This window comes from Diachasma alloeum, unplaced genomic scaffold (assembly GCF_001412515.2).
Source record: "Diachasma alloeum isolate Michigan unplaced genomic scaffold, Dall2.0 Dall_scaffold_00296, whole genome shotgun sequence".
In the NCBI taxonomy this organism is placed as follows: Eukaryota; Metazoa; Arthropoda; class Insecta; order Hymenoptera; family Braconidae; genus Diachasma; species Diachasma alloeum.
Window position 1 is genome coordinate 36,943 of NW_021680435.1, and position 72,089 is coordinate 109,031.

Below are 72,089 nucleotides of genomic sequence, written 5' to 3' on the forward strand. Positions count from 1 at the left end.
AAAATTCACTATTTGTGTAAAAAAATAAAAAAAAGGAAATTTAATCATGTAAGAGGCGAATTAAAAAAAATAGCTCGTAAATGTCATTCTACATATTTTTCCGAAAATTTTGAAAAAAAAAATCCTTCGTAGCTGAAAAATTGGAGGCCCTGGCCTGTTTTTAGCATTTTAAGCGTTTTCGGGCAAACGAACAATAAAAAAAAAAAATTTCGCGCTAATTATTCGTTTTCAGATCTATATAATCGATCTTCAACGTATGAAAAGTCTGACTCCAATAACCCATGACTTTTAAAACTCATAGTAGTCTCCCCTCAAGATCCACTGAAATTTCAAGGAATATGGTCCCTGAAGATTCGGAATTTCGCGGAAAAATCAATGAGAACTGTGAATTCTAGTGACTTCATTCCCTGAAAATTAATAGAAAACAAGAAAATTCTGGTAAATATAGAGGAGGGTGGGGCAAAACGGCCCCCCTTCAATTGTCAATAACTTGTGAATGACATTGTGAAAATTCCCAGTTTCAACTTCATTTTGAAGATAATTTTTCATTCTTCAAAACGAGCTCTAACTCATCCCAATCGGATTATTGAATCGGAAAATATTGACGATTGAAGGGGGGCCGTTTTGCCCCATCCTCCCCTATTCTTGAATCTTGAATTTTTTGAAAATTCAGTGTAATTGGACAATGGATATTCATATTTCACAAAAAATGCAGATAAATTGAGGAATTCTCGTCTGTATGCTGCTTAAAATTCTGGAATCTCACTGAATTTTCAGTGAATCCTGAAATTTAATCATTTTTTTCCCCTAAATCGCGTTCAGTGTCACTGTTCTAAAAATTAGTAGTTAACTGTCTATGAAATTTCATTTTTTTCTAACAGTTTATTCTCAGCGCATCCTTTTTTAATTCCCTACTAATATCCATGCTCCACCTGAATTTTTCCAAATTTCTGTTCGACTGCATTTCAGAACGATCGCAACGGCATCCCCTTTAAATTTCAAAATAATAAAACTCCATTTAGTGAGTCATCTTCGATAATAAAATATTGATGTTAAAAATTTAGTCAATTTGGCATTTTAACGGAATTATCAGAAGAGCATAAAGCAGAGAGCGCTGATAAAATATGAATAGAATCGTTTGAGGTATCTCTCGTAAAAAAGTTCATGTTATGACATTTGATAGACGTCTTAATTGAATGATAAAATTTGACATTGAAATCCAGTCACAAAAAAACCACAAAAACAGAATCGTTCAGGAAATACGTTCAAAATATTCTCTCATATCTCTGTTGATAACAAACAAAAGGGGCAAAGACGAAAATATTCGGCGAACACTTTCCCCCAGGGAGTCACTGAAGTATGGCATCCAGCGTGATAGATCACGGGCAAAATGTATGATTTCCCCACATTTTGGCGGTTACTTCTTATAATCCACGTTCTCTCAGACGTGAAATAATTTTTTCCATGTCCATTCAAGACGGACCCTCATACCCCTCATTTGTCTGGTATGTCTTTTCCTCATGGCCTCATATTTATTATTTGTTTCAGTTGCATGATTTTGAGGAGAAGAGGAGCAAGACGCTCAATCAGTTGTACGTATTTATTAAAAACTCAACAGCCGCGCTAATTATAAGGTCAAATCGTAATACGTTATCTACACAAAATAAATTTATCCATACAAATATGTATTCAAAACACTCAATCGTAATATCGTGCACCGTCAAAAAATCACTCGTAAATTGTAAAATAAAAAAACTTCGAATTTTCAGCAATACTAAATTTACATGGAATTTATCTCTATTTTGTTATTGAAAATTCAGGTAACTTCTTTGAATATTCAATGAATGTTTAAGTTCCTGGTCCATACCAAAACGAAAATGATTGAAAATAATAAAAATTGAGGCCATTATTTGACGGAATTCTCAATTTATTGACAATGTAATTGAATTTAATAGTCAATTTTCATAATGGGGTCTAAAATTCAAGCTGTGCTTGAACTATCAATGATAGCCCACCATGAAAAACAGAATTTTATTGAATTTTCAAGTTAAATGGAAATTTTCATGAATGATGTGGTCTTAAATTGAATTAAACCCCACGACATTGAGAATTCAATTACACTTGTTACTGGAAATTAAACAAATTTCTAACAGTGTGGACAATGTTACACTGGCATGAGAGAAAAGCAAACACGGTCTCAAACAAGTCTTGATTGCACCAACAAAATCGCTAGTTGAAAATTACCAAAAATGAAAAATTTTTATTCGAATTTGGTAATCTCAGACATGAATAATTGCTCTGCATTTTACAACAAAGAAATATTCGACTCAAGAGGTGGATGATTCACACGAGACGGTGACTTTTCAGGATAAAAATATCTCATGGAGGAAAGTTTGTCAAGAAATATTTTGTCTCTGAGTTACAACATTGCTATCATACAATAATTATTACTTCATTGAAGGATTCATTTCTTGTCTGTGATTGTTGAATAGCCGAAACGAAAAACTACTATCTTTTGTTTCGCATACAACGAACATTTTCCGGGAGCAAAAAACGTAAGGGGGTATCGAATAAAATAGTAGAAGTTCACTGAGAGAAAAACGACAAAGTTCTTAAACAAGTCTTATTTGTGTCAAGAAAATAGTTTTTTGAAAATTATCAAAAAAAGGATTTTTTGTGCCAGACATGCAGAGAGTGCGCCGGAATGAAAAATTTTTGTCGCAAAAATAGATTTAGTAGTTTAAAAAAATTGCTTTCTCTGTACACGCAAGAAATGTCATTTCTAGCACTACTCCTTCGTTATTCGATACTCCCATACGTATTTTGGTCCCGAAAAATCTTTGTTTTATGCGAAACGAGGGATAGTAGTTTTTCGTTTCGACTGTCTAAGAATTACAGACAGGGAATGAACCCTTAAATGAAACAATAATAATGATATGATAGCAATCTTGTAACTTAGGTATATGAGATATTTGCATCCTGAAAAGGCACCGTCTGGTGTGAATTATCCGCCTCTTGAGCCAAATATTTCGTTGTTGTCGAAAGCAGAACAATAATTCATGTTTGAGACTTTCAAATTCGAACCAAATAAATTCCTTTTGGCAATATTCAACTAAAGATCTTGTTGACCCAAACAAGACTTGTTTGACAACGTGTTTGTTTCTTTCTCAGTGTAGTCGAAGAAGTAGTATTAGAAGTTACATTTCTTGCTTGCACAGAGAATACGATTTTTTTGGAACTACCAAATCTATTTTTGCGACAAAAATTTTGCGTCTCGGCACACTTTTTGCATGATTGGCACAAGAAATCCGTTTTTGATAATTACAAAAAAACTATTTTTTTGGGCTCAAGTAAGACTTGTTTAAGAACATTTGTTTTTCTGTCAGTGTAGAGTCCCTAAAATTAATTTGGATCACATAATTTTTTATAAGGTATAGAAAATTATTAATCACATTCCAGTGCATAAGCAGAACATGATGATATAGCGTACAGTTCTGCGAACGGTGAAAAAAAATGCTGGTTACAAAGAAACATTATATGTGGCAATTGTAAAGTAATCAGCCGTAATGTCCCGAGTGCTCTAAAATTGTCGAGAATTTTTGGATAGTTTTGTTGCATAGCAACATAGAGAGGGAGAAGTTTTACAGATTAAACTCCCGAGCACGCAGCGCGGGGGATTTTATCGCAAAACTTATTCCGATCGCTGATATGGAGGCAAACTTGAGGAAAATTTTCTACAATTTTGGAGCACAGGGAGCATTCGGTTGGATTATTATACGCTCCCGTCTGAATTTCAACCGATCGAAATGCAGTATACGCTAGCTGCGCATCTGATGGGCACCAGTAACACCGCCTCACCAGCGGTTGTTTTGGCAATTTTTGGCTGTTAATGACCAACTACACAGTTCCGTCTCTTGAAGCGAACCGGCTGTGCGGTGCACTTGGGAGCAGCATGAGATTCACAACCTCGAGCTCCCAGGTTCGAGCCCCGGCCGGGCCAAAATTCCACACCAATTTTTCATCACAAATGTCCACATAATATTCATCTGAAAATTTAAGACAATTTTCAAACCGAATATTCCAACAGATTTTCCAAGTGGAAAAACCCACTCCACATTCAACATTTCCTGGCGGAAAGCCCTCGAGCGATGACCGCGTTGGCAAGTTAACCCTTGCAACGAAAAACCGGTGAAATTTTTGGACAAGAGATTTACATTATTCAAAGTTAAAACGATTTGAAAATGAATATGAGCGAATCCGCCAATTCTGAATATGAAAAATGGCTTCAAAATTTTTCTAAAATTTCTCTATCTCTTTTAGATTTCGAGATGTTTTTGAAAAACTAATTTTTCGGGATCACAAAATTGTGGTAATCTCTGCATTTCACCTCTGAATTTGTGAGAGCACCAAAAATCAAAATGTTTTTGTTAGGGAATTTTCTGAACTTTACGATGAAAAAATAAAAAAATGAAAAAAGGTTGGGGAACGACCCCAAATGGGTGTTTGAAACTTTCTTTTTGAATTTTCTATGCCAAAATACATAGATACATAAAATACAATTTTTTTTTGAAAAGCTGAGAAAATTTCCAACGAAATCTATAGGCCCAAATTTGTTTTATCGTTCTTAGTGCCTTTTAATTCAGTAGCGAAGTGGTAAAACGATTTAAGTCAACTTATCTCCCAGTTGAGTTTTTGAGGAATATTTCCGAACCGAAGGGAGATGGTGAAATTTTCGCAATTACATTTGTTGTAGCTCTTAATCGGCTCTACAAAAAAGATTATAACAAAAATTTTGCTATCTCCCTTAGATACCGAGATATTCATTGAAAACTGGACAATAGTCAAAATTGACGTGCACCATTTTACCACTTCGCTACTGAATTAGAATCGAAAAAAAAAGTTTTTAGAAGAAAAAAAAATTCAAACTTCAATATCTCCGCCAATAAGTAGGTTAGAGAGCTTCCGTTGCATTTATTTTTCTTCTTTTGGGCTGTACTTTTCGATAAAAAATAGGAGAAAAGTGTTAAAATTTTGAGGCAATTTTTAATATTCAGAATTGGCAGATTCGCTCATATAATTTGATGCGGGTTCCAGTCAGTGGATGTGAAGCCTTCCCTTGATCTGTGCATGAATTTTGTAGTATCATACGGTTCAATTCAAGTATGGTTGTGACATTCAGTGACAGGTTAAAATTGAAAAAAAAAGTTTCAATCATTTGTTTTTTGTGCCAACAATTTGTCATTTTCCGCCACAGATGGCACAATCGTTGGTATACAGACAGCTCGTGTTTTTGACGTTTTTACGGGTCAAAGCCGTATTCATACCAGACTGTCATTTATTTTATAGGAAATTTTCAGTCAAGGTTGCCATGCAACTAAATCTACTTAACCGCAAATTATCAGCTGTATACCCCAGGACCTTCAAAGTTATTGGATATTTCTCAATCGTTTTATTGCATAACTACCGCTGCGCGCACGGTATTTTGATGTTCAAAACTTGTCCAGATCGTTGCGAATGCAGAAAAGCTTGAAGGAAATGAATTTTGACCGCGGAGGGGTCTTGGGAGGATTATTTCTTCATTCTGATCTGGATTCCGATCGGATTGCATTGTTGGGGATTATATGACACATTCCACCAAAACGTGAGTAAGTAAACCTAAACCGTTTTATTATGACTTTACAATATACGCTTTTGAAAACATATTTAATACCGAGGGGCTGTTCACATGCGAATTGGGTGACACCGCGATTACAAAATGTAATCGATTACCCAGAATTACAGGACTGAGTACACTGATTACCGTTGGCTATGGGATAACCGTGATTACCAAGAGCACAAAATGTGATTACATGATTACAAATGATTTCATCGATTACATTCTGTGATTACCAAAAATCTGTAATTATTGAAATAATAAAAAATGGCCTCTTATTAAATATGAATTGATGGAATAATTAATTATTAGAATCTGCAAAGAAATGAGGAAGGAGGGGCGGGGATTAGAACAGAGAAATGCAGTCTTTATCACTCCATTAAAAAATTTAGGCATTTATAAGTGTTATCAGCAAAATAAATTTACTGAATATCTACCATTGATGGAGAATGAAACTTACCAGCAGATAATTCAGAGATAATTCAGTCGTCGGTTCTTCAGAATTAGAGGAAATTTTAACTCTTTTGAATCAATTTTCTACGGACAAATGCTCTGTGCAAAACGCATTGGCTATGCAAGGTTCTGAACCATAAACATCTGGGATTCCAAGATAAATTGATCCAGGGATCTCTGAGACTTACCGTTGGTAGAAATGACGCGCTCCAAAATTCAAAAACAAAATTCACGGTCTCACTAGGAGCAACTACGAAAGATTACACTGATTACAAATGATTGCAGTGATTACAAATGATTACCAGTTGATTACCAAAACTTGATTATGGTAATCATGTGATTACAATGATTACATTGATTTCACTGGGATTACAATTGATTCCATCAGCGAGTGACACCACGATTACACCTATGAATAGCCCCTCGTTTAATACTAGGGCTGCGCACGAGACCCAGACGAGACTTCACTTTAAAGAGTCTCGCTCTAAAAAAAATGAAAATTTTTGGGACTGTCTCAGTTTCAAAAGGCTTAGTATCGTCTCCTCTGGCAATGACTTAGAGATAATATGTCTCGTCACAGTGTTCACTTTTTCCGGTTTTTACATAAGTTCTCGGTTCCAGTCTCGGTCTTGGTCTCGTGTACGTTAGAAATAGGAAAAAGGAGAGAACGAGAGGAGATAAATTTTCTTGAGTTGCGAAAAGGAGAGGCAATACTATGACTTTCGAGACTGAGACAATTCCTCGAAAGTGAAGTCTCGTTTGAGTCTCGTGCGGACCCCTATTTAATATGAAAAAAAACGTTTTTCCAGGATTTTGTATAATTCAGGTATTTCAGAAAGACGTTCTCTTATAAACCTGGAACATGTTTTCAGCCATTATGGCGTTTATTTAATGTATTATATACCAGCTCTTGTTTACTGGGACTCTGTCAAATCAGTAGGAAACCATTGATAGGCTACATTGAAATTATCGGTCTTATAATCTGCCTGCCACCAGGGAAATTATCAGTAGTAATACCCCAAGAGCTTCAAAATGATCGAGTATCTCTCGATTAGCTCCGTTGCAAACAAATGAGGGTGTCATCTTTTGCGGGTAAAAAAATCCCGAGTGCTTGTGCGAGGAATTTTCCTACAAAACTTGGCACAGTCGTTCGTTTGCAGGGGAGCTTGAGGGAAATTGCCGATTCATTTTGAAGCTCGAGGGGTATTTGTCGGATTGTTTTTCCCAGTCAGATTTTGGCGAATCAGAGCAGTGTAGTTTACAACATCAGGAGGTGAATTAGGGGAAATTCGAACAAATTATGTTAACAGAATAATGTCAAATACAAGATTCACTCTGAAATAAGCCCAAAAAATTAGGAGCAAAATCAACTGCAAAATATTCCTCTTTTAAAAGAAGAATGTAAAGTTTTTTGTTAGCAATCCATTCCGCCATGCTTGGCTTGGAATTATTTCGGTCCTACACTTGAATATCTTGTATATTAACAAGAAAATATTCAAAAAAAAATTTTTTTTTTGAATATGTATATAATTTTTTTTTATTTAAAAAATATAATAAAATAAAAATAAAATATATAGCATATGTGTTTATTTTATTTTATTAGAAATAAATTAAATAGAACAAAAATATTATTTTTAAATATTTTAAGAGAATCCCAATAGAATTTCTAGAGAATTCCAATAGAATTTTCTAGCGAATCCGCCAAGTTTTTCTATTGAATTTTTTCATGCGTGAGCAGCCGTGACAATAGTATATTTCTAACCTAGGGAAGTAAAATAAAGGAGTTGTGCTCACGTGCGGAATTAAGGTGGGCACGCCGCCTCCTTTATTTGACCTCCCTAGGTTAGAAATATACTATTATAGCACACTGCGTTCCGCCCGACTTCTGCACGGAGTAATACATCAATTTATTTCTCTTTTTATGTTTATCTTCAATAAGGAAGCACCATTGGAAAACTCGTTGAGAGATCAAGTGAGTAACGAAGGGTCAAAACGGCTCTCCCTCCAAAATCTATTACTCTCCCCCCTTCATTATTTCCAAATTACTAAGAATCATGTGACGTCATTTCTCATATTACCACGAAATAAAAAATCAAGTGCCGAACTTCCGGATCTCAAGACAAATGTGAAATAAAACCGAGAGAAAGAATTATTAATAACAGACAGACTAGACAATTATTGGACAAACATAATTCTTCAAAGCTTCGACTAATATCCAATCCTAGGGGAAGGTGGGGCACAGTAGAATATTTGTCATCGACTCAAAAGTGCAATATCTCTATTTATTAACAGAGACCGAGACGATACTCTCTAAAGTCTCGCCTTCTCTCGGTTGCCGCGCTGTCCTAATGAAAATTAACAGAAATCCGAAAAATACAGGTGAATATATTTTTGAATTTTCAATTAATTCAAAATTCAGTAGTGAAGCTGTCAATCCAGTTGTCTGTCTTCCAGTTGAGTTTTTGTTGAATAACTCGGAATATAAGAAAGCGAAATTTTGTAAAATCTTTTTCGGTAGGCTTCACTTTTCTTTACAAAAAAAAATCTTCGGAAAATGTTACTAACTCCTTTAGAATTTGAGATATTCATCCAAAACTGGCGCTAGAATGGAATTGACTTAAACCGTTTGACCACTTCACTACTGACTTGAAGTAACTTAGTGCCTAATAAATTGTAATCTACACATAGAAAGAGCGATTTTGACGATTGCTAAGTCCCTTTGGCTATGCGTCCAATCTCCATAAGAACGCGGAAAGTTCGCATAGTGTGTTCTGTATGCGTGCTTAACCCCTCAAGGACGGCGTCTATATACGTATATGGAGCAAGCAAAAACGCATGATTCTGTTCAAAACTGGATAATTCCAAAACTGTGACAGATAATCCAATTCAGCCAACGTTATTTGAAAGCTGGATAGTGTAGCTTCAATTATTAATGCGTTTTATAATTTTTCATGCATCAGAATTTATCGAATCTCAGTGATATTAAACGCACGTCAGGCTTCGTAACAGAAAGGCCCGTATCCGAGGGAATAATGACAAAGGATTCAAATTTCCTTCTCCCAGAATCGATTATGCACCCCCTTTCTGTGTTTCTACGCCCTCGACAATTTCAAAATTATAAACACTCACGTTGTATCCCGCACATTAGCTCCAATGAAAAAATAGAATTAAAAATCTTCAAACCGGACATAACACAGAGAATAGTATATTGTGCATCAAGGGCGGAAAGTCATGTTTTCCCGCCTGAGGGGCACATGCTATTTTCCGTCCCGGCGGGCGCAAAGTTACATTTCCCTCCCGCTTCGCGGGAGGGAACTCTGACTTTGCGCCTACGCCGAGACGGAAAATCGCGTTCTAACCACGGGAAGTAAAATAAAGGACCCTCGGCCGCGTGCTTACCAACCTCGTCTTCGGCTCGGCTGGTAATTGCACTGGCGGCTGAGGATCCTTTATTTTCCCTCCCTAGGTTAGAAATATACTATTTTAACACGCCTACAAAGGAAAGTTCGTATTTTGCTCTTTGATGAGCGGGCGGAAAGTGAGTACTTTCCACCCGAGGCAGGGAAGTACTCACTTTCCTCCCGCTCAACAGGGACCAAAGTACGAACTTTCCGTGCAGGTGTGTGAAATTAGTATATTGTGCGCCTAGGGAGTAAAAGTATTTTCTGACGAATGGGCCGTTATAACCCGAGCCGACGGCGAGGGTTATAATCACATGAGTCAGAAAATACTTTTACGGCCGTGTGGTACACGATATTTTATGTCTCGAGGACTGAAAACCGCGATTTAACCGAGCGAAGCGAGGTTAGAATCGCGGTTTCCGTCCCTGGAGGCATAAAAAAGGTTTCTGGCTTTCAGCAACAGTTTCTGAATTTCAGTACTTCGCAATACTGAATCCAGGGAAGAAAAAACTTGCTGGAAACCAGAAACTTTTTCTCTCTGTGAATGCCAAAACGAATGACAGAGGGATAATATAATGAACCACATAATTATCGGATTATACACATCACTTATGCCCCTCTGGTCCTAACGACGACAAACTATTTTTCAAAGCTTCACTAATCCCATCCTATTTATTTTTCTTCTCATGGCGTTCATTTTCATTTTTAAAAAATATTGAAAAATTTGTCCAAAAAATCAGTTGAGCAGAAGGATTAAAATTGTCCTCCTTCAAAGTCTATCATTCCCTCTCGTCTCCTCCACTCGCCGCTATTTCTAAATTACAGAAACCCACGCGTTATCGATCTTGTCAACTTCAAGTAAGAAGTCAAGTTAGAAATCTGCGAATCTCATAAAAACAAGTGGGAAATTTCGTCACAACATAGCCAATATATTTTTGCTGATAAATTCGCAATTTGCTTTCGAATAGAATTTCTATAACCATGTATTTTCGATTGCATTCAATGATTTATTGAATTCAACATTGGTCCAACGTTGGCAGTCAATATTGTGTCTGCGGTAGTAGCTAAAATTGTGGCAACGTTGCCAGCGAACTTTGTCCTAAGGCTAGCAACCAACATTGCTCCAACGCTGACAGTCAACATTGTCCCAACGTCGGCAGCCAACATTGCCTTAACGTTGGCTGCCAACATTGCACCAACGTTGTCCCAACATCGGCAGTCAACATTGTCTCAACGTTGATTGCCAACATTGCCCCATCGCTGGCAGCCAAAATTGCACCAACGTTGTCCCAACGTCGGCAGCCAGCATTATCCCAACGTTAAAATTGTTTACATTTCCCTGAATATTGGTTTCAAAATAAATTTTTTCAACAGCAGCTGATGCAATCAATTTTATCATCCAACTCGATCACGATGGCGTTGAGAAGAATACTTTAAACAATAATTGGATTTATTCAAATAATTATTTCTCCAGTTATCATCGAAAAACTATGGGTCACATACCCATATACATATATACATCCGGGATGGTCTAAAAAAAAGGATATTCGAATCCTGAGGCCAAAATTAGTTGTCCTGACACAAAAGATAGGAAATTCCGGATTTGACGAATACAATGCTTCCACTCGGAACAAAAAAAAAGTAAAAACTAACGATAGACGAATCAGTGAACAGAGCAGACCAGAAAATTGTTCAATGGAGATGGTTTTTCAAAGCTTCAACTATCCAATTCAATTGATTTTCCTCTCTAGAAAGTTCATTTTCAACAAAACCCACTGAAAAACAAAAAACCAGATGAATAATAACGAAGAATTAAAATTGTCCTTCTCCAAAATCGAAAAATTTCCCTTCCCTCCCCCTCCGTAATTTCAAAACTGCAAAACCTCATTATCCCCGATATAATCTTTAAATAGAAAATCGAGTGAAAAACCTCGCAATTGCCCGCAACATGTAAAAGAACAAGAGAGGAATAGCAGGAAGATTTCACCTCTAGAAATTTCATTTTCAGCAAAAAAAACACTGAAAAACTTCAACAACCAGATGAATAATAACGAAGAATTAAAATTGTCCTTCTCCAAAATCTAAAATTTCCCTTCCCTCCCCCTCCATAATTTCAAAACTGCAAAAACTCATTATCCTGGATAGAATCTCTAATATAAATAGAAAATCGAGTGAAAAACCTCCCAATTTGCCGCAACATGTAAAAGAAGAGAGAGGAATAGCAGAACAGACGAGGAAATCTTTTCTTAATGACAAGCATGAGATATTCTTCACTGTATTCCAAATAGGAAGGGAGAGCGGAGGGTAAGGGACGGTTGGACCATCAGATGGATGGAGGATGAAGAGGCGGGGTGGTGAGGGAGGAGAGACTGATGCACAGAAGCAGAGTACCAAGAGGAATGGGTACGCGGAGTGAAGGAGGGGGTGAGGGCGAGAGGGAGGAGTACGAAGGCCCTCTCTCGTGAGCGTTCGGCTCTCGAGGTATCCATGGGGGGCGGCAAAAGCCTGTGCGAAGAAGTGAGACCATAAATATATGGCTGAAGCGAGACAGACAGAAGTGATCCCGGCGAGTCCCGAGTTTCGAGTCAGTTAAGTGTAGTCTGTCCTGGTGGCGCAGTCGCTGTACGAGAGTTGCACCCGAGAAAGTAAAAAAAAGGGGAAAAATAAGTAGTAGGGGAGATAAAAAAATATATAACAGACAGAAAATATAGAAAACCTCTACCACCCGCCGCGGTATCAACTCGGTATCATCCAAACCAAGAGACGTGCATCGACGCTGCCCCTGGACCAGGGAAATAACCGACGGAAAACTTGATAATTGTTTCGAAAGCTGTAGTTGTGGGAAACATCGCGGAGTAAATAACTTGGTGAGTTTATTTTAAATTATTTCGGGGCTATTTTGCCTTTGCTTGAGGCTTTTTCGTCTAGTTGGAGGGAGATTAGATTAGATTAGATTTCGGGTTTTTTTTCGTGGGTGATAGGGGCTTTATGATATTGCGATAGGAAAATCGCGATGGCCCTGGCTCCTCAGGGTCTCCATGTCCTACGTTTTCATTGATTTTCCAGTCTCGCGGGACTACGGAATATTCTTATATGCATTTTGTAGTGGTGTGGTGGAAAATTTGTGGAAAAACACTTTCTCATGCTTTTTTCGGAATCAGGGAGTCGGGGGATTTTCTCGGGGCAGTGGGGCTTCGTCGATTGTTCAATTTTTGGTGGATTCAAGAGAATTTCAAAAAGAAATTTTCATAACATCTGTTTGTGGAGGAAAATCGAAGAATTGCAAAGGAGAACTGCGAAAATTCAATTCAGTGCTGCTTTTGTTGATTTAATGTTCATCGCTTCCACTCCCTCGTTATGATAAACAAAGAGAGGTTAAAAAATTGTTTTTCCAGTTATTTGTTAGGAATTCAGTAAACGCTTGTTTTCATTTTCCGTTACACCGCTGCGAGCCAGCTACAGCAAAAAATGCGACTATCCATTCTCCTCTGCAAAATTAAACATAACAAGCGAAATAGCTACAGCAGTGCTCCTTACTCCCCCCGATCTTCACCGCATTCAACATTTTTCCATTCGCCAAATAAAATTTCCAAATCACAACTGCATTTCCTCAATTCGCTTCAATAACCCCCTGAGAACCAACAAATTACTCCTCTCCCATAGCACCTAAAACCCCTATCCCCTCAATTATCATCACTTCCTCAAAAAAAAAAATTCGTCTGGCTCATCTTATCATCTTCCCCTGGAAAACAACTCTCGCTTCATCCTCGAGGAAATAAAACCCCTCCACCTCCAATACGTCTCTATATTTCTGTTTGTCTCCGGAAAACTTGCAACTCAAAGCATGTTGAGGCAGGAACGAACAAATTCAAAAGGAAAATTCGTTTCTCCCCCCCCCCCTCCTCCTCCCTACCACTTCGCATCTTTATTATTATGATTATTATTGTTTTTCCGCTCGACTGGTAAATTTCGAATTCGGGTCAGTGAACAATAGTAGACGGGGAGAAGAGAATATTACTTCAGTGAGGGAATAGATGACGAGGGGGCGAGAGGTGAGTGGTTGGAGCGCACAGCAGGGGGATGTGTTCAGGGGGTGCGAGGGGGTGGTGTGGGTGGATGAAAAGGGGTAGGTAACCCAGAAGCGCCGAGGGGGGTGGGGGAGGGGGGTATTGCGCAAAGCGAGACGACGCAATTTCACGAATTTCCCGTGTTACCGCGCTCGCGCCACCGACTCGCACTTAATCGAATCAACGAACTATTTTTTTTATTTTTTTATTTTTTTGTCGTTATTTCTGTTGGGAAATTTTACAAGCCATCTTTTGATTACCGCTGTCGTTGTGGCGGACAGGGGGAATTAAGTGGATGGGAAAAATGAGAGAAATTGGAGGTTTAGGTAATTGGGTGGGAGAACAGGGGCGGATGGGGGTGATGTATCAATTATTGTCTAGGCGAATTACTGTGGGTGAGGAGCGTTGGCGGGGGAGAGGGGGGTGCGGGGGACGAAGGATTGGGGAGGGAGATGGTGATTATTTTTGGGGGAATCCGGGGATTTGGTGATTATTTTTGGGAATAGCTGGAGAGGGTTGGGATTTTTTGGAGAGATGTTTTTGACGTACAAATTTTAGTCGATACAATTGCGCTATTCGAAGGTTATTTTATGTAGATAGGGGAGGATGGGGCAAAACGGTCCCCCTTCAATCGTCAATATTTTCCGATTCAATAATCCGATTGGGATGAGTTAGAGCTCGTTTTGAAGAATGAAAAATTATCTTCAAAATGAAGTTGAAACTGGGAATTTTCACAATGTCATTCACAAGTTATTGACAATTGAAGGGGGGCCGTTTTGCCCCATCCTCCCCTAACACGATATTCAGCTGATAATTTTTGGTAATTCCACTGGTAATTTTTCGAGTTGATGTATATATGGAAAACAGAAAATTTCCTGGTCAAGTGAGTCTCTCGTTAAGATTCTGGGGAGGGTTGGGATTTTTTGAGAGAATTTTTCTCATACAAATTTCAGCCAATAGAATTGCACTATTCGAAGATTATTTTGTACGTAGTCAACCCGGTATTCAACTGATTATTTTTCTCACTCGGATTTCAGCCAATCAGAGCGCAGTATTTGAGGCTGTCAAACAGTTTTATTTCGGAAATTTCTAAAAAATTCCCATACAAATTTCATCCAATAGAATTGTACTATTCGAAGGTTATTTTGTACGTAGTCAACACGGTATTCAGCTGATAATTTTTGGTCATTCCACTTGTAATTTTTCGAGTTGATGTATATATGAAAAACAGAAAATTTCCTGGTCAAGTGAGTCTCGTTAGGATTCTGGGGAGGGTTGGGATTTTTTTGAAGGAATTCTTCCCATACAAATTTCAGCCAATAGAATTGCACTATTCGAAGGTTATTTCATGTTGTCAACACGGTATTCAGCTGATAATCTTTGGTAATTCCACTGGTAATTTTTCGTGTGGATGTATATATGAAAAACAAAAGACTTCCTGGTCAAGTGAGCCCCTCGTTGGAATTGACAGATGGATTTTGTCTCATACTGTAATCCTCTCGGCCGAAATTTGGATGGAAAAATTCGGTTCCGAATAGGTAAACAGATTAATTTCTGGACGATTTCAACTTGCATTGAATATTCCATAAATAAAATAAAAATTGTACTGATTATTTCACCTTTCAATAATATTACTCGTGTATAAAAATGTGATCAATTGTTTTTTCTATCGATCGACACTTAATAAATAAATAAAATATGGCCCAGTCGTCCAGAAATTAGGGATTTCGGCTGCATTTAACTATTTCTTAATTTAATTATTCTTTTTTTTGTTATTTTCACTTCAAAAATTTTTTTCTACTAATTACAACAACCTTGAAGATGGCTTGTATGGAAGCCATAATTTCTCCATTCCAGTGATTCTTTTATTTTAAATCCTACCGCAAAACTCGAATTTCCCTTGACCGTCCAGTAATTGGCCTGTTCACCCAATCACTGGAGCTTCACAATTACTGGTGCTTCGCACTTGTGATTTTTTGGGGTGAAAAACTTGACTCCTTCGTTTGTTTGCAACGAACCTATCGGAAATTATCTGATAATTTTGAAGCTCTCGTGTAAATTCCATCTACCGGTTCGTATCGATCGTATTGTTGATTTGAATGATTTGGAGATTTTCATGATTTTTCGATCGTGAAATTTATCAGTGAAATTTCATATGACAATTTTCAGAAAATCCACTTGGTTTTTATTAATTAATAATGGAATTTTTTTATTTTCGAAAATTTCATTGTCAGGCGTTTTCTGATGGTTTGATGATCGAATTTAAAACATTACAGATAGCTCACGGAAAATCAGTGACATTACTCCGAAAATTAGTGATGATGTCCTAGAAAATGACTGATGATATCACTGGAAATTAGTTATGATGTCACTTACAATTGGTGACAAAGTCACTGAATTTCATAATCACGAATTTCTAATAATTGAGGATAAATTTCTGACAATCGGTGACATGTTCCTGAAAATCAAAACTTTTTTCTGTGTGAATAACACCTAATGTTTGAAACACATAAGTGTCTTACCTCGACTATTTTAAACAACTGTGAAATTGCTCTTGTATTGCATATAGTATAATTATTTTTGCTAATAAATTAGCAATATGCTTCTGAATGGTGTTATTTTGCACATCATTTCCGTTTATCATGTATAATTTATTGTTTATTTCATTTTATTAAATTGAATAAGATTTCCTTTTACCTAATTTGATCAGATTTTCAACTTAGTCGAGTGTTATCAGCATCTTTATTCTTATTATCCGTTTTCTTCTATACAGCCGATTGGCTTTTTACAGTTCTATCTCTCCCCTCAGCCCTTCGATAAAATGTTAATAGAAAAATTTTATTTACTCATACTTGAATGAATTTGAAATATCACATGTGAAGAAACCATCAGAAAGATCATATTCAAGGAAATTAATAAAAAATTCGAAATTTTCAACAACTATCACAAAAATCAAATTAATCAATATAGCTATCGTAATCGTCTTTTAACTTCGAATACTGGCATTAAAACAAACATTTTAAGCTATTATTGAATTCATTTGAAGCATGATGTGCAAAGATATCCCCAGAATTCTGATTTTCAAAAAATAAAAAATTTCTGCAGATTTTCAAATAAATCAAAATAACTATTATTGCTATCTCCTTCATCTTCGAACTCGGACAAAGGGCCATCCCAACAAATTTTTCGAAAATTCAAAAAACTGATCGATGAATTAAATTGAAAAAAGATTCAATTTCACCCATTCATGAGCGAACAATTGAAGAAAAACTTTGTTACATACGTACACACATATGTACGCTCGTACGGACGAGGTCTAAAAATTGCATTTTTGGAAAAATTGCATTTTGTATCGGGTTGATATTTAAAAAACTTCCATCAACAAAACTTCGTCAAAAAATTTAGCGAAGCTACTTTTTATTTCACATCATTTCGATGTATTGTTTTCGAGCTCGGCTTAGCAACCGAATTTCGTACCGCGTGACACGTGTCGCCGATATATCGCTGTCCTTATCGCAAGACATCCTCGCGACGATTCGTAATAATTCGGACATCCTCGATCGGATGATCTAATACCGTTGTCGCGGGAGCACACTCTCGTTCCAGCTCTCATGGTGTAAACCAAAGTTACTTTCGCTGTGAATAAATTCAATTCGATATATACGCTAATTCCGAGTGTTTAACGTTACAAAACCCTTTTATCCTTCACCGAATCCCACAAAAAACTTCGTTAAAACAACTTGGTAGCTAAAAAAACTTGAACAACTTGAATTGCGAAAAACCTCCAAAAACTTTGAAAAACCCGAGGAGAATAATGCAAAAGCACAAGAATCGAGCAGTAATAACGCTTCAATAAAATGAGAAATATCGATTATTATTTTCACAAGAAACCAAAACGAAACAAATATAATAACACTCCAGAATCTCATACACAAACAGATTTTCCTAATATTCTTACAAAAGACAAGGTAACCGGAAGGTTTTATTGATGGAAGTTTAATTTTATAAAAGTTGAATTAACCAAAAGTTCACATTCCCAAAGTCGATTTAACCAGGTTTTTTGACGAAATTTCTTAAACGTACTCCCTTTGTATCATACTGGTATCCATATATAACACAAAAAATCTAAAACTTAAATTTGAACGATTACAAAGCTTCCATTCGGCAGCAAAAAGATTAACTGACGAATTTTCGTGAATCTCATTTCTCAGTAAATCATCTCATTCCTGGTTCCGGAGAATCAGTTGGAGAAGGGTGGAGAGCAGATGAGTTTAGAAGAGTGTGGAGATTTTTTAGAACTATCAGGAGACAAGGGGTTGGGAGAATTTACGAGAGGTGATATTTTATGGAGATTTTAAGGACCACAAAAAAAGTTCTTTGATGAATCCTCGTAAACCTCTCCCTTTAAAAGATATTTGTAAAAATAGATTGGAGAGGGAAAAGTTGGAACGGATGTGCAGATCATCTCGGTAATATCAGAGGACAGGAGGGATTTAGGAGATAATTGATGATAAGACCCTTTTTGTAGTGAATCTCATGGGCTACGAGAAAGTCTTCTGATATTTTCACGTAAACCGACCAGTCTCGGATGTATTTCTCCCAGAATATTCATGAATGTTTTAAGCTAAACGAGTTTTGCCACTTTTATTGTAAGATTTTGCAGTTGACCATTAGGGCTTCCAAACATTGGAGTCCAATTTCATATTTAATGAAACTCTCGTTATGAGGGCAGCGGAAATTCCGCAATTCCTTCATTATGTTAACTTTTTTTTGGGTGAATATTATTTTTTTCGCTACCAACTGATGAAAAATACTTGAAAAATATAATACTAAAGACAATATAGTGCATTCACCTATGAAAATGTTGAAGTTTATCCTTAGAAAACAGGTTTTTCTTACGATTGTCCACATGTTTTTCATAGATAATGTTTATAATATTCCCCAGCTATTGACAAAAATTCTAACTAGCTGTAGAACACAGTTCAGGAGATGATAAATAATGAAATAATGAATAAATAAAATGTTTATTCGATTTAAAAAAAATGATTTACTCGAAATAAATAAATTTTTCAAATTTAATAGAAATTTTATTTGACATACGTACAAAATCTCAAGATAAGATTTTTATTCAGTTCGAAAGAATCATTTTTCTGGGTGTAGGGACTAGCTTTTGGGTGGTATTTTCTTGGGATATACCTGAAGGATCATTGAAAAATCACTCTTTCCACTGATGCATTTCTACTGAAAATTAGTCAAGTTTTCCAAGAATTAGAATTTTTAACAAGATAATATATTTCCAAAAAAAGTTGAATCAAGTGGGGGCGAGAGGATTTATTAAAGATATCTTTTGCATGCCTTATCTTCTCTAAGGAAGATGCAGAGAAATTGCTCTCCCCTAAAGTTCTAGATATTCTCTAAAAACTGATTTCAGAGAAAAATTGAGTTTTTCCAAATGTTTTAGAGATGGCAAAATACTCGGAGGAACCCTTTTCGTGGAGTAAACTGATAGTGAGACCTACAGCAAAGGTCCCCATAAAAATATTCCTATCTCCCTCAACTCGTCATATTCCCGAAAACTGATTTCGAAGTAAAACTCATCTTGTTTTATTCCCTCACTACTGAAATGACTGATGGATGAAAACAAATCTATCAATCATTGTCTGCCCAAATTCTCTCAAGCGAGACGTATCTGCACCTACCAATCGAATTGACTTCAATGTTCAAAATGTGAAAAAAATGTTATCCCATCTACAGTGAAATTTAATTTGCAGAGCCATAAAAAAGGAAAAATCTACAATTGATTGAATGATTCCGCTTTTCCATTTTCCCCCTTCCTCTTCTGGCAGTTAGGTTTTTCGTACTCGTTGGGCCATTACATTTTCCCTCGAAAAAAAGGAAAAACCGTCAATTAACTAAAGGCACAAAGAATGAAAGAGTCCAACTAATGGATTACTCAATTGTGAATGTGTGTAAAATGCATAAATTTTCATCTGAAGCATGACAGAGAAAAAAATATAATACTCATCTCTATAACTTACACGAGTAAAAATTCCATCCCAATTTAACGAAATGAAAGGAGTCAGAGCTAGTTAGAAGAGTTTTTTAATACAATTTCCTAAGTCCCACGGAAATAAAAAAAGTGTTATGAATTTTGTTATGAAAATTGTTAGATTTAACAATAGCTGTTTGAATCAAATATGAAATTATTTGTTGATTAATTGTTTGAATAAAATAAGAAACTCTGTAGTACAGCTAGTTAGCATTTTTTCAATAGCTGGAAATTACTATAAATACCTCAAGATATACCTCAAGGATATCCAAGTACTTTGGCTATTTTTTCTCCAGTGAAATGCTTTTCTACTTTTGTAGTCGAACATCAGAGCTTTCATTTGAGCCCCATTTGAGCCTAAGCTTCCGGGCATTTTACAATGATTTTATTATTTAAATTCTACAGGTTCGAATTTGGATCTCGATTAAACCGTTGAAATTTTTTTTAAAAACCTAAAAACAAAATTGGAGGGTTTAGTTTTGGAGGGAGATTAATGAAATAATTCAAAAAGTAATGACTAAATTTTTTCTTCTTGTATACCCTTTCGGGTCTTTACGATTTGTTCCCTACCCACCACCCAACTCCCTGTACTGCATTCGCCGAAGGAGAAGGGAAAACCTGCCCAGGTACAGTCGTCTCTTGCGAGACTCCCGCTCGACAATGAAACCGTGAGATTTAGATTGTCACAAATTTTGGCCCCCCCAGCCGGGAATCGAACCCGGGTCTCCCGCATGCCAAACCCACACTCTAACCACACAGCCACCGCCGTCGGTAATTCAAAAAGTATAATGTTTTTAAAATTACAAGCTTTATTTATAAATAATTTAAGAACAATCAATTTTTCACCATAAAAATCATCTGTTCTAATTCTTAACAAATTTATTTATATTCAAAATTTTACCAGAAATCGATTTCATGCCTAAAAAAAATTAGGTTTCCGAAGGTTTTACCAATTTCAATTCTTTATTTATAAACGATTGTTTAAAAAATTAATAATTCTGTGCGAAATGTAACTTGAATTACGCTGAATATTCATGATTTAAAAATTTCAATCTTTAATTGTCGGTAATTTTTTTTTCATGCAATTTAATTGACAAATTTGATGAGTATGGTCTGCACCAAATTGTAAAGATATTTGGATATCCTTAACTAAGGATTTTCGTAACTGGGCTTGGAGCAACGGGCCATTAAGATTTTTATTTGGTTCAAATGAATCATTTTTCTGGGTACAGTGAGTTACATGAATTTCCTTAACTCGTCCCCTGCTCATTAATTCTCTGATGCACTTCAAGAACCTGAACTTCACTCCATCATTTGGCAAAGAATCATTCCCCGGTCCTCATTGGTATCGGCCACTTTTCCTACTCCACTTCGAAACATCCGCTGTTTAACCCTACAAGAGAGAGTGATAGTCCAACATTCACTCTTCACCTTTTATTTTTTTTCTCCTCCACCACTTGTACTTCTTCCAAACAATTCTGAAGTGGCAGAATGGGGGACAGAGTGGGTATTATTGCAGACTCGAACGATTACCCCACCTCGTACGTATGACACACACAACAATTCACGGCTAAATATATAACAAAATAGCCATCAGGCTGAAGAGAGGGCTTCCGACCCCTCGATTTACTCGTGTTTTCTTTCTCCCGTACTCTTCCACCAACTCCACAGTGAGGCCTCATGGGGAAATAAAACTCAGACTCGACCTTGGCCATCGTTTTATTGAATATGAATAACGAGGAGTAGTTAATTAGTTGAACGGAGATTATTTTAAGTGGCAAAGTAGGGTGTTGGCGATTCTTTCAAACCCACTGGCAATCGATTCCTTAAGGATATCCAAGTACTTCGTTCAAGTTGGCAACTTCTTTTCGAGGAAGATTTCAGCTTTACCGAAAATCTTGTCGTCCTCATACTTTTATGAGGATGACAATATAATTGTTAATAACTGTAAAAGGAAATATGAGAAAATTCTACAAAAATTCATAGATAATTCAATTGTGATTATAAACGTTCTATATGAATTCCAGATGAATGCCATTATTTATTTTTTTTATATGTTTTTTTCATTGTCGAGGAAAATGCCGGAATTTTTTCGGCTGTCAGCAGAACATAAAACTCACTTTTCTAACGTTAAAAAAAAGATTAATCGCAATAGTCTCGGCAGAAATGAATAAAAAGCAGAACTACTACTGTTAATGAATTTCGCCTGATACACGGGCTCTTATGAAATTCATGTTCAAATTGATAATTCACCTACTAGAAGCCTCTAAAAATAGAAATAAAAATAGAAAGTAATGTGTAAAATCATACTGAATCCAATGGCCAGAGAAAAATCTGTGGTCCCCGGACAAAAAGAGGAAATTTTCGAATAATTCTATCCCATACAGCGCATGTTAGCGCATGCATTTGGTGCATTTTGTCTATTTAATTTCTAAATAATGAACATGGGTGGGTGAATTGAAATTTGTATCAAAATGAAGGGAATATCTTCATCTCTCAGTTTTGAGAAAATCATTTTTTTTAAGTACTTGCGATTTTGGATAAACATCCTTAATTTTGAACCAAATCTTGGGTAATCTGAAAATTTCATGTATTTATATTATTATGCAAAAGCCCCGGCTCGAAAATTCATGCAGATTGTTGTGGGAATATCTCTAAAACGCATAGATTCAGAGAAAAATGTCAAAAAACATTTTTTCAGCCCATAAATTTTTCTAAAACAGAGCTTCCGACAAATTCGCCTGGCCGCCTTCCCCCCTCCGAAGATATTCACAAAACAAAACGCAAGTTTTAAACTCACCTCGTTCCACCATTCTATAACTGAATTTAGTTGTGATGATAAAATCGCTTGTACCGAGGGACTTTAGAAGTCGTAAGAGGCGAGGCTTTCAGGGAAATGACGAGTAAATCGTGAATGATAAATGAGGCATTGGGTGGAGCGTGAGAATTTTCAATTTTGTAGAGTAGGTTGTAGCGTCTTAGTATTTATTTTGGTGTTGGGTGTGAAAGAAGCGAATTTGGGAAAATAAAAATATCATAAGCCGTTGGAATGAGTTAAAATTAGGGGAGGGGGTTATTCTTGTTTTTGATGGAGAATGCGAGTTGCGAGGCTGAGATTAAGAATAGGAATGATGTTGCCATGAGGACAATATTGAGAAAAATGTTTTCATGCACTCAGCGACATTCACGAATATTACAAGAAGAATTGTGGAGGGGAAAATATTCTAGTGGAGCATGAAAGGAAATTGTCATCTTCTGCATTTTCAATTTGAGAATTTTGCTTCGATCATAGAATTGTCAATGGTTATCACTGTCCGTAGTCATGCAGGTAGAAAAATGGTTTATTTCAATTGACTAAACTTTTTTTCAATCAAATTAATGGGTTTGCTGGAACAACCGAATTCGATGTGATTGGACATTACTCACGGGGTTTTCATATTACCCGCAGAAAAAATATAGATTTGAATCGAATTTAGTTTATTTAACTTACAATTCTTCCACAAAATACATGAAAATGTGATTGCCTTAAAATAAGAAAACTATTTATTTGGAATAAATAAATTGTTTAATCGATTTTTAAAAATCATTTATTTGAAATAAATAAATCGTTTGTTTAATATAATTAAATCCTTTTTTTTAATAATATCAAATCATTCATATTTCACTCAAAAGACAAAACGATCCGAAACATTCTAAATGACTTTATTTATTGGATTTTCATACGTTACTAAGGTTTTTTATCTTCATATGTTGTTGATGAAGGCAACAATAACTGTTTGAATCAAATAAGAAATAATTTCACGAAATTTTCATTGTTTACAGTTGAGTAGAACAGGGCGTGTTTTATTTTCCATGGGTTTCGAAATAGCAAAACCTTACCGTTTCCCATTTTCATTAATTTTTATCTCAATAATAATGCCGCGAAAGTGAATGGTTACAACGAAGTTTTTCACAATGAGCATTTAATTGTTGAATAACTTATTCGGAATCATCATAATCCTCTTTATTTTCTTTTTCGTTTCTTTTTTGCTTTTTGCGTTCTTTTTTATTTTTAAAGAAGCATTATGTACTATTTACATATATACTATCCTATATATTTTTTTTTTTCACAGAACTATGTTAACTTTTTAACAGTTAAAAAATTAAAATATAAAAAAATATATATGCATATAGTACATATAGCATGTATTATATACCACATACATATAATATATATTATATTATATATACATACATATTATGTTATATATGCATTTTTCACAATTACTGTGAACAAAAGATTACAGTACATAAAAAAAAATACATAACCATCAATTACATTACTTGATGAGCAGAATAGAGGCTTCAAAAATCGTTACGCTGGATTTTTTAAAAATGGAATATCGCAAAAAATTCACTGTATTTGGAATTTATCAATCTATCACGGATTCGTTTTTTAAGAGTAGCGTAAGAACCGTTTTCTCATAAGATGGAAAAATCGTCAGAAAACCCTGTTTTCTGGGGATATACCTTAAAGAAAAACGACGCGCTGCGGCATTTCCCTCATGAGTTGACCAATCTACGGTTAAGAAGTCTTTTGACATTTTCCCCAAAATCTTTCAATTCCAACGATCCGAAAATAAGTTTGAAAATCGACTAAAACGATTTTACTGCTCCACCTCTGACGTTCTTTCATACATAATATTTGGTACAAATCCTCTTGTCCCTTTGACGAATAACTCCGAAGCTCTCCACTTGAAATCCCCCCACAATGCAAAATCACCCATTGAACTCCCTGATGCAGAAGTCAATGATTGACATTTTTCATTCTCATACACAAACTGTGAGACCCAATGAATCCCATTGAATTGATTCATAGACGAATCAATTGAAAAATAGGTTGTGAAATAAATTCCAGTTCACATAACAATTTACCCTGATATAATCGACGCTGGCATATGACACTCACTGGTTCAAAGTTATGCCAAGTGAAACAGCGAATCCATCATAACACCGAAAGAGAGAGACATAACACCAAGTGAGATCGTTAACCCCGTCATTGCATTTGTCTGAGTGTTATATTATCAAACATTATATTCTGAATCGTTATAAATGTGTACGCTTACAAACATAACAGTTGCGAGCTTTCTTGGGCAACGTATGCAGTATTGTGAGATTAGGTTTCGAGTAGTGAGCAGTCACCTCACTGCCAAACCCCTTTTTTAAACCCAAAACAACTCTAGAGAAAGCGGGAGGGCTTGCATTTGAAATTCATTCCTTTAGTGAGAGGGAAATACACCGTTAAAAATTTTCGTCTGAATTTTCCCTTCAATATTCGGAAATCTATTATTGTGTTCAAGTTTCAATGAAATTTCAAGACATCTTGTCATTGAAAAATCACATATTTCGTTGATTTTCTGTTCAAATGATTTGCAAATCCATAAAGTTATTGATTTTTCAGGCCAATTATTCTGTGAAAATTCGGAAAAATCAGGAAAATTCAGGGAAAAATTGAAAATTCATTTCATTTTGTTTCTGAATATTCATGTTCCAATGAAAATTCAATTAACTCACAAATATCCGTGAATTCTACTTCAAACTTGAAATTTCATACACTGTTAGAAATCTTTTGAAATTTAAGTTACAGATGCATTTGAATTTTCAATATTCTGAACTTGAATTCAATTTCAGATTAAATTGCTCATGGAATTCCTGATTCATCTGGGAAATTGAAGAAAATTAAGTTTTTCATCATGAATGACCATTGAATTTTCAATGACAATTTGGATTTTCAAACCTATCGCGAAAATTAAACAACAATCAACAATTCAGGGAAAAGTTGCCTGAATGTTGCCTGAATTTCAGTAATTTTCATTGTCGTATGAACCTGAGAAATCAAGTTTCATTGAATGTTCCGGGTTCAAATCCCGATCTTGACTATCCAATATTTTCAGTAAATTTTTCTTATAACCTAATTTCAAGAATTAGAGTTTTAGTTTTCCGCCTACCTACTCGAAATTCCGATCCAACAATATCCTGTGACGTCAAAAGATGTGGAACGCTATATAAACTCCCAACTTCTGGTTTGGTGGGGGGGTTTGCATTTGAAACTCATTCCTTTAGTGAAGAGGAAATGGGAGAAACAGATAAATTGGACTATTTCATACAGATTATTGTGATATGTCTGGAACTTGTTGGTTTAGAGGGGACTGTCAAGAGAACTTTTTTTGTATACAATACGCTAGCCACCTACCGCCGATTACGCTGCCCGTGGTGGCAAATGACAAATTGTAGACACTAAAAACAAACAATTGGAACTTTTTTTTCATTTGTGACTTGCTACTGAATGTCATAACCACATTTGAATTGATTGAAATGATACTGCAAATTCATGCCCAGATGAAGGAAAGGCTTGCACATCCACTGACTGGAATCCACATCAAATTATATAAATTTTTCAGACATACAGTGTCACCAATATATAGCAAAAGTATCAAAGTTATACACAACTTATCGTGAATACCCCAAGTTTCCATTTATTCATCAGTGTTATAATTATCATCACCTTTATTATCAATCGAGGATGTCAATAAAAATTAACTAAAAAAATATTATTCTGCGGAGCACACGGGAAAATCTGTAAAATCGTAAATAATTCCAAAGTTAACAAATACTGATTCATGTAGGCAATGTGAAGTCCCCTTAACAGTAGCAGCACGATAGACCAGTGGGTAATTGCGTTAGAAATTCATTGAGAGGGACAATTGATAGCGAAAAAAGTAGACTATTTTTTATTTTGAATTAATCGTTGTAGATAATTATTATTGATACCGATTGACAGATCATCCGGTTCGTATGCGTTTGGCTTAACCAATTCTCCCAGATCAAATCCGAATTTGCCACAGACGTTATACGTTTGATCAAGTCATGATCCGCCAACTTGATCAAAACCGGATCCGCGGTCAGGTCTGACCTGATCCAGATTTGGTCAGGACCTGGCCGAAATTTCCACTCGATTGAAGTAGGATTCAACTTCTATTACATTTTCTATAGAATACTAAAGAAAAGTTAATATCGTCTTTTTTGGGCGGTGTCTACCTACTGGTCTGGTTACCCTATAATGAATATAAATATTTGCGCATATGAATAGGAGCTGCAGTCATTTATGAAACTTTGGACATTTTTGTTCCGTACTATCATAAAAATCTAGAAAAAATTCCAACATTCCAAATTTTCTCGTCTTCAATATTCGACAGAAGATACAATCCACGTATTTCCCCGCAATTAGCAATATGTCCTTTGTACATTTTCTTATTCTTAAAAGAGCAACGTAGTTCCCCGCAATTAGTAATATTTGCTTTTATACGATTTATCATTTTTCGACACGATTAAATCGTGCACTTTTATTGCCTATTGTATTTAGAGAGCACATGTTTTCCACATCAGTATTCACAATACTTCATTTTTCTCTCCATAATAGTGTTTGGATTATTCCCGATCTCTTTGTCAATCCGCAATAGTCCTTCCGCAATAAAAATTAATTACCTGAAGACCCTCGCCACCCTCTTCCCCTTTTCCTCGCTCATTAGCCATAGACATAATCGCATGGGCTCGGCAGTACTTGTGCCACTTAGCGTAGAAGGACACCTCTGTCAAATTGTAAGTTAGTTCCAATCTCAATTGCGAGACAGTACACATCGGTACTCTGCCACTTCACAGTCAATTCCAATCTTTCGTCCGAACAAAGTAATTTTAACAAGTCCGGTTCATCAACTTCATGTTATTTAATCTAATCTCAACCTTTGTATATGAGGTATTCCATGCCAAATGAGTCAGCGGCTAACCCTCACCCTCTTGAAAATTGATGGCGATTTTTTCTACGATTACGGGGCTTGAAAAAGTATCTCTTAAATTTTTTCAGATTTTTTTGACAGCCCAGTTAAAAAATATGATTTTTTTCAATTTGTTCCGTTTTTTTACAATAACTCGAGTTCTACTCATCCGATCTCGATTTATTAGGGGGCAAAATTTTCCGTTTTTCACACACTATAAGAATGTCTTTTAAATTTTTTTTTCCAATCTTTAGATGCTCGAAATAACGAATTTTCGAAAAAAAAGTTGGAAAACTTGAATTTCGTCCAGGATAAATTTTTTTCTGAATTTTTTCTTTTTAAACTTGCGAAAATTTGGTGAAAACACCTTAAAAAGACTTGAATTATCTATCGAAAAAATATGTAATTTATAGGTATATATTTAAATTTACTTCATACTGTTTATAATCAACACTAATGACACTAATGACAATTTGGTGTATTTTGACCGAATTCGCGGAATTTTGAAAATAAAAAACTAAAAATAAAATAGATCTAAGACGAAACCCAACATGTATGACGGCTCAAAATTTTTGTTTTGATTATAGGAATTACTGAAAAAAATTTAAATAATCAACCATGACGTAATTCGCCAAATTCAATTTTTTCAACTTTTTTTTCAAAAATTCGTTATTTCGAGCATCTAGAGATTGGAAAAAATTTGGACAAAAAACATTCTTAGAGATGATGAAAAATGGAAAATTTTGATCCCTAATAAATCGAAATCGGCTGAGTAGAACTCGAGTTATTGTAAAAAAAACGAACAATTTGAAAAAAAAATGTCTCCGAACTGGGCTGTCAAAAAATCTTGAAAAATTTGAGAGATAGTTTTTCAAGCCCCGGAATCATAGAAAAAATCGCCATCAATTTTCAAGAGGGTGAGGGTCAGCCGTTGACTCATTTGGCATGGAATACCTTGAATATATTTATATTGGCATGGAATATATTTGAATAATTTTAATAGAATAAACTTAATGTTCAGTGAAAGTTTTGTGATTTAAGGCTGAATTAACCCATTCGCCAATTCCAACACATGGCAACGAAAATTGAATTTTCCTCGTACAATTTTATAATATTAAAATTATGTATTTATTTTTTTTCGCTGAATAAACCAGAGACAGGCTTCCAGCTCAATAAAAAATATATATCTTCCATATAACGAGAAACGGACATCAGTTATTATTCTTCGTAGTCTAGCAAGCATCTCAGAAAAGAAAAATGTCCACATCCTTGAAAAATGGAGTAAGATGGATTCACCACTTTTTCTCCTTTTTCACGTGCCGTATCACGTATCGAGAGTCACTTGATGTATCCCTTTAACGACCGAACATTTTATAGTTTCTCCGTGATCTCCTCTCAGCCAACTATCCAGAGATATTTTCCAAAATAATCCATGAGAATAAAATTCTTAAACTTATCTTCTTCTGTCACATCCATACTCGACGACCAAAAACTCATTTTCTTGTTCTTCGCCTCAATGACCCTCCCCTGAAATCTCCCCTCCGTAGAAAATCCACCCAGACACTCTGAAAATCTCTAGAATTTATCTCTCAAAGAATGGAAGAAACAAACAGAAGAGGAGCAGATGAGAGAAGAAATCTTCCCAAAAAAGGAGTTCCCCCTGCACCACGTGTTTGGTCTTCTCCCTTCTTCAAGCCCTCCCTCTCATTTTCTCTTCTTCAATTCTAGTGGCCAATTCAGAGTGCCCCTCGCAAGTATACACACAAAACCCATTCCTTCATTCTTCCCAATGAGACAAAGACCGAAAAACCTCAAAGAGGGGAATTAAAAATGCAGTTAGAAAGGAAGTAGAGGGAGATGAAAAAAAAAACTACTAGATGAGGAATTTTATTCCCGTCGTCACATTCGAGTGTCTCCTACTCGAGTAATTAAACCGATTTTTCTCATGGGCACGTCCAATAGACGTGCTCCGAGTGCATTTTTAAGTGCGCTTGCATGCGGTCTCTACTCTTTATGAAAAATGATAATAAGAATGTAATTTTTTTCGTCGACAATGACTACATCAAATCGGAAGGGGGGAGGGAGGAGAAAGAATTGGAGGAAATATAGAGGAATAGAGGGAAAATGGGCTTTTATCTCTCCGCAGATTATCATTCAAATGATAATGCATTTCCTGGATTGAAATGCAAATGTGATACGTCCGACGTTCTGTATGTACGTACGTGTGAATAGATTATTTTTTACGTGGACACGTCTTTAATTTCATGTTGGCGCATGTTGGTCATTCGCAGAGTTACCCCTACGGGGTAAGCGCCATCCGTCGAAATTCTAAAAAAATCTTTTTTTTTAACGTTATTTTACATCGTTTCAACCCAGTTAGGGTATACTGCGATGATGATCAAGACTTTAAATGGTTAGATCGCACCATTCTATCCGGCCGGGATTTGAACTCGGAACCTTTCGCATGTGAGGCAACGAACTTACCTACCTGCGCCAAGCCGCCGGGCTTCTAAAAAAAAAATTTAGATTTTTTTTAGAAAATTCTAAAAAATTCTAGATTTTTCTAGAAAATTCGAAAAAAATTTCCCTTTGTCTAGGAAATTTGAGAAAATTCTGCGTTTTTGTAGAAAATTTTAGAAAATTTTCCAGATTTTTATAGAACATTCGAGAAAATTCTCTGGTTTTACAGAAAATCCTATAAAATCCTTCGTTTATCGGAAGATGGCGGCGTGAGGTGGGCATGAGCCCATCGGGAAGAGAAAAATTCCTAATTTCGGGGTAAAAGAGGAAGTAATAATTGAAAGAAGTGGTTAAGGGGGGCTATTATTGGTAGTGATAGTCAAAATGAAATGTTTTCCCGAAAAATCATGAGAAGTGGAGAGATAGAAGAGAAAAAAGTGGCAATTAGATAAGCAAGGTTAGGTTGAACAGCATGACCAGGAGGCAAAAGCGACCCAGAGCAGAGAGTCGAACAACGCAACAGAAACATATAGAAAGATAATCCAATAGAAGCGCAAGCCATCGGAGAGAAATAACGAGCGATGAAAGACAGAGGCAGAAGATATAAGGCAGAGTGTGAATTACAGAAAATTATCAACAATAAGTGACATAGTTGGTGGAAGACCAAGCGTAGTGGCTAGGAAATGGACACAGAGAGGCGGCATTGCGAAGGTAGTGGGAGAAGGATGCAGATATGGAAGAGGTAGATGCTATTTTCGGCATGGTAAAGTTCTCTGGGCTTTCTTAACAATACGATTTAGAGACAGAAATGGAATAGAGGCTGAACACGCATACACAGAGGCTACGACCAGAAAGAAGAATTCACCTCCACTATAAATCAAGAGGAAAGTGAGAGCTAGAGGAAGCGGTGGCTGTGATGGATAGTTCTGCCACGAGAATAAATGCAAATTTTTTAAGAATTTGGCAGTTGTAAAAGCATTACTGGCAACAACTTTTGGTCATTGAGGGAGGCTTGGAAACAGCGAGCGGAGTAGCGTGGAAGGGGCTAAAGAGAAGCGAAGGCACGAGAGTGACATCGGAAGACATGGGCGATGCAGAGGTAGCCGAATCAGTGGCAGGATGGGACATCAGAAACGGACACGTCTGCAGCATTTGTCATTGTTGCCAATTCGCGAAAATTTTCTTAAATTTCGTCGCGATGTCTTAAAAATGTTTCTTAATATATATTATTCATTTATTAAGTGCTTTCTTACTCGCGGATCGCGGGGAGGGGAGTGACGATGGTATAGGTCCGCACTGTTTTCTGGCACNACCAGGAGGCAAAAGCGACCCAGAGCAGAGAGTCGAACAACGCAACAGAAACATATAGAAAGATAATCCAATAGAAGCGCAAGCCATCGGAGAGAAATAACGAGCGATGAAAGACAGAGGCAGAAGATATAAGGCAGAGTGTGAATTACAGAAAATTATCAACAATAAGTGACATAGTTGGTGGAAGACCAAGCGTAGTGGCTAGGAAATGGACACAGAGAGGCGGCATTGCGAAGGTAGTGGGAGAAGGATGCAGATATGGAAGAGGTAGATGCTATTTTCGGCATGGTAAAGTTCTCTGGGCTTTCTTAACAATACGATTTAGAGACAGAAATGGAATAGAGGCTGAACACGCATACACAGAGGCTACGACCAGAAAGAAGAATTCACCTCCACTATAAATCAAGAGGAAAGTGAGAGCTAGAGGAAGCGGTGGCTGTGATGGATAGTTCTGCCACGAGAATAAATGCAAATTTTTTAAGAATTTGGCAGTTGTAAAAGCATTACTGGCAACAACTTTTGGTCATTGAGGGAGGCTTGGAAACAGCGAGCGGAGTAGCGTGGAAGGGGCTAAAGAGAAGCGAAGGCACGAGAGTGACATCGGAAGACATGGGCGATGCAGAGGTAGCCGAATCAGTGGCAGGATGGGACATCAGAAACGGACACGTCTGCAGCATTTGTCATTGTTGCCAATTCGCGAAAATTTTCTTAAATTTCGTCGCGATGTCTTAAAAATGTTTCTTAATATATATTATTCATTTATTAAGTGCTTTCTTACTCGCGGATCGCGGGGAGGGGAGTGACGATGGTATAGGTCCGCACTGTTTTCTGGCACTATCTGTTTGTCTTATATATTAGGTATTCTGTATGTTGGCTGCATTTAGGTAAAGCAATTTTTGCATTTACCTAAAGCAATTTTTGTATTTTGTATTTATCTATTCATGTTATTATTGTTTTGAGAAGGAGAGGCTTGTGTAGATGTAAAATAGTAATTGTAGCACCAATTAAATAAAATTCTATTCTATTCCTTCGTTTATCTTGAAAATTTCGGAAAATTCTCCGGTTTTACAGAAAATTTGAATAAATTCTCAAATTTTCTAGAACATCCGGATATTTTTTTAAAAATCCAATTTGCGACAATCCTTACGATTAAAAAAATTCTAAGCGTCTCCATCCTTTATACAGCAGTTAGACTTAACATCACATAGTTTATGCATCGAGGCCAAAAGGTATAAAATCGATGTAAAGTCTTGAAATTTGGGTATCTGATGTATTTTGATGTCCTGAAACCGAATATGTATTTTTTTGTGAATAAGTTAGGAATTCAATAGTTATTACCAATTTAATTGTTAAAATGCGTTTATTGCCGTCATCTTGATTGGTATAAAAAAACTTTCGAACAAAAAATGTTGTTTGAAATCTTGACAATACAACCATTTTCGATTTTTTGAAATCCGTTGATTTTTGGAAAACATGATAATTTATACTTGACAAATGCTAAAATCTCCTCTAGTACTTTTCTAATTATTTCATCAAACTTCCTCCGAAAGTAAACTTTTCAATTTTTTTCAGTTTTTTTAAATGTTTTCCAGCGGTTCATTATCGAGATTCAAATTCAGAACTGCAAATTTTAAATAATAAAATCATTGTAGAATGTCCGGAAACTTAGGGTCAAGTGGGGCTCAAATGAAAACTCTGATGTTCGACTACAAAAATATAAAAGTATTTCACTGGCGAAAAAATCGCCAAAGTACTTGGATATCTATGGTTATTTTATAAGTTTCCCCATCAGTCCGAAAAATTACAGAAATTTTCTCAAACACGAACAAATTCGATCTTCGAAAAATGCATAAACATGCTTAATGCCCTTGGGAAAACTATATTCGGGAATCCTGGGGGCCATAATTCAGCCCAGAATTTGAAAACACATGACCTGAGGAGGTTATCCGAGAGGTGGGAGGAAAAAAGACGTTGGAGGAAGTAATGGAAATCTGGGTTGTTGGTGTTATATGGGAAATTGGAAGATGTTGAGGACAACTTCCCCAGCCAGCGTGGAGTGCCTCAGATGGTCTCCGAGATAATCCGTGCGAGAATGTATATGCGGGACGAGTGATTTAGGAAGGTCACCTTACGCTGTTTACCCGCAGGGAGTTACTCCCACTCTCAATAGTTGCTCGAATTTTCGGTTTCCGTGAGACTCACCCCTCGAGTTAGGGGTTATTTTCAGGGTAATGCGAGTGGTAAAGTAGATCCTTGAGGCCTCAAATTTATTTTCTGGTTAGGTTTTTAAATTTATTTTTGGGTTGGCGTGAAATATTCAGTTGCCGAGGGGTAAATCGTGCAAATCACGGGACATTTTATTAGTAAAACTGACGGAAAAATAACTGAAGTTTTCACGAACATGGTTCAGCAATTTTTTACAAGTCAACACACAGAAAAATTTAATTTTATCAAGAGAATTTTATTCGAACTAATTATTTTTTGGTTGTTAATTTTCAAATAAATATGATTTCATAGTGAATACCAGTTCTCTCTTCTTGAGATACATTTGATTAGGAGAAATCGAACTCCTCTAGAATTGAAGTTCGGTTTATTTGTCGCAATAATGAGAGTATTTAATTTCTTTCCAGCCAAAAATTTGCTAACTCCAGAAATTGGTTGGTTTGCTCAAAAATCAAAATGATTCTCATGGTTCTCATGGTTCTATTTGATTCACAATCATACGTTGTTCCAGGTAAATTATAAGAGAAGTGAGCATTTCGTATGTCGAATCAGGATGAATATTGTTACGTGGAAAAAGTTTTGAGATTGTAGTAAGATGTCATCGAGTTGAAAGAAGTTTATATTTTTTGAATAAAAAAAATTGCATTCGTTCACAATAACAGATGCCTTGACGTCAAGAAATGTTCTATTTGATTCAAGTATGTAATACTTGTTCCAAGAAAGAAACATCGCAATATAAATAATTTTTCTGTACTGTTTCTCACGATTTCTCATCTGAGAATTGGTATTGCATACTTCCTAAACTCGAAAACTTGAAAATCACTACAAAAAAATCTTGTCCCGGGCAGCTGCCATGGGATTTTTTTACTCGTGTGGCGTTGGCGTCCGAGCCGAAGGCGAGGACTAGCCAACCACACGAGTAAAAAACCCCATCGCAGCAGCCCGGAGAAATACTATTTTCTATCAGGGAATAACGACGTCCTTTTTGATTGACTCACCGCAGAAATCACTTTTTGTCATTCCGGCCGTAAGGCAGCGTTTCACGGACTTCTCTGCCTACGGCCGTCATGACGAAAAATATTCTTTGTCATACGGCCAAAAAAAACTTTTCTGACAAATATGATTGCAGCCCTCGCCTTCGGCTCGTGCTGCAAATCTCATATTCGCCAGAAAAGTTTTTTTCGGCCTGATGACGAAATATACTATTTCCGTACTGTGCTTCATTTTTTCTCGTTCGCGGATTTGTATTCGCTCGGGCTGGCATTATGGTTTTTTTATTGTGTGGTTGGCTCCATACTAGTAAAAAAATCTCATAACGATACACTGTTAAACATTTTCGTCTAAATTTTCCGAAAATTTGCCAAATTTGGGAAATTTTTATTGTCTTCACGTTTCTGTGAAATTTCAGGAAATCTTGTCTTGTTGTAATATCTTCCATGAAATAAAAAAAAAAACTTTAACAGTATAGAAGAATCGTCAACCTTCAAGTATTTATTGTTTTCAAGATTTTTTTATGCACTTTCAATATTTCAATACGTAATATACTCATGATGTAACGTGAAACGATAGTGGTAAATGAGAATTTACTCGAGTTCCGTGAAGCGCAAACATTCTAAGATTGAAGCAAATCAAAATAATTTATTTCGCTCAATAGTTTACTTCTTTTCTCATAATTTCTACTATGGTCTACATATTAGAACATTTTTCTCTCAGTATAGAAAAAAGCTAGAACATAGGGACCCCATATTTTTCGCTCAATTTTCGCGTTTCATTATTCCATGGAAAAAAAAAATTCCTGCAATAACTCAATTGTGGTATCCATCGCCGCATGGTACAATAAAAAAAAATTTTTCACATATTCCTCGTTCGCCTGGATATTTTTCGCTGGCAAAACCATGAAAACAAATATTTGTTGATTGTACCAGGGAATCACCAAACACCACAATTCTACACATTGTGTGAGGTCTCGTGAAATGTCTCACGGCATCACTAATTGATTTTTTTGCAAACAGTCACACTGAGAGGAAAAATTGCTTTTGAAAAAGATGATTTCCTTCATATCTCTTTAACCGAGTTCGAACATGAAAGCGATAGCAATAATCGTCATTTTGATTTATTCGAAAATTTTCAAAAATTTTGTATTTTTTGAAAATCACTATTCCAGGGATATCTTTGAATATCATCCTTCAAATAAATTCAATTATAACTTGAAATGTTTGTTTTAATGCCACTAAGTCGAAGTTAAAAGATGAATACGATAGCTATATTGATTGATTTGATTTTTGTGATGATTGTTGAAAATTTTGAATTTCTCATGAATTTTCCTGAAAGTTAGCTTCCTGATAGTTTCTCCAAATGAGAAATTTCAAATTCATTCAAGTATGTGTAAATAACATTTTTCTATTAACATTTTATCGAGGAGCTGAGGGGAGAGATAGAACTGTAAAAAAAAACAATCGGTTGTATAGAAAAGGGATAATAGGAATAATAATGACGATAACCTTCAACCAAGGTGAAAATCTGCCAAAATTAGATAACAGAAAATCATTTCCAATCTAATAAGATGAAATAAACAATGAATTATACAATATGTACAAAATAATCATTCGGAAGCATATTGCTAATTTATTAGCAAAAATAACTATACTATATACGATACAAGAGCAATTTCCTATTTGTCTTATTTTTTATTGATGACCATTTTAAACATAAAAAAAAACAATTATCGCGACGCACAGTATTGGCCCTCAGTGACGGTGTACTGAAAGAAAAACGACAAAGCTCTTAAACAAGTCTTACTTGTGCCAAGAAAATAGTTTTTTGAAAATTATCAAAAGAATTTTTTTTGTGCCAAACAGACAGGGAGTGCGCCGGAATGAAAAATTTTTGTCGCAAAAATAGATTTAATAGTTTAAAAAAAAATGGTTTCTCTGTACACGCAAGAAATGTTATTTCTAGCACTACTCCTGCATTATTAGATACTCCCATACGTAGTTTGCTCCCGAAAAATCTTCGTTTTATGCGAAATAAGGGATAGTAGTTTTTCGTTTCGGCTGTCTAACAATCACAGACAAGAAATGAACTCTTAAATGAAACAATAATAATGATATGATAGCAATTTTATAACTTGGGGATAAAATATTTGTTGATAAATTTTACTCTATATGAGATATTTTCATTCTGAAAAGGCACCGTCGGGCGTGAATTATCCGCCTCATGAGCCAAATATTTCGTTGCTGTCGAAAGCAGAGCAATTCATGTTCGAGACTTTCCAATTCGAACCAAACAAATTCTCTTTTAGCAATTTTCAACTAGCGATGTTGTTGGCTCAAATAAGACTTGTTTGACAACGTGTTTGTTTTTCTCTCAGTGTAGTTAGACAAAAGTCACGCGGTATTAACGGAACAATGTGAAAAAACAGTTATCAGGAAAAATAAACACGGTATCTGATTGATTATTATTATCGAAAAGGATCATTCGTCATTTTTAAACATGCAGAATGATGGATTCAGTAGTGAAGTGATAAAACGTTTTAACTCGACTTATCTCCCAGTTTAGTTTTTGAGGAATAGTTCCGAATCTAAGGGAGATAGCGAAATTTTCGCAATTACATTCCTTATAGCTCTCAATCGGCTCCACAAAAAAAAAATATAACAAACATTTTGCTATCTGCCTCAGATTCCGAGATATTCGTTGAAAACTGGTGAATAGTCAAAATTGACTTATACCGTTTTACTACTTCGTTACTGAATTTGTTTGAATAACTATTAAATATGACCGTCTATTTATTGGTAACCCACCGTCTATCTTCTGGCCAGTCGTCTATCTATTGGGTGTTTAGACTGAATCCCTCTTTTTCGTCTTTTTACCATTTATTCCTTCATTGTTTCCACTTCAAATCATTATTGTCCCATAATTCATATATTTTCTGAGGTATAGAACCCATCGTCGGCGTAGTTAGATGATTTATCAATTTTTTATCTCTCGACGGACTTCAAATTGACCTTGACCGTCTCTATACTGGTCTGGTTACCGTATCTCCGAATCTAAGGGAGATAGCGAAATTTTCATTATAGACTTTTTTGTAGCAATTAATTCACTCTACAAAAAACGTTATAACAAGAATTTTGCTATTTGCCTTGAATTCCGAGATATTCATTGAAAACCGACCAATACTCAAAATTGATCAAAAGAAATTAAATAAACCTGAATGAAATTACTGCAGCTCGGTCTCTGACTTAACAATTCAATTCACCCATGTATTTTCATCACACCCTAGTCATTTGAATAATACTTTTGTAATTCCATCCGGTTGGAAGCAGATTGCGAACTCATTAGTAATGAGTAACAACACTGAGAGAAAAATATGATTCTTCTGACTGTATTCCATCACCATCGAATTATAGTCAAAAAGTTTTCAACAATTTTGCATGGATTACGGTAACTGTGGCCGGAGAAGTAATTACTAAAATGGAATGTAGTCATTGCAACTATTTTATAGTTCTACTCACGATAGATTTGTCGTGGTTACTTTTGAACTTTGGTTAGTTTAACTGCATTTTGATTTGCAAAAATTACGCTTGTGAAGTTACTATAATGTTATGTGCCGCATACAAAAAAAAATCGTATCGTTCACCAAATCTGCCTCAACTATTTTCTTATTGTAAATCGAACTTCAGATTTTTCTCTCAGTGAAGAAGTCTTTGGACAAATAAAAAGTAATCATTGAATTGTTTTTTTTTCTTTCGTTTGTTCTGCCAATAAGTTGAATAATATTACAGCTAGAGCTGAAATGCTGTACGTTGTCATGAAATGTGGAAGCTTATAACTTTCTTTTGAATTCATTCCGGTCTTCATGGCGAATTGAAGATGTTGGCAGTGCTCGAGGGGGCATTGAAGGGTGCATTGAAATCATTCATAGATTTGTCTGGGCAAATCGTCTGCGTCTCTCGGTGCCAACAGACTTCTCTAACAATAGTTCTTTGGTATACAATAGTCCGGAACGAGTATAGTTCGTCGTCTCGTCAGAATAGTTTTTCGTTCCTCGACCTCTTGCTTCGATTTGTCGAGCGTCCAATTTTCATAGGATTATTTCGATACAATGGGTCAATGCAAAATATAACATTTGCATAGGATCCCTCTCTTTTCATTCATTATATCGTGTGCTAAATGGAAAAATACCGTATTGACCATTTTGGGATTTTTAGGTCAACGAAGTGGAAAAAGGTTTCTATACGGAGAGAAATATTCAATAAAAATTACGTATATTTTTCGTTATTCCGGAGGGTAATGTGGTTGTAGGAGATTTTACGGAATTTTTCCAGAGCATTCCTTAATTTTTACTTGAATCTCCTGTGAAAAAGTACAATACCGTCACTTAAATTTTATGAGTCGATTCCGTAATCGGTGAGCGAACTTCGAGTTCTGTAATTTTTACTGAACATTTCTCTTCGTGTAATCTACGAAACATGGAATCTAGACGATTTGAGCTCTCTAGAATGATAGAATGATTTTTTTGGTGCATACGACCTTTTTCCACAAATTTTTCTCTAATAGAAATTTCACTGGAATAATGTTTATTTCTTTAAAAGTACGACCGAATATCAGAAAAATGAAGAGAAAACCATGAAAAGATTTTCTTCTTTCATTTTTCTACTATTGGAGAAATATTTGTGAAAAAACTCCATTGAGCACAAACTCCACCAGAATGTTTCTATTCATATCAACTTTTGTTTAGAATTTATTCCAAATTTTAATCTTGAAAATTGAAGTCATATACTACTTTAACGGCGATCGATTTGCTCACCCAAACACTGTACAAAAAACACTGTAGGAAATTTTTGGTTGAAATTTCTGATAAATTTTTTGCATATTTTTATCGCATTATTGTTGTACTAAAATTGCAAGGAATTTCATTTTTTTTATTGGAAATTTCCGGGAAAAATCAATAATATTGTGTAAATTTCAGTTCTATTATTCACGGAGAAAAATATACCTGAATTGAGTATTTCAATTCGAAGATGATTCTTTTCTGTTAGGCCGGGTTATAGCAAGCCCTCTTAAAGGGTAACAGAATGCCCTTAATTGTCCAAATTTTTTAACAAATTTCCTGCCGAAAGTTATTCATAGTTTTACAAATCAAAGCACATTAATCTCCAGGAGGTAATGATGAAGATCAATATGCTTTGGATGCCAAAAAAATTAATAACTTTGCGCCGGAAATTTGTTTGAAAATTTCAGGGAAACGGTGGCCTTCCGTTACCCCTTAAAGTAGCTCTAGTCTTCGGCCGGGCTACCCTGTACTTTTGAATATCATCAGTTTAAACCCAGTCAGTATTATCTAAATTAAATTTCGCAAAATATTGATATTTTTTCAAACATTTCCCTCTTATAAATGAATAATAATACTTGTTTGCAAACCGGTGGATTATTTTTTATGAAGTGTCAAAAAAATTCTTTATTTTTTCACATCTAATGAAAGAAAATTCAGATTTTAATCTTTGATTACAATAGAAATGTTGATTTTCACATAAGACACTGGGTTAAATCCTGATTTATAAACATTTCTTCTTTAAAAAACCAAAACGATAATTAAATTCAGAAAAAAAAAGAATTCCGAATCTAATCGAGTTTTCTGCAATTTTTTTGCAGTTTTCAATAATCTTTGAATTTACCGTAAGGGTAGAGCCACATTAAGTATAATATAAGGCTCAGGCATTAAGTGTCAGAATGTAAGGGTCAAAAAGTGGAAGTTAAAAAATGAGGGTCAGAATATTAGGATCGAAACATTAGGGTCAAAATATAAAAGTAAAAAAGTGGATGTCAGGCAATAAGTATCTAAATATAAGTCATATATTATGCTTGATTCCCCCTTTTTTTAGCCCTTATATGACCCTCATTGCCTGACATCCACTTTTTTTACTTTTATTATCTGACCCTAATTTTTTTATCCTAATATTCTGACCCTCATTCCTTCACCTTTACATTCAGGCTCTCAGTTTTTGACTCTAATATTCCGACCTTCATTTTTTAACCTCCACTTTAGGACCCTTATATTCTCACACTTCGTGTCTGACCCTTATATTACACATGAGAGCGCTTGGTACAACCCGGGCTGATACGAAATAATCATCCTCGAATTGAAACACCCATCCCCCATTCGAGTATAAAATATACTTGAATTAAGTATATTTTATTCTTGAATCAGACTTATGCATATACTTCATTCTGATAGAAAATATACTCAATTCAAGTATATTTCAGTAGCGAAGTGGTCAAACGGTTTAAGTCGATTTTAGCTATTAGCCAGTTTTCAATGAATATCTCGAAATCTAAGGGAGATAGCAAAATTTTTCTCATAACCTTTTTAGTAGCCCCCAATTCGCTCTACAAAAAAAGGTTATTATAAAAATTTCGCTATCTGCCTTAAATTCTGAAATATTTCAGAAAAACTCAACTCAAGACTCAATTGACTTAAACCGTTTGACCACTTCGCTGCTGATTTCTTTCCATGCTCCTCAAAAGTGAATAGAAATCAGGAAAATTCAAGTATATGAAGAGGAGAAAGAACTAGAGTAAATACTTCTGACTTTTTTAAATGTTTATGACTTATTCAATTGTTGATGAAATGTAATGTTTCTTTCAATGGAAGAGAGCAATTTATCCCCTTCGTGATTGCTTGAAAACAAGTTGTTAAGTTGAACGAAGTACTTGGATATCCTTAAAGTATTTTTTATTTAATTACATTTCGCTCGACAGTTACCTTCCGGACGTTCGGACAGGAAAATTTGTTGAGATTTTCTGGATAATTCTTCCTCACTTTCTCCATCCCTGCAAACAACAGCTCCTAAACATTTTTATTTTCCTCTCAATGAAGTTTCCAGGAAAAAACTTGAGAAACAGTTTCTTCATCTGATTAGTAGAGAAAATTACGAAGAGAGGATTAGTTTGATTTTACAAAATCAGATTTTTAATTAACGAAATTATATTTCTCGGAGGCAGCATCAGGAAGTTATCGGGTAGCTCGACGCCATCAAAAAGCCAGCGAAATTTCCGGTCTCAACCAGTATCGGAAAGCCTTCGTTCGTCCATTAGTTCTCAAGAAGACCGATGAAACTTTTTTCCTCGATACTTGTATACGAGGAAAAAAATCGGAGAAATAACTCGAGTAAGCCCGAAGGTTACTTCTCTTGTGTTTCAGGAGAATTTTTCTGGCTCTCCCATGGCTTACTCCGGAGTACTTTTTCACCTACTTATTTCGATATTGAAAGATTTATCGGGGGGACTACGAGAAGTATTATGTTGTCATATGTCCCGATAGAACAAACAACTTGTTCCTTTATTCCACGATTTCACCCACGCAAACTCTGAAAACTCTGAGTTGTAGTCGTTTTCTCAGAACACCCCATTAAGTTAATTCAATGGGTTCTCTTTTGCATAATTCACCATAATTAAAAGTAAACAAGTCAATGGAAGAGTCGATGCACCTCATTGCGATTCTCGATGCTGAGGTATCTTAGTGTAATGTTCAGGAAACAAAAATTGAAAGGCATTTGAATACATTAAAAGACGGGGAAAAAAATTTCTAAAGTTTCCAGAAGAAATCCCAGAAAATTTTTTTCTCCATGAATGAATTGAGAATTTCTCCATGAATGATTTAAGTTTTCTGTTATTTCAAGAAAATTTCTACTGAAAATCAGAAGAAATGAACTAATATCTCGATTTTTGCAAAAGCTAGAGCGATTATAAAGTTTTTTTTATGAAAAAACAGAAAAACAAGAATATCTCGAAAACTTTGTATGAATGGGTAGATGTTTTGATTGATTTAGATAGAAGGTATCGAAACCAATATTTAAAAAAAAAAGTTAAATCGGTTTAGTTTTGAAGATATTACATATAAAAGATTTTTCGAAAAAGTCAAATATCTCCGAAACTACTAATGCGATTGAACCCATCTTCAATACGAACCGAGCGACTATCTATAGTCACTCCTCAATCGGGCGTCTCAGTGATTTTCAGAATGGGATGATTTTCTGTGATTTCTTGAATGATTTCTGCGATTTCTCAATAAGCATTAGAAATCATGATTTTTTTATTGTTCGTAATTTCTACACTGTTAGAAAAAAATGAAATTTCATGGACATTTTTTTTATCGTTTAAAGTGCTCAACTCTGAATTGAATTATTTACACTGCTGCTTATTACACCAATATTGGGTGTACCCCTCGCCTATAACAGTTATTGGTTTAGCATATTTCATAGCATTCTAATTTTTCGTCCTTCCAGCATAATAACATTTTTTTTAAAATATAATTCTACACTTTTAAATCACATTCTTTAAGAAAATTACATATCTGCTCTACATATTTATAGTCTGTTGCCTCCGCAAATTTTTTTGCGGCGAAGGGGGGGGGCAGTTCTTTGCTCTCAGCTTTTCGTTTAATTTCATTCTCTGCTGGTGGTACTTCGGGCACTTCCATAGTATATGGTCGAAATCTTGTGATTCTGCACCACATGGACAACTGGGATCGTTGATGATACCTATTCTATACAAGGAGGCTCCAAGGTGATAGTGATTTGCTCTAATACGGTTGACAGTAACAATGCTCTCTCTAGAGAGCTTGCAATCTTTATACCATGGACTTGAAGACTTCTTGTAATACATATTGAAGTAGCCTACACCTTTCGGTTTTTTTTCTGCACACACGCTGGTGACGTAATCACATTCCCTGTTCGAAGGTATTCTTCTCTTTTAAATGAGCTTCTGTAGTCGGTGTGATGGATACGATATTTATTTTGGTACTCATTAGTTGCATTACCAGCCACTCTGTCGACTCTCTCATTGCCTTCAATGCCTCGGTGGGACGGAATCCACAAAAATTTAATTTCTGTATGATTTTGACTATTTTTGATAATTTTGATACAGTTTTCTCTAATGTCCGTTATATAGGGGTTTGATTTCACTGTTAATCGTGGATAGTTGACTACTAATTTTCAGGGTGGTGACACTGAATGCGATTTAGAGGGAAAAATCATGCAGTTTCAGGTTTCAGAGTAAATTCAGTAAAATTTCAGAATTTTAAGCGGCATAAAGACGTGAATTCCTTAATTTATTTGAATTTATTTGAATCACATTGAATTTTCAGTGAAACCTAATATTTCATGATTTTTTCCTCTCTAAATTGCATTCAGTGTCACTGTCTTCAAAATTCAAGAATATATTTACCGGAATTTTCTGGTTTTCGATTCATTTTCAGGGAAAATGGAACTGAAATTTACAGTTCTCTTTGATTTTTCTACGAAATTCTGAATTTTCAATGACAAAATTCCATGAAATTGCAGTGGTAAAAATTCGATAAAAATTTCTGATGATTTCTTGATTTCAATAAATCACTCGAAAAATCATGATTTCGTGGCCAACGTGGGGCCTCTGTTGATAATTGCATATGGGTAAGATTCGAGGAACCAAACAGTTTGAAGGGCCTTATGGATGTGATAGTAAGAATTAAATGACATATACATAAGGTCACGAGGGTCAAACGGGATCGCATGAGTGAGTTCGAATTAACAATTCGGGTTGTACTCTCATCGATGATTGCTAATTATTTATGAAATCACCTGGTTTCTTTATAATTTCTACTGATTCCAATAATTTCTAGAAATCATTAGAAAATACTACCGGAAATGGAAATCACTTGATTTCCAGCAACTTCTTCCTTGATTTCCAATCGAGTGACGAACAACCTCACACTGACCCCACAGTGACGAAAAATACTATTTTTCTGTATTGCCTCCCACGATTCCTCGTCCGGGAACTGGTATTGCCTACTTCCCAACCTCGGAAACTTGAAAGTCACTATAAAATAATCTTGTCCCGGGCTGTTCTGATGGGGTTTTCGGCTCGTGTGGTTGGCCAGTCCTCGCCTTCGGCTCAGACGCCAACGCCACAGCAGCAAAAACCCCATTACAACAGCCCGGGAAAATACAATTTCTCCATGCAGAGAATAATGCTTGTATTTGCACCTATTTAAAAGAAAAATCGTCTACAATTTCATTCCAAAACTGCTCATTCCCCAGGTAATCACGATAATTAACAAAGTTTTCACATCTAACCCGACTCGTCTCACCACTTCACCAGTGGATTTTTGTTCCCTTTAAAAGATAATTAACGTCACAGGAGGTCGCGACATTTTAATCCCGTGTTGGCGTTCTTAGTACATAATAATTACCCTCGTTCCGTAATGACAACTATTCGACACTGAATCGACGTTGAAAAATCGAATTACTCGCTAATGAATATTCCAGGTTTAAAAAGCTCCATAAAAAGCTCCCCCTTTTTACCGAGAAGAGATACCAAAGAAAATGAACGGGCGAAGAAAAAGTGGCTCCCCTAAAGGGGAGATTGAGACTGTGGAAAGAAATGAAACGTTCACTACTTACTATACTACTACGGCTGTTGTTGATCGCCGAGCGAGATATCCGCGTCTTCTGTTTCTGGTGTTTCGCGTAAGCAAAATAAAAACAACATTGAATTACCGATTAGGGACAACGCAGTTCTCGGAAGTTTGTAAGAAAGATTCTGATGAAAAAACTCGAACGGGGAGATCATTAAATGCGATACGCGAACAGCTTTAGAAGAGTAACTATTTCGTGGATGAACGGAGACTTCAAATGATGGAGTAAACGAGATATCGCAATGAGAAATTGTTTCATTTCTTCGTCCATAAATAAGAGGAATATTCTCATCATCTGCACAAATGTAAACTATTTATTGAGAGCAAAGGGAACAACAACGAATGAAAATTCTGCTTCATGGACAACAGGGATAGCCAGATCCATCAATTACCGTTGAATTATTAAGTAGTCAATCAGTTAATATAACTTTTAAATTTCAATTATTGAAGTAATTATCAATTTAAATATCCAAAATTTTGAATTATTCATTGATCAGTAATCGAGGTAGGAAGATTGAGGATTATTTGGATAATCGGAAATCCCTTACAAGAAATTAATATTGTCGAATTAATGGAAAATTTATAGTTCCATATTTTTAATATTTAATTTATCAGCAATTTAGGTTACCAATTATTTTACTATTTTTAAATTTCTATTAGTATATTTAAATCTTGATCTATATAAGCTGGAAAATCCTGTTAATATTAAAGAAACTAATATTCATGGCCATCCCTGCTGGACAATTTGGTAATAATTTTCAAAGAAGCGGTATTGAATTGAATTGAGGGAGTTGAAAATTATTAAATTTCAAATTTCAATGAATAATATTTATAATTCATGAGAGTTTTGGATGAAAACATGAATATTCAATAGCAAATTATAATAAATTTTCAATTAATTAAAAACTCAAGAATCTATTTATCTGCATTTCCCTGATTCCTATTAATTTTCATTGAATAATTGAACCAAAGTTGATAGTTTTCATTGATTTTTTCATCAAATTATGAATTTTCAGTGACGAAATTCCTTGAAATTTCAATTCCAGAAAATCAGTTCTCCCTCCATGAAAACTTTACAAACAGAAACATGATTCCGTTAAGGAGACTGCAAAGAGTCACAAAGATACCAATCATTTACGTTTTTTTTTTTCAATTGGAAAGCAATGGCTTTGCAACAAATTGATTCGTTTCAACTATCTAAGGATTAAATCAATTAAAATTCGATGCAAATATTATTTCCACTGCAATTCTATACAGAAAATGATTAAAAAGTGGAGAAAACTCTAATAGATCTGGTCACATGTCTAATAGGAGAGCCCTTAGGGAGGGGGGCATAAGCCGGTTCCAAAAAAATAAATAAAATACATGGCGCAATTTTTTTTGGCTTAACACAAATATTTGAATATGGAATAATATGGAATTTAGCGACTCTCTCAGTCTGGATTCTTTAATATTTCCAATTTCAACGATAAAATTTCATACTCTGTAAAAAATTTATGATCAACAGTACTACTCTCCATAATTTTTTTACAGAGCTCAAGACCTATTTTACAAGGTAAAAACTAGATCAATTGCAAACAAAATTATTTTAGCCAAATATTCATTTACTTGAGACAAGCATTTATTTTTTCAACATCGTAATTCTCCAATCGAGTCATTCCCAGGCGAGCCTGCTGAGCTTTCAATTATGACAATCATATTTTTCTAGAGGATAACTATGTTGCACATGACCGTGGATCAGGGATGGCCATCAATATTAAATTTCATCAATAATAGAGTCATTTGCGACTTACATTGATAAAGGTTTAATTGTTCTCATCAAAATATAAAAATAGTATGACATTAATAATTTAAATTTGCGATTGATGATGAATTAATTATTTCATAATATGGGACTGCGTATTCCATTAAGTAAATAACTGTAATTTGTTAAAAGGGATTACCAATTGAGCAGATAATCGGCAATCTTCCTACCTAAATTATTAATTAATAGGAATCAGATCGAAAGTCAACACTTTGTATGTAATATGTAAATACCAGGCTGAAGGCCCTCGGGTGATGGCCAGTCACAAGCTTCTTGTGACAAATTACGTTAAAAATAAATAAAAATAAGAATCAGAATTTGAACATTTAAATGGATGATTACTAAAATAATTAAAAATTTAAGAATGATGTTAACTAAATGACAGTTTCAAAATTTAACGGTAATTATAATTTCTGAATATGGCTTTCCCTGCCTTGGATGAACTCCTTCAATGATTATTCAGTTTTCCTAAATTTCTTATTTTCTAGAGGGAAGAATTTCGATCAATTTTTCAATGTTTATAATTATTGAGGAAATTCACTCCAGGTCATAACCAATATAATCGTCTTCTAGAGCGATATAATTGTCATAATTGAAACCTAATAAAAATTACTCGGTAATGACTCGACTGGAGAAATACGGTATTGAAAGAATAAAAACTTCTCTCAAGTAAATGGATATTTGGCAAACATTTTTTTTCTCAGTGCAGCAAATCTGGAAAATGAATTTCCCACTGAAATCATCACCTTCGTAAACCCCGAAATAACTTCAGCGAAATATTCAACAATGTGCAGTAATTTTCCCCAATTTTCCACCTGAAACCCGAATGAATTAATCCCCCAGCTGAATTTCTTTTCTCCAAGATTCCCCGCATAAGCCGGAAATTCCAAGTCGATCGATATTTCATCAGCTCTGGTTGCCCCGACCGTTTTTTAATGCCCCGACGAAGACGATTCTCGGTTCTTTCGTGCGCTATAGAGAGAAATGTCTTTCCACCATCTGCACAAGTGTATATAACCCGAGTATAATTTAGCCGCCTCTGCACTTCCCTATTTATCAACGACGCGTCTGCTTCACGATTGAAACTGAGACGAAACAAGAAAAAAAAAAAATATATATATATAAAGATAAACAGGGGAGCTAGAGAGGGAATGAATGCACTTTTATCAATTACAAGCTTTATTCTTCTTATTTCAGGTAGAAAATGAAGCTCTGGTGGAGTCTGATACTTGTGGTTGGAGTTGCCCTGTCGATGACAGCAATTACACGAGCTGAATCGGATCTCTGGGAGGAGGATGACAAGGAGGTACTCGTACGTACTGTTCGGGGCACTAAGGAGCGCAGTAAGTATAAAGCAGATTGGAAAATAAGACAGAATAAGACCGAAAAACAAGAGAATAGAAAAAAATACAAGATAAAAAGAGTCGAGTGGAGGAAAAAGAAATGCTCATCCACTTTTATCTTTTGTTTCACATTTTGCAATTAAACATTATTGAGGTGCATGACCCTGGAAAGCGAGCTTTTTGACTCTACAAATTTTTCTTTGTCCTTCTCATTGTACTGGAAGAGAGGAAGTAAAGAAATAAGAGAGAGAGAGAGAGAGAGAGAGAGAGAGAGAGAGAAAAAAAAATGATGATTGTTTGCAGCATCCGGGGGCAGCAACGCCGCACTCTGCAGATACGTCAAGGGTCAATGGTCCGAGTGTGATCCAAAGACTAATATGAGAACGCGTACACTTAATTTGAAAAAGGGCGACAATAAAACTTGCGAGCAGACCAAGACTATTCAGAAGAAGTGCAAGAAAGGTAGACATTTCTTTTAATATGAATGTTTTCGTTGTTGTTGTTGTTGTTGCTGTTGTTGTGATGCAGACATTTTATGAGGAATCTGGAAGTCGCTTTTTACGATGAAGATGGGTACAATGCACGGAGAAAAAAATTCAATAAAAATTACCAGAAAAAAATGTAAAAATCACGTTTCGAAACGTAATCTGCGAGCGAAGTAAAATTCAATAAAAAGTGTGAGTCGGAGCTAAAATTGTACAAATCGCCACGTAAATTCTACGATTTGTCCCGTAAAAATTAATCACCCGTCTGATGAATCACCACTGTAGGAACAACAGTCGTTCCGTAATTTTTCCCCAACGATTGAGAAATTTTACGGAACGTAATGTAGAAATAACTCACCAGCTTCATAACAATTGTTGAACGTTCAAGAATTTTTTATTTTGGAGGCACAAGAAGTCGGCAAGTTTCTGTAAGATTTTACTTCTTCGGGAAAAATTACGTGAAAATTTCGTAATTTGTTCGGTAATGAACCTGAGAATTCACTGAGCGTTTCAGATTTCTTCTCTTCATTGCGGTACGTGAACTGCTCCGTAATTTTTTCTGAATATTTATCTCCGTGTGGCGAAGTGGTTGAACGGATGAACTGACTGAGCTTCTAACTGAATGTCTGTGTACGCGGAGCGAAAAATACATGAATATCCCGTGCGAATTCAAAAATTGTTTTGCTAGCCACTATACTCAGAGAACGAGACAAGTATTTTGACGAAAGGAAAATTGAAATTGGTGCAGTAGGTTTGAGATATTGAGGAAAAACGAAATTTAAACAAGTTGTTGTATCTCAGGAACTTCTGGACCGATCGGGCTGAAACAATGCGCCAAAGTTGAGCTCGATCGTAACTACAATAAGGCAAAATTTGAGATTTTTATCTAGAAATTTCATTGTATTCATGTTGATTTTTCTAAAAACTCATCAGAAAAGAACTCAAATGGTCACTTACACACAGACATGACCCTAAAAACATCATTTCTTCACGTTTCATAACATTCTAGACCATTTGCAAACAAAATTAGAAAATCGAAAAATTAGTCAAATACAAAGCTTTCTTTCGAAGGCAAAAACAAGTGAGAAATTGCTCTTGTATTGCATAGGGGAGGGTAGGGCAAAATAGACCCCTGGGGGAAACGGACCACTGACAGAAAATTGTTAATTTTTGTTTTTCTTTCTTTCCTTCAAATCAGGAATACTGAATGTGTTGAATTAAAAGTGAGTTTCTTGGATCGCAACCGTCACAGGGGTTTTATAGACTAGAAGTGTCGTTGAACCGCAATTTGATCAGATTTTCTAATCACCTAAAACCCCAAATGAATTGAATTTTTTTTTGACTTGTTTAAAAACTTTGTCGTTCATCTCTTTGCGTAGCCGTGGGACGAAACAGGGGTCACTTAAAAAATTTGCATGGTCCACCGAATAATTCGAATGTGACACTCTAATTTTTGAAGAGCTTATGCTACTTTTCCGTGAGATTCCCCCAAAAAATCGAGTACCGCATTCGAATTTTTTCGTGACCATGGTGTGATCCCGTGGGTTGATCACACTAATTTTTGCTAGAATTTGCCCTCTCTGTACCATCCCACAATCTAGAAACGATTGCGAAATTTTGGGAGAGATTTTTTTGCAGCCCACATTTATCTGTAACATAAATGCACCACCTTCCTTAATGCCCCAAACAGAAAAAAACTGAACCAGAATGAAATTGACTTGACGACTTTACTACTGAATAGATAGAGATATCCATAATGAGTTGAATTTGCAGATTCTTTCACCGATGTCTTTGAAAGAGGAGATTCAAAGAGATTAATCAAGAGATCTTCATTGCAGTAATTTTCTCTGAGTGCAGAAAGGTCTTCTACATTTTTTTGTGCAATGCTTCATTCCCAGAGGGAATCAAGATGTTCGGAAGATTGTTCATGCCAATTCCTATTAACTATTCCTGTTAATTTCCTTGATAATTAGCGCTTTGTGGTGCGACAACATGTGGACGATAAAAAATAATTCCTCGATATTTTGTCGATCATTGAATGATCCTCTTCCGAGATGTCTGGCATAGGATCTGCATGAAATTCATGTTCTTATCTCAATCTCATTCTACTAATTCGCTACAAATATGCCTTAAAATCAATCTCGAGTCAATGGTTTCCTCATTTCAGTCGTGAAGTGATGAAATGAGATAAGTTGAAAACTTATTCAAAGCAAGTGAGTTTGCTTTGAAGCGAAGTGATTTGAGGGAATTTATCAGGAAAGTTGTATCTTTGGAATCTCAAAGACTGCAGGTTCCCGTAACAGCTTCACTTCTAGGACACTTGTTAATGATCTGAACGTGAACATTGAACCCCCCCCCCCTTTATTGTCGCCTTAGGGACGACGGCTTCTGTTACCCCTTAAGGGTTGAAAAAAGCCCAGGGCCCCTAATTTTTTAACTATACTTTTTTTTCAAAATTTTTGAAAAAATGTGTCCAATAATAATTCCGAATTAGTTTTTGAAAATTCGACTCCTACACAGTTAATTTCGTTTTCTTTAATATAAAAATTTGCGCTATTCATGTAAAATAGGCAGAAAAATAATCCCTAAAATATTTTAAATATATTCTTGATTCCTCCAGAAATATTTTTCGGACTATTTTACATGAATGGTGCATTTTTTTATTAAAAAGAAAGAAATTCGCTGTGCAGAACTTGCATTTGAAAAAACTAATTCGTAATCGTTATTACACACATTTTTCCAACAATTGTGAAAAATAAAAACCTCTGTAGCTTCAAATTTACGTAGAATCCGAAATATGTGTTACTGTCCGATATGTATGGGGTGAATAGACTATGAGTTGAATACACTATGTGTTGAATTGATGTGTTATTTTCAATTTGCATACATGGACAGAAATATTCAATAAAAATTACGCATCTTTTCCGTAATTCCGGAGCGAAATGTGGTTGTAGAAAATTTTACGGAACTGTCACACAATTTTTCCAGAGCGTTCCGTAATTTTTATCTGAATCTCCTGTAAGAAATTACGATACCGTCACTTGAATTTTCTGAGTCGATTCCGTAATCGGTGAGCGAATTGTGAGTGCCGTAATTTTTACTGAACCTTTCTCTCCGTGTAGTGGAAAATAGTCTCCTGTCACCTTCAAATGATCCAATTTTCTACTCAACCAAGTCCGGAATTGGAATTTAATTGATTCAGTCGACCTGCTTCAAACAAGCAGATATCAAAATAAAGCCTAGAACTACTTGAATCATTTCTTTTCTCAAGTCCTAAATAGTGAAAACAAATTGAATTTTAACAATGAAATCCATAACAGTTTTTGCAATTCATGAGCGATTAAGAATATTTTTTATTATTAAAACAGTCTCATCGATTTAAAATAAAAAGTTTTTCTATCATTCAATCTCATATGACGACCAAAAACAAACAATTACAACCGATCAATTTCTAGTGATTGAACATTCATAACAAAATTATAATAAATCAATTTTTTGTTTTCGTTAACATGCGTGGCGGCAAGCGCAGCATGCAGATACGAGAAAGGCCCATTGAGCAGTTGTGTGAACCAGTCGATGACACGAGTGGACAGTCTGAAGCCAAATAGCGATCCATCATGTGAGCCAACGCGTCGCGTCACAAAGAGATGTAAACCGGAGACCAACACAAAAAAATCGGCGAAAGGTAATTAAAACCAATGATGCGTGATTATCTCTTGCACTACTAGAAATCAACTGCAGTTAATGCCATCGGATTCATTAGAATTGGAAATGGGATTGTCTATTGTTTCCAGAATCATGATGAAAATTTAAAAAATTGAGTTATTTCATGTTCGACAAACGTAGAAGTTTCAATGATGACTTGAATTTTTAATTGTCTCATTGTTAGAATTAAGCTTCGAACTGAATTTAACCCTAGTCACCGTACGCGACCCTGCGACTTTGTCCCGTCTATGGGGATTCCCCTCGTGTTATTGAAGCGCCAGCGTTGCCGAATTCACTCTACACTGCTCGGGCGCGTTTGACGAGTATCCGACAACGCCGCGTAGCGAGCGATTTCATTTAACGAGGGAGAGAATGAATCATCTGTTGGAAATCATTTCAGTAGCGAAGTGGTTATAGTAAAACGGTTTAAGTCGACTTATCTCCCAGTTAAGTTTTTGAAAAATATTTCCGAATCTAAGCGACATAGCGAAATTTTCGTAATTATATTTGTTGTAGTTCTCAATCGGGTCTACAAAAAAGGTTATGATAAAAATTTTCCGAGATATTCATTGAAAACTGGTCAATTGTCAAAATTAACTTGTTCTGTTTTACCACTTCGATTTGCTGTCTTCATGAATTTCGGGAATTGTATTTTTTTTTAACTGTTATAATTTTTTAGACACTTCAAAGTCAAATTTTTTTGAATTTTTCCGGTTAGTTAGTCAATGGCAATTAAGGAAAAACGATGCGCTGCGACGCATCCCTCATAATTATAGTGACCAATCTCGGATTAATTTTGATTGATTTTTACTTGATTAAGAATTAGGGGACGGTAGGACAAAATGGGCCGGGCGGGCAAAACGGACCACAATGCAAAATCGACCCCTGCCGTAAAAATATTTTTTATTGAAAAAATTCATTCGTCCGATTCGCACACCCCCGTTTACATTGAGGTATTACAAACAATGAATTTGGGAGAAAGAATATAGGTCAAATTGTGAAAGTTTTTGAACACCAAGAATCTTCTGTGGATTTGTAGGTTTCTGTGAACAGAATTTTTTTTTCCAGTTAATTAATAACGAGAAATTTCAGTGATAATTTACCGTCGTCCGCTTAAGGTATCTATGTCTCCCTGACTTCTTATCCTCAATAAATGAAATCATGCCACGGAAAAAAAAATTGAATTCCTTTCAGTGCCTCCCTTACTGCTAAACTCTTCCATTTGACTGGCAGAGTCATTCAAGAATTACAAATTGAAAAGACGAATGCATATTTTTTCAACTAGATAACAGTTCGACTAATGACATTCAGTCTAGTAACATTCCAAATAGCATCATTAAACAAATGCCTCATCACCAAATAATATCATCAGAAAATTAATTTCTGAATATACCCTGAAACCATGAAACAATCAAGCTACTGGGTATCATTAACAGAGATGCGCATTGAGATAATGAATTGAATTGAGTTTATCTATCAGATTGCAACATTTATGAAAAATTTAGTCAAGTTATTGGAAATTGACAATCGAATTAAATTATTGGACTGATTTAATTGAATTATTCTACCTTTTATCATTGAGCGTTGTTAATTGCTCTAGCTATTCATTGAGTTATTGATTGCAGCAATAATTGTATTTATTGTGTTGTATCGTTTATTAATTGGATTATTTAGATTCACATAATGAATCAGTTTTTTTAAATTAAAATGCACCATTTATTCGAAATTAAATCAAATTTGCAATTTGACATGTGACACAGTAGTTAAAATCACAAAAGGGGAAATTATAGCTGAAGGGGTTACAAAAACATTCATATTTTATAGTTTTTTTCTTCCGGCTGAGATCTGAAAAAAATGTGCAAAAATTCTCAATAATGCATCATACTCCGACAATTCTCCCATGAATTTTCCAATTTATTTTCATTACTTTAACTTTTCACACAAAATACCTTAAGGAATGACAGAAGACCAACATTTCCTCGAAATTTTCAAACAAATTTCCTGCTCAAAGTTATTAGTATTTTTTTAACCCAAAGCACATTGACCTTTATCATCGCCTCCTGGAGATTAATGTGCTTTGATTTGTAAAAACATCGATAACTTTGGGCAGGAAATTGGTTGGAAAATTTTGAAAATTGGCCGCATTCTGTTACTTCTTAAGGATGTTCTACACCCTTTCTGCCAAAATTCACGTTTTTTTAATTTTTCTGGCAAACTTATGATGGAATTGACGTGAAAAAATATAACGTTTTTGCGTTTTGTCATTATTTAATGACTGACGAAATTTTAAGGTGGTGCGAACATTTTCCTGCGTTTTCTCTAAACTTTTAAAAAGAATCACAAAACTGTAGAAAAAACGCATGAAAATTATCGCACCACTACGCAACTTCGTGAGCCATTAAAGAATGACAAACCACAAAATCGTTATATTTTTTCACGTCACTCCCATCGATAATTTGCCAGAAAAATGAAAACAACGTCAATTTTGGCTAAAAGGGTGTCGAACATCCTTAAATGAAATTGAACATTATGCGACATTGCGGGAAACTCGCTAAACGCGCCCGGACAGTGTAGAGTGAATTCGGCAACCCTGGAGCCAAAATAACGCGGCGGTGAATCCCCGCGGGGTGACTAAGTCGCAGGGTCGCGCACAGTGACCAGACCACCGTTAATGGAATTTAGTTTTTCTTTTCATACTGTACTAATGTTGCGTATTAGTACAGTATGAAAAGTTGTTCAGTAACACCGCGAAATTTCCCATTCATTGTTAAAATTGTTTCTCGTGTAGCCCTGAAATTCGCATTTATTGAAGGTCCCGGTATCGTACACTGAGAGCAAAACGACAAAATTCTCACTCAAGTCTTACTTGTGCCAAAAAACTAGTTTTTTGAAAATTATCAAAAAAGGATTTTTTTGTGCCAAACACGCAGAGAGTGCGTCGGAATGAAAAATTTTTGTCGCAAAAATGGATTTAGTAGTTCAAAAAAAATTGCATTCTCTGTACACACAACAAATGTCATTTCTAGCACTACTCCTTCGTTATTCGATACTCCCATACGTATTTTGCTCCCGATAAATCTTTGTTTTATGCGAAACAAGCGATAGTAGTTGTTCATTTCAGCTGTCTAATAATCATAGACAAGAAATGAATCCTTAAATGAAACAATAATAATGATATGACAGCAATATTCTAATTTAGGGATAAAATATTTGTTGATAAGTTTTCCTCTATATGAGATATTTTCATTCTGAAAAGGCACCGTCTGGTGTGAATTATCCGCCTCTTGAGCCAAATATTTCGTTACTGTCGAAAGCAGAACAATTATTCATGTTTGAGACTTTCAAATTCGAACCAAACAAATTCTTTTTTGGCAATTTTCAACTAGCGATTTTGTTGGTCCAAACAAGACTTGTTTGACAACGTGTTTGTTTTTTTCTCAGTGTAGAGTATCATCATCATCACAAGAGACTGAAATTTGCATACTCAATCAAACTGACTGACTCTTCCGAGGAGAAACTATTAAAATTTCACAAAAACTCCTAGTTGTTGACTATTCCAGTAATCTCTACTTAGAATTACGAAGAATATTTTCCTTCACTACAGCTGAATTCCCCTTCTCCCTGCTGAAGGAGTCTTGCATAATTTCCATAGACCACTCACTAAGAAAAAATTCTTCCAGCTGAGCGAGGAAACAAGAAGAGCGCAAAGCAGTAAAGAGTGAATCAACAACCAAATAAGCACCTCCCTGGCAATTGAACGTTCAACACAAACGGATCCTTGTCTCCTCGGTGCAAAAAAATTAATAATAATTTAAACAATAAAAAAAAACAATCAGTTAATTTTCCGATGATGAAATAAAAAAAAACTATCAGATAAAAGATAATTCAGCGTCCGTGTGATTGTACAATAAATTCGTATGTTATCGTTTTAGCTGAAGCAATAAAACAAAATGAATGAAAACTTGTGAACTGAGTCACAAATTTCCTTGGAGGCTTCATCAAGTCTGATTTTAAAAAAATAGTAAAGACATTGCTTCCATATTTTTCCCCTCGGCTAATCAACTTTTTGCAATTGTTGGTGGTTTACAAGATGTTAAACATTTAATGATGATGACAAGATGTTTACATTTAATCACTCCAAAGAGCAGAATAAAATAGTGAAGAATAAAATTGTCTAAATCTGTGTAAATCTCTTGAAATTAAACAAAAATACAAAAAAATAAACAGTATGTACTCGTAATCGTTCATTGTTTGAAAAGTATTAGAAAAAACACTAGTAAGAACCAGGCGAACTACAACGATTTCAACTGTGACGAGTCCATTTTATCTAATATTAAATGAATAACCGTAATGAATAATAAATATGTGTGAGGGACTCGTCGACTGTTAATTTACACTTGACTATAAATTTTCACTATTTATAAATTCCGTGAAGCATTCAGAGCTATCGTGGGACCACACCTCCCACGATGCATCAGCAATGAGCACAAAAATCAAACAAGAAAAATTAAAAAGAGGAAATAATAATCAATATTTCATCAAAATCTAAAAATTGGATTCATCCAATTTTTTATTATAAAATAGTTGAACCTTAAAATCAAATATTTACACATTTTCCCATTGAATTATTCCGAGAATTCAAAAAATTGTACGCCAGGATCCGTTGGATTTGAATATATCAAAATACGAAAAATCAAATTTTTCAGAATGTGAGAAAACAAGATGTCAACAAAATCAAAAGAAAACAAAATAGATAAAATTGTGGCGCGTACTCCGGGCTCTCTACACCGCTCGGCATCATATACACCATATCATCGTAAGATAAATAATGATAAATAAAAAATACCTAGGACTATCATTTTAGAAATGAGGTAAAATAAGATAGAATTTATCTATTCTGTGGAGCCCTTATCCCCCTTTTCAATCATTGTTTGAAGTCTCCCAAAGTTGGATAGATATCGCTGACCTCTTAGAGATCCCAACGACCGATAAAAAGCGTAAACGAACGAAAATCTCAAAAAATATTAACGATTAAAAAAAACGTAAACTCTCGATGTTTAAAACTTGCATTGTAACATAGCGGAAATAGCGGAAAAAAACTACACTTATGCTATATGATTAACTGTTCATTTTAATACTCTTTGTTCTCGAATAAGTAGCAGAGAAGAGATAAATAGAATACCCGTAGCAACTTCCTCACAACTTTTTGACTAATCCAATTATTGGGGAGAAAAATAAATTCTCGAAAAAATTTTAGAATTGTTAGATATGTATTTCCATTATCCTCTGTCCTCCCCATACTCTGAATATACTATTCGTCAGTTATTCGAATTTTCACGTGTAAACTTTTATAATCAACTGAAAGAGAAATGAAAAAGTTAATAATTGAAATTAATGGCCGAAAAGTTGAAATTTTTTTTCAACTAATGATAAGTAACTCTGTTCGAGATAGAAATTTTCAAATTTTCGGTCTGAAATTCTCATACGGTAATGGTGCTCTGCATAAATCAAAGAAAATCGAGGTAATTGAATTGGTTAAAAGGGTGATAAATAAATGATGAAGTTAAATGCACAATTATTGACCGGAATTATCGCCAATCGAGGGATTGCTGTACCGAATGAGATGGTAATGCACACGACTATGAGAATTGTAATAATTAAATACTGATTAACTCGTTAATTTGGGAGTTTTTTGATTCCCTGGATATCTGCAAGTATGAAGATGAAGTCAAATATTCTTTCTATCAGAAAATTATGTTTTCATGGTAATGCATTGAAGTAATGTTTCAAGGAATTCGTCAGACATTTATTATTGTAATGAATTAACAACTGGAATAAGAAAAGTGTAATCAAGAGAAATACACATGTAACAAAATAAACAAAAATGCAATGTTGTCAATAAAATTAAAATTAATATAAACCTGTCTTTAATTATTATTCAAATGAATGTTGGAGTGGAAAATGGGGGGAAGTGCAAACGGATTAAGGGGAGACTACAATGAGTTTTAAAAGTCTCGGGCTATAGGGGCACAAAAAAAGAGTCACTAGGTTCACGAAAGCGATATTGCCTTAGTTGAATGCGTTTTTGACTGAATTTTTTTTTCTCAATCGTTTTTTCCATGACTTTTTTTCTGCAGGATTCCGGTTTTCGTGCTGGAGCGAAAGAAAATCGTGATTTCGAGCTCTATGAATGTGATATCTCCAGGATAATTAGAAAGGATGGTTACGATTCCTTTGGCGCCACGATTTAACTTATATTTTCCGTACCATTTTTCCCCAGGATTACGGGATAAATAATGAAAAAATGTGGCGGTCAGGTGTATATCGTGGAATAATAACTCGTGGTTTAGTAGAGTTAAGTCGGTAGTATTTATCACGTTAGATGTGTTTACATCGAGTTTGAGAATCAGACTGAGTTCGACTGATCTATTTGGTCGGGAGCATGCGGGTTTAAATCCTTTTTGTTATGGAAGGTTCGAGAATTGTCCAGGAATTTCGGGAGTCATATGCTCGCTGTCCCCTGCTAGTTTTATTTCGAAGAAATTCGGCTGAATTAATGTTTTCCAGACACGTCTTCTTTTTACTCCTCTATATGTAGTAATGTTTCCGCTTAAATAAGAATAAATGTAAGGCTGGATATGATTAATCACAAATTACTCATGTTAATCAATAAAATTTTATTTGGATTCGCTCAAAAACACCAAGACACAATTCATTACATATTTCTATCACTTCCAAAACCATAAAAAACGTATAAAAATACAATTGGACGGAGTACAGGAGGGAATGGTAAAAATCAGATCATAACACTTTGTGGCGCTGCATCAGATCACTGAATTCTTCCTTACATAGCGAAGCAAGAGATTAAATTCGCCTTTGGTATGTTTGAAATAAACAACAGCAGGTTAAATGTTCCAACAGATTTCTCTCCTTGCATCTCTTGTAAGTAATTCATAAACCTTATAATTAATTCGTAAGGCACTGCGTATATATCAAGCAAAAATCTCAAAATTCGAAAAGTTAAATATTTCTTAAAACCTTTATAAAACTGTATAAGAGGATTTTGCTCTTTCTCTTCGTGCTACAATTGGACGGAATTGACTGCTAAATTCAATTCTATAAATTCTATACTACAATTTTTGACGGACAATGACGGGATGGTTTCGTGATGATTTCATCTTTGCATTGAATTTCAATCTGCAGTGAGCTGCCGAGAGAACATAATTTTTTAGAATAATATCTTTCTTTTATGGTTGTTCTGAAATATTCGCTTGTCGAGACACGATCGAAATAATTTCTACACCCGAATGAAATGAGTGAAGTTAATTTTTAAAATGTCATGCACGCAACACTGATAGAAAAAATTAGTTTTATCAAGAGAATTTTATTTGAACCAACTGTCATTTGGTTGTTAATTTTCAAATAAATATGATTTCATAGTGAATACCAGTTATCTCTTCTTGAGATACATTTATTGGCAGAAATCGAACTTCTCTAGAATTGAAGTTTCTTTTATTTGTCGCAATAATGAGAGTATTTGATTTCTTTTTAGCCAAAAGTTTGCTAACTCCAAAAATTCGTTGGTTTATTCAAAAATCAAAATTATTCTTATGACTGAATACGTTGTTATCTCAATCAACACGATCATACGTTATTCCAAGTCAATTATAATTGAAGTGAGCATTTCGTATGTCGAATCAGGATGAATATTATTACGCGGAAAATGTTTGAGATTGTAGTAAAATGTCGTCGAGTTGAAAGAAGTTTATATTTCTTGACTAAAAAAAATGCATTAATTTACAATAAACGAATCACAGATTACGAAAATTCTACACAAACTTGGATATCACAAATTTCGTCCAATGTGATATACGGAAAGCCCAATTTAAACATCGGTTTCATTCGAGCAAACAACATTCAATTCATTCCTCAATGTAATCATCTCCTAGGTACGAATTTTTGATCAATTCATGAAAGTAGAAAATTGCTCGACTGGAGATTATGAGGTTTAAAAAAATAGAACTTTTCAATTTTTGTGGTGAATACATGTGACTTGACGCCCAGGACTATTTTATTTGATTCAAGTAAATGTATCCCGAGAAGAAATAATTGATATTCACCGTAAGATCTTATTTATTTGAAATTGGTTCAAATGTATAATACTTGTTTCAAGAAAGAAACATCTCAATAAAAATAAATTTTCTATCAGTGTATTCTCTGAATAATTCAGACAAGAATCGATTTAGGAAAATTCATCATAATACACATGGAATTTTCGTTTCATCCTGTTCTCCGTCACTTCCTGAGAGAAACTGAATAAAAATCCTATGCAATAGATTCTGAAACATCACGAGCATAAGCATGTCCGCCATCCACATACCCTGATGTATAGTAAGGTCGCCTGGGCGAGTACTTCTCACAGAAATTCGTACCCCATTTCAGCATAATCATAATAACCACAATGATAAACATGGCGAGGCAGGCGCTGGCTGGCCAAAAAATGTGGAAACTCATTTTTCCTGTGAAGAAAACTCTGAAAACTCTCAAATCGTACAGATTCCACTGTGCAAATACGCCCGCAGATTGCAACTCCAACTTTCAAATTTATAATAGAATTCTCTCTCTCTTCTCCCAATACGTTTAAAACTTTCGTATAAATTCGAAACTTTGAATTCAAATTCAAAGAAGAAGTTTGTTGATATTCTAAATCTCCCCTCTCAATTGACTGTTAAGTTCTAAAACTATTTTGTACGATCAGAAATCGCTGGAACGATTGATCAATGGACTGAGATAATTCGGTTAAATGTAGTGACAATTCAAATTTCACTCTCCCGTTTGTGGAGTTCCATGTACTCTTGGGGCTGTGGTGTACCTAATCTGGAGTCGTACTGGGCCTCCAAGTCCCCTTGCACTGATTCAGAGTAATGCGTCCCTTGGGAGGGATATCCTCGGGTTGAATAGGCTTGACCGGGTTGCAATGAGTACACAACCCCGTCGTTGAAGCCTCTTCTTATTGGGGTGAGGTCCAGGGGCGGGTTCTTGTGGGGTGTCACTACCCACAGTGGATGAATCCAACGATTTCCTTGGTTTTATCAAATGAAATTATTAATTTTGTTTCCTCCATTTATACAGAGGGAGAAACATTTATTAGAAATTAGTCCTAAATTTAATTTCATTAATATTCATGAATAATAACATTCTTTATTAAGGGGGGACTACTATGAGTTTTAAAATTCGCTGGGTATTGGAGTGAGTTTTATCAGGCATTGAAGATCGATTATATAGAAAATCAGTAGTGAAGCGGTGAACCGATTAAAGTTGGCTCAGCTCTGCGCTGAGTTTTCGAGGAATATCTCCGAATCTAAGAGAAATAGCAAAATTTTCATTATAACCTTTTTTGCAGCACTCAATTCACTCCACAAAAAAGGTTATGACAAAAAATTTGCTATCTCCCTTAGGTTCCGAGCTATTAATTAAAAACTGACCGACAGTCTAAATCGACTTAAATCGCTTCGCCACTGAAATTAATTGTTTAAAAATTAATGGTTCATTGTTCCTTTGCGCCGCAGATGCTTGAAGCATTAAAAATAGTCCATGGTCTCCAATTTCTGAGCTACAGAGGTTTTTTTTCAAAATTTTTGAAAACAGGGTATAATAGCAATTACGATTTAGTTTTACTTCCGGATGAAACCATTGTAATTGTTCAAATTTAAGTTTTGAATTTTTCGTGTTATATCGACCCATTATGATCCAAAAAGTCCGAAAATAACTATTTCAGACCGTGTCCATACGTATTCCGTTAATAAAAAATCCAGTGTAACGTTTTTTGGAGCCAATCTATTCAGCGTATTGTGTCATTAGATTTTTCATAAATGATGATAGTATACATTAAAGATATCATGATAATACTTTATTATATTATATTCTATAGTATACTATATTATAATACATTATGCATATTATTATTATCAATTTATTATTTCATTTTTTTATTATGCACATTATAGTTTATAATACATATAGCACTCGACTATATATTGTATATTATACATAGTATATATAATATAGTATCGTATTATCGTAATAACTTTGATGCATTGTATCATCGTTTATAAAAAATCTGACACAATACGCCGAATAAATTGGCTTAAAAAAAGTCACGCTAGATGAATTATCCTCTTTTAAAAAAAGAATGTAACGTTTTTTGTCAGCAATCTATTCCGCCATGCCTATGCTTAGGAATATTTCCACCTTAAACTTAAATACCTTTTTATTTAATTTCTTTCAAATTAGATGTATTAATTATCCATTATATATATTATAATAACGACAAAATAATATATGATATTAAAAAAAATTATATTTACATTTTTATTTTTTCATTCATTTCATTTTTTTAAATATAATTTTTAGATATATTGTTGATATCTTTATATTTTTTTTATATAAAGATTGTCTAATATTTTCATATATATATAAATGTATTTAATATTATAATAAAAAAATATACATAGAAAAATATTTCATATGTATACTTTCATTTTTTATCAATATTTTTTTTAAATAATTATATTATTATATTATATATGAAATATAAGCATATTATATATATAATATAAAATTTTTCAAGTCCTCCACATCCCATTAAAATTCCAATTATGTCCAAAAGTGAATGGTTTTAAAAATTGTTGACAAAAAACAGGCCATTCTTTTTTTAATAGTGAAAACGATCTTTAAAGAAAAGTATGGGCCATAAATAATTATTAATCATCTATGATAATAACTTAGCTTAACTTGAGGGCCATGAATTAAAAGCGCGCGGAGCGCGCGCCCTTTTCCTAGTATATAAAAAAATAGAATACATTCCTGAAACTTTTCCTTCGGAAACTTTGATATTAACTTCAGAAATTTAATATAAGATTATTCACTACAATTGACATACATTAAAGTAGCTCTACCCTTCGGCCGGGCTACGCTGTACTTTTGGATATTTCCAGTTTTTTAATTTTTCAACTAAATTGCATGGAAAAAATTTGAAAAAATTCAAACCCAGTCAGTATTATCTAAATTAAATTTTGCGAAATATTGATATTTGTCAAACATTTCCCTCTTATAAATAAATAATAAAACTTGTTTGCAAAACGGTGGATTATTTTTTATGAGGTATCAAAAAAATTCTTGATTTTTTCACATTTAATGAAAAAAAATCCAGATTTTAATCTTTGATTACAATGGAAATGTTGATTTTCGCATAAGACACTGGGTTAAATCCTGATTTTTAAACATTTCTTTTTTGAAAAACCAAAACGATAATTAAATTGGGAAAAAAATTAGAATTCCGAATCTAATCGAGCTTTCTGCAATTTTTTTGCAGTTTTCAATAATTTTTGAATTTACCGTAAGGGTAGAGCTACTTTAAGCACCATGGCGTAGGAAATACGCGCGCTGACTATTCTAGTGTACTCAAATTTGTCCTCGATTATTCAAACCCCTTTAATTCGCTTTAGTCGAAAACTGCGCCCACGTTATTCGTCAACTGGAGTGGGTCGATTTTGGACATTCCAAATCTGGGTTCGGGACACTATGTTTTATTTTCGCGAATATTCGTCTAATTCCAAACTTTATCATTCAAATTCAAGTGTCTTTCTATCGGAAAAACATGTGAAATAACTTCTAAAAGTTGATATCTCACATTTGACAGAAAAAAACACGGATAATCCGATATTGTTGGATGCCCCTTAACTATTCGAAAACTGATGCCACCACGGTGTAGGAAGAATTTCTATTTTATTCCGTAGAAACTGCGAAATCTTTCTCTCAGTGTAGTTAGGAATGAAATCATTGTTTATATGGCGGAAAGAATACTCTTATTAACTAAATTAATGTAATAATCGTTATTTGGAATCTAACAGAGATTTCATTTAGGATGAATGGATTATGCATTTCATATAATTAAAAATTTGTCATTCAAATGGATAATGGGTGTCATTAATATCCAACAACAGCATTATTGGAATGAACGTAAAAATCTAAGAAAGAAAGAGTTTTATTTCATTCAATGACGCGGACGAAAAAATTTTATAGAAAAACTTATCGAATTCGTTAAAAAATTCTATTGAATTTCTATTGAACTGTTCTATTAGTTTTTGGCCGATTCTACTGAAATGTTCAATAGAAAATATTCAGTAGAAAAAGTCAATAGAATTCAATTTTTCTATACAACTTATTCTATTGAGATATTTTCTATAGAATTTCCTCGGCTCAAATTTTCTAAGTTATTTCGTTTGATTTTCTTGATGAGAAGAAAAGAAAAATAAAATGAAAAAAACTTGGAAAATTTGAGTCGAGCAAATTCTATAGAAAATATATGAAAAGAATAAGTTATATAGAAAAATCGAATTCTGTTGACTTTTTCTATTGAATGTTTTCTATTGAACATGTCAATAGAATTAGCCAAAAACTAATAGGAAGTTTAATAGAAATCCAATCGAATTTTCTAATGAATTCGATAGGTTTTTCTATTAAATTTTTTCGTGCGTGGAGATGGAACGTGACGCTGTATCTAGTACACTTAGAATATTAGTCAGTAAGTAAATTCGTATAATAAATCTTACCCGTGTGTCTGTCCCGCCAGTAGTGTTTATAACGAGAGCAGGAGCAACAAATGATGTTGAAGATGAATATGATTCCACCTATGATAGAAAATATGGCGACTGTCACATAGAACGGTGTAAAATTTGAATAAATCTGGTGTTCTCTGTTGTATTCGTACTCCTTCCACGCATCACGATTCGCTAAGACGTCTGACATTTTCTATTTAGGTATGTAGATAATTTGAGATTCACTTACATCTGCAAACAATAAATTCATTATTTCATTTTTTTAATTTTATGTGCATTTTAATTAACCATCAAAGAAATTTATTTTCACACTTCACGAAATTCCTAATGCAGTCAACGAAATATCATGCATGAAAAAATTCAATAGAAAACCTTAGCGAATACGCTAGAAAATTCTATTCGAATTCTGTAGAAACTCGCGATTCTGGATTAACTGATATTATTTTATTCTATTTTATTTTATTTCAATTTGTGTCTTCACAATTGGATTAATTCAATTTTATCCATTCTTATTTTTATTATATATATATATTTTTCCTTAATTCACAAGTTATAGAATTAAATGAAGAGGAATTATGGTAAAGTTCAATGAAAAGTGTTTTTTTGTGATCAAAATAAACACAAAAAACAAAAGTCATTCGAAATCTCATTCGGGTAATCGAAAACTCTCTCCATGTATTCCAGAAAATTTTATCGCATTATTATTATTATTATGTAATTCTATGGGGATTGTATTAAAATTCTAGGGAATTCTCGTTAAAATTCATTTTTTTACGCAGATTCTATTAGATATTTGATAGGAAAAAGTCAATAGATTTCGACTTTTTTGTTTGAATTTTTCTCTTGAGATTTTTTCTATTAAAATTATTGGGCACGGATTTTTCAATTTTTTTCTGCTGTAATTTGTTTTATTTTGCATTCCAGGATCCGAGTGAAAAAAACTAGGACAATTCATGCCCAAGTATTCTCATAGAAAAAATTCCAAGAGAATATTCATATAGAAAAATTGAAATCTATTGACTTTTTCCAATCAAATATCTCACAGAATGAGCGCAAAAAACAAATAGAATTTTAACGAGAATTCCCTAGAATTTTAATAGAATCCCAATCGAATTTTCAAACGAATTCGACAAGTTTTTCTATTGAATTTGTCCATACGTGATGATAATAATCAGGGCATTTAATATTTGAACATGATCCGTCGACTTGAAACTTTCTTCTGAAATTTTCCCATGAAACCCTTCGTCATCGAAATAATTTTACATTCAACATTTATCATGACCACCCTCTTATTACTTTTCAAATACCTCAGGAAGAAAGAGTGTTGACACAATTTGTGAGTAAATTTTTCTGACAGATTTCAAAGTTTTCCACGATGAAAGAAAGATTCTCTCCCGAATTCTCGTAAACCTCGTCACTCGGAAATGAACCTTAACTATTTCCGAAAATTTTCTCTCACTAGTCGCCACTTAATTACTGGAATTATCTCATTAGTCATGACATTCCGTTCAAAATTCCTTCAACTGAAATCATCACAATGCAACAACAGAATGCAAAAAGAACGAGTAAAAAGAGCACTATTTCCCTTCAATTGTTGTTGAACCCAGAAAAAAAAATTCTTGACTCCCACAAAAGCTACAGGTGAATGGATGGAGTCATCAAAGGCGTGAACCAATATCATTGAGGAGAACAGAATAATTACTCACGTACCAAAAGTCACTTCTCGTTTCCCTCGATAAAGCTGGTGAATGTCTCGGTAATAATCTCCAGCTGGCTGAAAGAGGATTGTTTTAATAATTCCAGAATTAAAAAAAATAGTTTGAATCAATTCAGTCAAGTGGACGCTTACGTTGTGAATAATACGTCGCGGGGAGTGTGTTTGACCGTGTTTTAGCTCTTTACTGAGTCGTATATCGGGCGGGGCGCGTAAGCGCGGTGGTGGGGATGGAACGCGCGACATTACGGAGTGAAAAATACACGTTTTACCTTTTCGACTGCACTGTACATTAAAATCGTGACTCGTCCACCGGCCACTGCAGTCTGTTGTGGTCTATAGTTTCAGGAAACTTTCTATGGTGCTTTAGGAAAATGTTTACTAGTATTTAAAGAAGTTAACATTTAAAAAAATAACATTCCTTATTGCATCGTCTCAATATTACAAAAATCCAAATCGACTTCTGGCGATAGAAAATTAAGACGAAAAATTAAGACTCGAAACCAAGGGTCACGAGGGTCAGAATTAGAGTCGGGGTAAGGCCGGGTCATTATACGGGTCATTAGGGATGATGTGGGGATCATATTAGGAACATATGGGGGTCACGTGGGTGTCATATGAGGGCCATATGGGGGTCATATTCCGGCGATAAAAATTAAGACGAAAAATTAAGGCTCAGAGTACGGGTCATATAGGACTGATGTGGGGTCATTAAGACAATTAAAACGAAAAATTAAGATTTGAAATCAAGGGGGTCATAAAAATTAAGACGAAAAATTAAGACTCGAAGCCAAGGGTCACGAGGGTCAAAATTAGAGTCGGGGTAAGGCCGGATCATTATACGGGTCACTAGGGATGATGTGGGGATCATATTAGGAACATATGGGGATCACGTGGGTGTCCTATGAAAGCCATATGGGGGTCATATTCCGGCGATGAAAATTAAGACGAAAAATTAAGCTCAGAATACGGGTCGTATAGGAGTGATGTGGGATCATTAAGACAATTAAGACGAAAAATTAAGATTTGAAATCAAGGGGGTCATAAAAATTAAGACGAAAAATTAAGACTCGAAACCAAGGGTCACAAGGGTCAGAATTAGGGTCCCGATAGGGGTCAGAATTCCCTAATTCTGAGCCTTATCGGGACCCTTCCCGGTAAGGCTCAGAATACGGGTCATATAGGGGTGATGTGGAAATCATATAAGGAGCATATGGAAGTCATGTATGGGTCTCATATGAGGGTCATATGGGGCTCATACTCCGGCGATAAAAAATAAGCCGAAAAATTAAGACTCGAAACCAAGCGTTATAAGGGTTCAGGATTAAATTCAGGATACGGATCCGGAGTAAGGTCATAATTAGGGTCACGATAAGGGTCAGGATAAATGTGAGAAGTAGGGTCCGAATAAGAGTAAGATAATAATGAGATCAGATGAGAATGAAGATCAAAATAAGAGTTATATGGGGTTCATGTGAGGGTCATTGGTGATATGGGGCTTTTACGGCGTTGACCGTGGCCTTTTTCTAAAAACAAACCAATCGCTCCTAATGGGTCGCATGATAACCGCGAAGGGTTGGCGAGTGGAGCGAGCAGGTGGCGAAGCCCAAGAGGTCTCAATAATTTATAATTTGATTTATTTTCTACCTCGCATAGATTAGGTGCTAGGGCGATTTAAACAATTAAATTGTTAATAACAATGAGAACACCCCGTTAAAAAAAAATAACCGAAAAATTTGAAAGTAGCGATCCAAAAAACATGAATTCCACACATGAATCTTACGGACTCCGAAATATTTTTTTCGTATCTCGAACCATTCACTCGCGGAACTGTAATAAACGAAAACGTAGGTAGTTTGCCCCATTATGCAACACAAAAACGTTAATATCTCATTAACGGCTAGGTGCAGGGAAAATTTTCAAAAAACGAATTATATGTAAAATTTAATGGCGAATATTTTTCATTTGAACTATTCTCTATCTCCATCGAGTTGGCCGAGAAACGCATCGGAGTGTACTGACACCTCACGCAAGTGCTTATGCGCCGTCGTGCGATACTCGTGGGAAAAGTGTATTTGGCTCGTGGGATTATATCACTCGCCTTCGGCTCGTGCTCCCACGAGCCAAAAAACTCTTTTCGTGAGAAGACCCGGTAAACCGCGATTCTAACCTCGCTTCGCTCGGTTTGATCGCGGTTTACGGGCCTTCTGACGAAAAATTGCATTCATCACACGGTCCAAAAGTATTTTCTGACGAATGTGATTATAGGCCGAGCCTTCAGCTCGGCCTACAAAGCCACGTTCGTCAGAAAATACTTTGTGGACCTTGTGATGAAAATAACTATTTCCGCACTCCTAACAAAATATACTATTTTGTCAGTAGGCCCGACAACCGCGATTTAACCGAGCGAAGCGAGGTTAAAAACGCAGTTTATCGGGTCTAGTGACGAAAACTATTTTTGGGCATAACTGCAGGGTATAATTCGATTTTTCTTCGTAAATGCAGGGAGGAACGTAGGTTATATGTCATTTCAAGGATCGTCAAAAACAACGGAAATCCGAGGAATGAAATAAGCCACTTCCCTCCCGTCATTTGGGGAAGGAAAATCGAACTTTCCGTGCACATATGACGAAAAATAGGGTGTGCACTTCGAGCAGGAAAAACTTGACTTTCCGTCCTATGTGCAGAATACACTATTTCTTCACAATGTCCGTAAATGGCGTCTCAGAGACACGAAGTGTAGTGAAATGTAAACGACGTTTTACAGATTGTGTGATGAAAATAGCATATTCGAACTCCTCAGGACAAAATTAGTTATCCTGTCACAAAAAATTGGACATTTTGGATTTGACGAATGCAATGCTTCATCCGGATGCAAAAAACACAAGAATAACACGTATTCAAATACCGGAACTACCCGACGCCCTTGTTAGTATTACCAGTCAACACCAGATGGAGTAGAGAATAATAATAATAACAATAGCTACACAACAATAATATAACCTCATAATGAATAAGTCAATCATCAGAGAGTGTGTGAGAAGGAAATTCTTCGGTTAATTTCAATTTATCCAGGGAAATGAACGGAGAAAGTGAAGGAACAATGGAAAAGGTTGAGTTCAAGAAGCGAATAAGAAATAAACCTCTCAGAAAACGTCAACAGGACTCCGATGAGAGTGGAAATGAGGAGGAGAAAGAATCCTCCGTTCGGTAAATATTTCAGAAAACAATTTGAATAGAGTTTATGATTATTATTTTAATTATTGGAATATGAAGTACTAGAGCAGATGAATGAATTTCACTCCCGCCCTTGGGAGGAAAATTGATCAGTCTCGTTTGAGGGTATTATAGCGGGGTTACTCTGCTCCAAAAATTGAAATTTGCTCCAAAAATATCTCAAGATTTTGCTTGACATAAATTTTTCAGCACGATCTCAAATTCAATTAGCCATTAAAAACTTTGAATTGATTCGTTTAGAACATTTCACACAAAATTATTTCTATTCAAAGGGTATGCATATGATTTTAAACCAATGAAAAAGTGCTTTTGTGTTCATATAACATATCGACGTGTGAAAGTGTTTAATAGAAAAATTTAGTGAATTCACTAGACAGTTCTATTGGATTTCTATTAAAGTCTCTATTAGTTTTTGGCCGATTCTATTGAAGTTCTGAATAGGGGAGGGTGGGATAAAATGGACACTTTAGACTTTTTTAAAATTGTGCATAACTCGGAAATAAATTTATCAATTCAGTTCAGTTCAGTTATGCTCGTCACAAAGGGAAAGAATTGTTCTTTGTATTGAAAAAAAAAAATTAAATTTCATCAACATTTCAATCTCTCATTAACATTTTTAAAAAAGTCAAATGTATCCGTTTTACCCCAGCCTCCTCTAGAAGATATCTGTAGAAAAAGTAAATGGAATTTGACTTTTCTGTGTTTCTATTTCGATATTTTCTATAGAATTTCCTCAAAATTTCCAAGTTTTTTTGGTTGATTTTCTTGATGGACGGAAAATAAAAATAGAATGAAAAGACTTAGATAACTTGAGCCGAGGAAATTCTATAGAACATTCCTCAATAGAATAAGTTGTATAGAAAAATCGAATTCTATTGACTTTTTCTGTAGAATATTTTTTATTGAACATTTCAATAGAATCGGTCAAAAACTCATAGAAAGTTCAATAGAAATTCAATAGAATTGTCTTACGAATTCGCTAGGTTGTTCTATTAAATTTTTTCCTGCGTGTCATTTTGTACATCATTTTTTTCTGCCGTATTTCATTTATCGTTTTATATTATTTTGTTCAAATGACCTATATTTCCTATATTTCTTTTTCAATCAATTGTGTTGGATTTCTTATAAAATTTCTTGTATAACTCGAATAAAATCAACTCCCATGCAGAAGCGAAAAATGATAGTTTACAAAGTTTCAAGTTTTTCTCCGATTTTTTGGTACACAATTGTATGTTCCCGAAGAGCCCATATCAAATTCTAAAAATGACTATTGCATATTCTCCTAAAAACGGTTTTTATCTGCTTTTTTAAATTTCGGGGACGAATTCAAGATCTAAAGTTCTCAAACCTGTAATTTTCCGAAATTTCCATACCGTTCTCCCCCCCNCCCCCCCCCCCCCATCCTCCCGCCCTTCTGTCATACCCTTCACACTCCATTACTACTAATAGAATACTTTTCCAAAAAAAACAATGCTATTTTTACTAGGAATAAAGTGGAGGAGATGAAAACTATTCAGAAATTGAGACAACGTCCAAATGGGGTTAATATCATCGGCCTAGCCCTTGGTGAACAAGGAACTGCAGAAGTAGCTAATGTAAGTGGAAAATTTATTCATCAATGAAAGTGATGAAACGTATGTGTACGAATCCTGACGATAAATTATATCAAGAAAAAATCGCAAGAGATATCTTTCAATTTCAATAATGAAATCATTGCGATGAACAATAATTTCAGGATCTAACAATTTTTTGACTTTAGAGCATGCAATAAGTTCATGCTTCGAATGAGATGTGGCAATTTGTTTGTCTGAAGAAACTGCCAAAATGTGGTGCCAAATAATAAATTCCAGAAATTAAGAAATACGTTGAATATGCAAAAAAGTTCGGCTATTGGGACAGGGCTAGTTACTCTACCTAATTTCGGGAGAAAGATTTTTAAAATTCAATATCGAAAATCTGTTCAGTCAAACACTAGTGATCGAATGTACAAGACTAAATAATAACTTGAATATAGGCATGTTTCACAGGTTCTCATTGAATTTTAGAACATTATATTCGCTTTTGAAGAAGACAAACGTTTCATTCCATTGCCTTCCGCATTTATTTTAGCATAAATAGGGGAGAGTGGAGCAAAATGGAACAGTCTAAAAATGACTGTTTGATGCAATTCAAACAAACAAATTTCTTTTGTTAAGGCCCGGGTGTACTATCTTTCGAACGTTATCTCGATGTTTTTTTTCATGTTTCGTCATCCGAAATTGTCAGTTGAGTCCTGCATCATGCAGAAGTTTTGAAAAATTA

The 72,089-nt window shown here is 34.9% G+C and overlaps 3 protein-coding genes across 5 annotated transcripts in view; 2 read left to right on the forward strand and 1 right to left on the reverse strand.

Moving 5' to 3' along the window:
* The first annotated feature begins 12,052 nt into the window (after positions 1-12,052).
* LOC107039338 lies at positions 12,053-57,897 on the forward strand. Of its 2 annotated transcripts, none has more exons than XM_015258903.2 (5): positions 12,053-12,374; positions 47,882-48,027; positions 48,331-48,489; positions 52,024-52,197; positions 55,898-57,897. In XM_015258903.2, the coding sequence occupies exons 2-5, from the start codon at positions 47,889-47,891 to the stop codon at positions 55,930-55,932; spliced, it is 507 nt and encodes a 168-aa protein (XP_015114389.1). In that variant the 5' UTR covers positions 12,053-12,374; positions 47,882-47,888; the 3' UTR covers positions 55,933-57,897. The 2 variants fall into 2 exon arrangements, with proteins under 2 accessions (XP_015114389.1, XP_015114390.1); XM_015258904.2 differs by having other exon boundaries at positions 12,056-12,374; positions 52,042-52,197.
* A 2,834-nt stretch (positions 57,898-60,731) lies between these two features.
* Positions 60,732-66,733, reverse strand: LOC107039317. 2 transcript variants are annotated; one of them, XR_003783082.1, is made up of 4 exons: positions 66,687-66,733; positions 66,548-66,611; positions 65,067-65,068; positions 64,828-64,909 (listed from the first exon to the last, which is right to left on the reverse strand). XR_003783082.1 is itself a non-coding variant. In XM_029126192.1 (3 exons), exons 2-3 carry the CDS (start codon positions 65,025-65,027, stop codon positions 61,034-61,036), a joined length of 462 nt encoding a protein of 153 aa, XP_028982025.1. In that variant the 5' UTR covers positions 65,028-65,068; positions 66,548-66,674; the 3' UTR covers positions 60,732-61,033. The 2 variants fall into 2 exon arrangements, 1 of the variants encoding a protein (XP_028982025.1); XM_029126192.1 differs by lacking the exon at positions 66,687-66,733 and adding an exon at positions 60,732-61,299 and having other exon boundaries at positions 64,832-65,068; positions 66,548-66,674.
* Positions 66,734-69,555: 2,822 nt separating this feature from the next.
* Positions 69,556-72,089, forward strand: part of LOC107039316 (telomere length and silencing protein 1 homolog) — a 10,651-nt gene continuing 8,117 nt past the window's right edge. Inside the window, exons 1-2 of the mRNA XM_015258873.1 lie at positions 69,556-69,761; positions 71,275-71,383. Coding sequence (XP_015114359.1) covers positions 69,631-69,761; positions 71,275-71,383 — 240 coding nt within the window. The 5' untranslated portion in view covers positions 69,556-69,630. The remainder of the gene's footprint in view (positions 69,762-71,274; positions 71,384-72,089) is intronic.

Coding starts and splice junctions, on each gene's coding strand:
- LOC107039338 (XM_015258903.2), top strand. CDS start 47,889: ATGAAGCTCTGGTGGAGTCTGATACTTGTGGTTGGAGTTGCCCTGTCG. Junction 48,490..52,023: donor TCAGAAGAAGTGCAAGAAAG/GTAGACATTTCT, acceptor TTTCGTTAACAT/GCGTGGCGGCAAGCGCAGCA. Junction 52,198..55,897: donor CACAAAAAAATCGGCGAAAG/GTAATTAAAACC, acceptor AAATTCTTCCAG/CTGAGCGAGGAAACAAGAAG.
- LOC107039317 (XM_029126192.1), bottom strand. CDS start 65,027: ATGTCAGACGTCTTAGCGAATCGTGATGCGTGGAAGGAGTACGAATAC. Junction 61,300..64,831: donor CTGGCGGGACAGACACACGG/GTAAGATTTATT, acceptor GATAAAACCAAG/GAAATCGTTGGATTCATCCA.